Source organism: Asterias rubens, chromosome 3, assembly GCF_902459465.1.
Source record: "Asterias rubens chromosome 3, eAstRub1.3, whole genome shotgun sequence".
Classification (NCBI taxonomy): Eukaryota; Metazoa; Echinodermata; class Asteroidea; order Forcipulatida; family Asteriidae; genus Asterias; species Asterias rubens.
Genome location: NC_047064.1, coordinates 2,206,605 through 2,262,438, shown reverse-complemented (window position 1 = coordinate 2,262,438; position 55,834 = coordinate 2,206,605). Strand labels below are relative to the sequence as shown.

General features: G+C 36.8%; 3 protein-coding genes and 1 long non-coding RNA gene across 4 annotated transcripts in view; 1 reads left to right on the top strand and 3 right to left on the bottom strand.

Moving 5' to 3' along the window:
* Positions 1-2,796: 2,796 nt before the first annotated feature.
* LOC117288179 (protein lifeguard 1-like) lies at positions 2,797-11,983 on the bottom strand. Its single transcript, XM_033768913.1, has 10 exons — positions 11,865-11,983; positions 10,381-10,476; positions 9,544-9,622; positions 8,877-8,930; positions 7,324-7,414; positions 6,844-6,927; positions 5,831-5,872; positions 5,211-5,300; positions 4,058-4,105; positions 2,797-3,025 (listed from the first exon to the last, which is right to left on the bottom strand). The coding sequence occupies exons 2-10, from the start codon at positions 10,445-10,447 to the stop codon at positions 2,873-2,875; spliced, it is 708 nt and encodes a 235-aa protein (XP_033624804.1). The 5' UTR covers positions 10,448-10,476; positions 11,865-11,983; the 3' UTR covers positions 2,797-2,872.
* A 996-nt stretch (positions 11,984-12,979) lies between these two features.
* On the top strand, positions 12,980-30,145 carry LOC117288178 (mothers against decapentaplegic homolog 2-like). Its single transcript, XM_033768912.1, has 5 exons — positions 12,980-13,283; positions 16,572-16,646; positions 17,412-17,627; positions 22,115-22,252; positions 27,932-30,145. Exons 1-5 carry the CDS (start codon positions 13,034-13,036, stop codon positions 28,198-28,200), a joined length of 948 nt encoding a protein of 315 aa, XP_033624803.1. The 5' UTR covers positions 12,980-13,033; the 3' UTR covers positions 28,201-30,145.
* A 4,094-nt stretch (positions 30,146-34,239) lies between these two features.
* On the bottom strand, positions 34,240-38,086 carry LOC117288585 (F-box/WD repeat-containing protein 7-like). Its single transcript, XM_033769498.1, has 2 exons — positions 37,987-38,086; positions 34,240-36,680 (listed from the first exon to the last, which is right to left on the bottom strand). The coding sequence occupies exon 2, from the start codon at positions 36,594-36,596 to the stop codon at positions 35,220-35,222; it is 1,377 nt and encodes a 458-aa protein (XP_033625389.1). The 5' UTR covers positions 36,597-36,680; positions 37,987-38,086; the 3' UTR covers positions 34,240-35,219.
* A 13,588-nt stretch (positions 38,087-51,674) lies between these two features.
* The window catches only part of LOC117287751, a 5,073-nt gene continuing 913 nt past the window's right edge, over positions 51,675-55,834 (bottom strand). The window contains exon 2 of the long non-coding RNA XR_004518838.1: positions 51,675-52,839. This is a non-coding gene — a long non-coding RNA (uncharacterized LOC117287751). The remainder of the gene's footprint in view (positions 52,840-55,834) is intronic.

The window sequence follows — 55,834 nt, the reverse complement described above, 5'->3', positions numbered from 1 at the left end:
AAAAAAAACCAAACACAAAAAACAAAAAACAAACAGACGACCACAGTTTGTAACGTTGTCACACAACTATTCAAAAATAGTGTTGAATTTGTTGGATACACAGCTACAAATCATGGGAGATGTTTTACTCCATATGTTTGCGAAAGATATTGAATTTGGTCAGATATATTCTGTTAACACGATTGAATATTTTGCTTACATTCGGCCGTCCATGCTTCGTATATCAACAATGAAAAGGCATGAAATACTGTTCCATTGATGGATATAATGATTTCATTGGATAAACGTGCTGTGACGTAAGCTTTCAGTACCGGTGTCTGTATTATGATTGGTCGAGGTTACAGCTACACTGGACCACTGTCTTATCATGATCCGCAATGATAAAGATAGGCACCGGTTTTACATATTCAGTGATTTCATTGGATGATTTCATTAGCTAGACGTGCAGTGTCGTCTTTCCATATCTGTGTTTTGATTGGTCCGATGTAATGTTGTCAGTTGCACTTTCTGTCGTCTGCCAGTGCAGCGTATGTTTGTATACATATTGCATGTATGCAATGTATGTTGTGTACATATGATTTGAGCACCAAAAGGATTTGTAAAGCTGAGAAAAAGTCGCAAAATAATCTGCATTTTATTTCTTCATGTTGTAATCACATCACAAAAATAAATAAATACAGGGATGAGATTGCTCAGACTTTAGGGTGAATTCAGACTTTTTATGTCGGCCTGGTGAAGAAAATCAGACAATATTTTAATCATTATAAATATTATAAATCCTGCTCATTTGTCTACTTCTCTAGTGCTTTGGATACTGTTTCCAAAAGCTCCTTGGAATCTAAAGCCCCAGGGGTAACCAAATGGTAGAAATGTCTTCATTTCAACAGACCTTTGAATTTGTATCCAAGTTTCAGATTTGTTGTTAGTAATGACTCTCACCCCTGTAAACAGCAGTACAGCTTTTAAAATAAGGTATATATTTGATAATCACTCTTAAAAATAAAGCAATCAAACTTTTTGTTAGAAGCTTACAGCAGTTTCGATAGCATTTCAAAGGCATTTCAAAGGTATTTTGATAACCATTTAACTTTTTCCGTCATGATGTTTACTTCTCTGGTTTTATACAAAACATTTTCATAAATATTTGTGTATACACAAGTATTGTGTGTGTAAAAATCAAACATAGAAACAACAATTGATGTTAATGTTTTAACAAACATTTGAACAAATTCCTTTTCTGAGAATTTATAACAAATTGGTGTCACAATATAAAAACTCTGTCATAACAGCTATGAAAACACTCTCTGTTGGTAAATTAGTTTAATCAAATTTAGACAAGTACTGAGTTGATTTTTTTAAGCATAAATTAAATTTCCACCACAAGGACAATGATATTATTATTGTAGTGAGCTTTCTTTTAAATATTACCAAAAACAAATAACTGAATTACCTCGAAACTGAATAAATAATCAAGGTCATTCAACATAAATAGATTATTTGATTTCAATGTATGATTTCAATGTTATTAAAATAAATATCATCAGACTACAAATTTTATAATTAATTACCGCACACCTTCACTTCTTCAGATATTGCAGTAAATCGAATACATTATACGCCAATAACGGTTGAACATAATTCCCAAATAAAACCCACTGAGTTGTTAATCATCAATAAACATTTGCTATTATTTACAAGCCTTTGATTATTTCCTTTTCATTGGAATGCATCCTAATAGCCATCTCACACAGGAAAATTATAGGCAACCAGTTCCAGGCAATCTCAAAGAAGAGAAAACACTATTGGTAATTACTCAAATTAGTTGTTAGAAACGGCTCCCTCTGGAGAAAGAGGTAGTTTTTCACTCAAATAATAAATTATTTCATTCAGGCATTTTATTTTGTGCGAGAAGGGTGTTTTTTCTTTCATTATTCTCTTGCAACTTTGATAACCAATTGAGTACAAATTTTCAACAAGTTTGTTGTTTTATACATTATGTTGGGATACACCAAGTACTGGTCTTTGACAATTACTAAACGTGTCAAGTGCCTTTAATAGTCATATAATTGTCATTGGGACTGTAAGATACAGTCAGTAAAATGTATGATATACTGCCCAAAATGTTCCTATTGCATGCAGCACAGTTGCCTCCATCTAAAACTAAAACTTCTTCAATGACTTCTGACAATGTTGTCACTGAAAAGTAACAACGTCGTCACAGTTTTCATGAAGTGACACATAAGACCAAACAGTGGTCAACATTTTCTGTCCTGGAGCATGCATTGCTCAGAACTAAGTAAACAATGTAAATTTACCTATGTAAGTCTGCTGTTACCTAGTGTTCAAAAGACTCCCATTTAATCCAGTAATTTTTGGCGTTGTTTCAGGATTTTGTTGTGAGTCGCGTTTTGTTTCACACTTCCTCTCGCTGTATCCTAGGCTCAATTTCAAAGAGCTGCTTAAGCAGAATTTTCTTTTTTAAGTTTCTGCTCAGCAAATATTAACAGGGTGCCAGGCACTGATTGTACATGATAAATGGCGTTTTGGCTGGTTACCATTTTTGGTAAGAATAATTTTGTTGTGCTTAGCTACTTTTTTGTGCTTCAGCAGCTCTATAAATATATAGGCCTTGGGCCCATTTTCATAGAGCTGCTGAAGCACAAAATTTTGCTAGAGCAAAAAAAACCTTGCTTAGTAAAATCAGATTACCGGCCAAGACTCTACTCAATTGTTATGCTAGGTAAACAACAGCTAAATACCAGTCACAAGCAATGTATATGGCATAACATTTTGGCCAGCAACATGTGTAAAATAAGCAAGCTATTTTCGTGCTTAAGCAAATTTAGCAGCTCTATGAAATTGGCCCCTGGAGCTAACCTCTTGCAGAGTTGACCAGCGAGAGCATCAACATGAACATCTGGACGATATCGATGTACAGGTTGAGAGACGCAAAGATGTATTCTTCGGGTGAAATGCTGTACTTGTGTTTACCTCCGAGGAGCAGCTGGGTGTCAAAGACAATGTACTGGGACAGCAACAAAGAATGTTTGTCAAAATTAATTGGTAGGAAAATATGTCTTGACACTGTTGGGTTAAATATTTAATGGTTTATAAATGGATTATTTATTTTAAAGATGTCATCGCAGCATACCGCTGAATTGCGACACAATTTACAATTGTTAAATATATTACAATAATTATTAAAAAACTTTACAAAAGAAAAAATACATAGTGAAAATATGACCAAAAAAATCACAAAACAAAGGCCTGGCAGAAACAGTTTGTAAGTAATGTTTGAAGCTTTGCATGGTGTGGAAAACAGGAAGTAACTTTAACTAGTAAACTTGTGGTTACACATAATATGTGTACATCTCTTTTGGGAATGAGCTTTAAAAAAGAGCTGTTGTGGTGGTCTCCACACCAGGGCCAAGTTTCATGGCTCTGACGCCAAATTCTGTGCTAAGGATCAACATGTCTCTGCTTACTGTGCAAGCGTCAAATTTCTGCACTAAATGTGTATGTGAAAATACCTTGTATTGTGGGGTATGCACACGCACAAGCCAAAATTCCCTGCTAACCCGTGGAATATGCTTGGGGTAAGTGCGGCATTCCTTGGTTCCGTAAGTGCAGATTATATGCTTACAGTACACAGAGCCAAGAAATTAGGCCCATCTCTTTACAGAGCCAACAGTATCACTCCCCCAAAAGAAATTTACACATGGTTGACTAGTTTGAATAGTAACTTCTTTAAAATAGTTTGTCTTGGTTAAAGTGTGTGCATAACACTGGTAAGCTCTTGCTTGATTTGTTATAGTATTTGGTAAATGAGTCTCCAATTAGTTTTGACAACAATATCTGCCAAGTAGACACACACAAAGCAAATATAATATTAATATCCGAAAACATAAGCAATATTTGTAGTCACCATATTCTTGTTTTTGGGACAAGTTTTTGGTCACGCAAAGCTTGGGTACTGGTCTCTGACAGTTAACAATGTTGTTCACATACTTTAAGGGTAGGAGTAAAAAGAAAATTATTGTAAAAATTAATGACTTACCATTGCAAATATGACTGCACCAACTGAAGCATACACAATATCAAGGACCTGGGGAAAATATACATCAAAATCAAAACCAAAATAGCACAAGGAACAGTCATTGCTTTCTGCTACTAGAGCTTCTTCCATTTTTTATGGCCACAGATCTTTTTCTTACGCCGCACCGTTTCTTTGGAATAGTCTTCCTGTGCATATTCGCCAAGCTAATACTCTACAATGTTTTAAGTCCTTGTTGAAAACTCATTTGTTTAAAGCTTCTTTTTTTGTAATTTGCCTATTTGTATCTTGTATCTTTCTCTAATTGTTTATTTTATTGTTTCTTTAATGCGCTTAGAGGCTTTTGCATTAGGCGCTTTACAAATGTCTTATTATTATTATTATTAAGGAAAAATATTGATAGATACAGTCTATGACAAAGCTTTGCTGTTTTAATGAAGTATGAAGTAGGACAATTAAAAGTATTTGGTCAAAGACAAAGTCATTATCTTTCCTTATTTCAATCTAAAAGCTCACTATTACAAATTTCACACCAGTTCCAATCAACACAGTATGTTTGAAATACTCTCACAAACATGAAACAAAATCATTTGAAGAGCTCAGAAAATTAACTGCTTATTTCAATTGAAGCAACCAAAATAAGCCAATTTGACCATGCATTAACTCCTTGACACATCACAAGGTATTTTTTCATTGTGTTCACTACAAAGTGACCATCGCATTGGATTTCATTTTCACAAATTGGTTGTACGGTGTGAACTGATAACTATAGGGAAATTTAAGACCATTTATTCAAACTTTATAGGAATGAGCAATCAAAACTGTGGACATTCCAGGCTGCTTGTGAAAAATTCAAATTACAAAACATAACGGTGACTGCTCTATATTCTGACACCCCTATGTTCCGATTACCCTATAATAAAAATTTAAAAAACCCGATAATTTACACAATAGGGTTAGAGTTAGGAAAATACACCAGGGTTATCGAAACATAGGGAAGTCGGAACATAGGGGTGTCACCAACATAACAAAGTTTTGCGATCTAGATTGCTGCCTTGTGAATTTTGCAATGTAAACCTATACAATCCCTTGGGGGCGCTATTGATGGGAGGAAGCGTCACTTTATTTGAAAACAAACACGCCCCAAATCGCTTACCCTACTACGGAAGATGATGGCGAATATTCCAAAGATCATTAGTCCAACCAGAAGCGCAAACAGCAAACCGGACAGCATGGTGAAATCAATCTGAACAATAAAAATTGTCGGTGTAAAAAAAATTTTGATAGGCCCAAAAAGGGTGTTGAATAACTCGAATCCCCATATTTCATATCAATAGGACAGGAAAATAATAAACTGAACGGTAACAAAATAAACGAAACGGGATATAAACGGGACTGGGAAAGAACCACTATCGGGACCCGCTAGAAACTGGAAAATATGGATGGGATCAACAAATAATGCCGAAACGGAAAAAGACGGACAAGTGTGCGATTTCACAAAGCACTAAGATTCGTCTTAACTTAGGATGGGTGGTTTGCCACAGTGATTTGTATTGTGACCCTGCCCAGCCACTTTAACCCTCCCCTGTACACAACGCTACACTTGCAACATTTTATACCTAGCGCTTTCTAGCGGGGTTGCCGCGCAAAGCGCGGCAACCCCGCTAGTCACTCTAAAACTGTTTCCTACTATTTTTTACATATTTACCATAGTGTGGAAAGCAGAAAGTTTTGAGGCTCTCTGCCCTCAGAGAAACCAGACTGTCAAACACTTACCTTGGTTTGGAAGGCAAAGACTGTCAAGGCAAGGACTATAATCTGAAATTAATCAAGTCAATAAATTCATAATTAATAGTACTTACAGAGCCTCATTTAAGGGACTCTACAAACAGGGCATGGTAGAATAGCAAAAAGAAAACATTAAAAAAGCCATATAGAGCTTTTTCACTCCCGAAGGGTGTCCCAAAGCGCTTCAAATTATCACCCCTGGCCACTGGGCGTTAAATCATTACTTAAACCATCCCATCTCCCTGGAGAGTATACAGCCTTGTGCAACAAATGCGCTACTCGGCTAAATCAATCACAAGAACCATTTCTGCCCTCACAGGTACCCATTTTCCCCTGGGTGGAGAGAAGCAATTATAGTTCAGTCTCTTGCTCAGAGGCCGGGATTCAAACCCACTCTCTGCTAAACAGAATCAGCAGAGCTTGAATTCGGTGCTCTTATCCGCTTGGACACGACACCCCAGTTTTAAATGATTGGAAGAGAAAGAAAGTAGACTTATGAAGAATCTTTAACCTTTTAGAGATCATTCATGTGGTCATCGAAGGGTCAGAAGACATCTGTGTAAAGGAAAGCCTGACTTAAACATGTGGACACTATTGGTAATTACTAAAAATACTTATTAGCATAAAACCTTAGTTGGTAACGAATAACGGGGAGAGTTTGATAGTATTAAACATTGTGAGAAACGGCTCCCTCTGAAGTAAAGTAATTTAAAAAGAAAGAAGTAATTTTCCACAAAATTTGATTTCGAGACCTCAGAATTAGAATTTGAGGTCTCGAAATCAAGCATCTGAAAGCACACAACTTCGTGTTGTTTCTTTCATTATTATCCCGCAACTTTGACCAACAATGGAGTTCCAATTTTCAAAGTTTTTTTTTTATGCATATGTTGAGATACACCAAGTGAGAAGACTGGTCTTTGACAATTACCAATAGTGTCCAGTGTCTTTAAATTGTAAAAATCTAATCAAGAGAAACATCAGCTATAATTTAGACTACTTACGGCTGTGATTCCAGCTGCGATGAGAATTGTGTTGGTTTGGTAACGACCACATGCAATGCCAAGTAGCACACCCTCAAAAACAGTCTGTTAAAGAGTAAAGTAAACATGATAAAAGAGCACCATCAATACCAAAATATTGATAATAAATACAAATAAATGATTTTAAAAAATTGATAATTATAATAGTGAAAATGAAATAAATAAAAACAAAATAAAAATTACAAATGGCAAATATTATTTGATGACTTTGTGCTCATTCATATTTGAATTCCGACTGGCAACCCTGAACAAAGATATTGACAAAATACCTCCCAACATAGGGCTAGATAGCTCAGATGGTAGAGCGCCGGTATGTTAATCCGGAGGTTGCAGGTTCTAATCAAATTGTACAACCCAAAATTTAAAAAAAATATACCCAGTCAGTTTCCATTGTGATAATTAAGCCTACTTGGTATAATATAAAACTAAAAAAATACTCACAAACAAGAAAAGACAGATGAAGTTTATTGGAAAACTCCTCCTGAGGTTAGTGAAGCAGGACAGAGCGATGATTAAGATAATGGTCATCGCACTAAAAGAGAAAAACAACAAATGAAAACAACAAACATAATCAATTCTCAAAGAGTGTCTCACATCAAATCAAAACCTTCAGAAATCTAATCGCATTATCAGTACTAAAAGGCAGTGAACACTATTGGTAATTACTCAAAATAATTATTAGCATAAAATCTTACTTGGTGACGAGTGATGGGGAGAGGTTGGTTGTTGGTATAAAACATTGTGAGATACGGCTCCCCCTGAAGTGGAGTAGTTTCTGAGAAAGAAGTAATTTTCCACGAATTTGATTTCGAGACCTCATTTTTAGAACTTGAGGTCTCGAAATCAAATTCGTGGTGTTTTTTTCTTTCATTGTTATCTCGCAAGTTCTATGACCGATTGAGCTCAAATTTTCACAGGTTTGTTATTTTATGCGTATGTTGAGGAACACCAACTGTGAATGCTAGTATTTGACAATTACCAATAGTGTCCACTGCCTTTAAGTAACATGCAGATCTCCAGAAGATGATCAGAGTATACTGACCGAAACGTCGAGTTGACACAAATGGTTTCTTTCAGAACCACCCCAACTCAAATGGAGATTATCATTACATGGTATTATCGCAAGCCTTAGTAGATCATTAAGTTTCAAATCCTACTAATAGTAATTCTTTCTTATTAAAGAAAGACATCAAAGAGGGTAGGCCTATCAAAGGACAACTTTTATATGATGCACCCATTTTCTAATAGATCAAGTTCGCATGAAAGTGGGGGAACATTTTATGGAGAGAATTTTTTAAGTGGGCCTTAGGTATTTAAACTGGTATTTTACCAGAGGACCACTGTAAACCACTTTGGGTTGATATTCAAAATATTATTAGGAACTCTTGGAGTTTCTGGAGTCATAATAATCACATGAAACTCCGACTTGACAAAAGAAGACCACAAAAATGAACTGGGATACAGTGTTCTCTTTGGAGGACGCAGTCATCGTAAATTGCAAAACCTTGACTGTAAACCATGACCAATAGGTTGTCATTGTCATGCTGAAATATTGGGACATCTGAACTTCCAGAAGAACTAAAGTATACAGGATAACATTGTTCTACTTTTTACCAAAACAAGAAAGGTGGTGGTTAGTAGCACTTAAAGGCAGTGGACACTATTGGTAATTACTCAAAATAATTATTATCATAAGACCTCACTTGGTAACGAGTAATGGGGAGAGGTTGGTAGTATAAAACATTGTGAGAAACAGCTCCCTCTGAGTGAGGTAGTTTTCGAGAAAGAAGCAGTTTTCCACAAATTTGATTTCAAGACCTGGTCTTTGACAATTACCAATAGTGTCCAGTGTCTTTGTAAAGACTAACTAATTACTAAAAAAATGCTTCAGCTTTCATTACAACAACTGCTTCATCAGATGCAGAGTATTATAAAGTATTCACTAATTACCAAAGGAAATACAGAATAAATGCATGACTTCAGAGTCTACTTACAATGCAACCCAAAATGGCCATGAATTCCGATACATGTATTCTTTAACCTCATCTCTGAAAAAAGAAGAAGACAAATTCAAAATAAAATGCGGCGTCATTAGTTTCTGAGGTATGTGTGTCCTTCTTCGGCACATTTATAAAATGTTTTCAAATATTATCAGTTTGAAAAACAGGGGTGCGAGTAGCCAAGCATGGTCATCCCCAGGATGAGGCCTGTAAATATCCCACGGCACCCCAAGCAATTGGCATGGTGCACCGTGCATTATGGTGCCCTCTGCAAAGTTCCAATGCAAGCTTACATTTTCCCCCATAAAAGTGCCCCAAATACCAGAAGAAAACTGCTTTAAAGAGCAAAACTGGAGGCCTGCAAGATTGCTCAAAATTGCTCTCTACTTTGGAATAAATTTGTGAGGGGTTTTAAGAAAACTTTCAAAATAGTGTTGTTCACTCAAGCTTATAGCTCATAAAGAAACTTTCTGTCTTTCTTACAGGTAGGGCCTACTTGCTGGGTGTATATAAATTCTTTATGTTCATTATTCTGTAAATGCACCATGAGTATCTCTTGTGATGGATACAGGTGCATTATAAATATTCAAAATGTATGAACTTGTTTTCATAAAAAAAGGTGACTGTCATCTACTATATATAGGAATATAGTTATACTTACACATAGACAAAGGGGATTATAATGGCTATTGTCAACGCCAGCTGTGCTGTCAAAATGGCATACACCTTTTTAATGAAGCCTGCAAAATGAAGTAACAACTGTGTTTAATATATTGCAGGCATGCAACTGCCCGTAGAAAAAAAAAGAGGAACATTTTCAAAGGCACAACGCAAGTGCGGAGCGAGGCAGCCGAACTGCCACGGGACATGATACCCACAATGGTACCCTAGAAAATGTTGAGGTTTATTATGCTCTTAGGTGCATTTTTAGCATGTACTAGGCTTATTTTACATGATTGTAGCTGTACACTGTTAATGCCAGGCATATATTAGGCTAAAAGAAAAAAAAATCAAAAAAAAAAAGAAAATGTTTTTTTTTTTTTTTTTTTCACGTAAAAAACAAAACAAAAAACGCGGAATTCCGCGGAAACGCGGAAGAGTTGCATGCCTGATATTGGTATGGTTTAGGTTTGCACTGTTCAAAATTACTGCACAGTATACATGTACACTAGGGACTTTTCGTTTTCGACGACGGATGGTTCTGCGACGGTTGTTCAGCTAAAAGTTGTCGTTTTCAGCACAACGAAGATTCATCCCAAGTACTGTCGTAGAAATTGACGGACGACCGTCCTCAAAGCCGACGCATGCGCAGATGACGCCAAATGTCATCTTTACCGTCGCAGAACCATCCGTCGTCGAAAACGAAAAGTCCCTATTAGTAGAGGGCCTGTACAGGGGCCATTGGTTCAAATTCTGCTCAGGTAAATTTTTGACTTTTGCTTTGGGAATTTTTGTTTATAATAAAATATCATCCCCTCATTTTAGTTGGTATACTCACCATGTCTGACATCTTGCTCCGCAAACTCAAAGTCATTCCCCAAATTTTCAGTGTCATCGGATAACATTATGATTGATGGTGTACCCTACACTTCACCTAGAGTAAATAAAAGAGGGTAAATACTCAGCGATGGGTTCACGCAGTGAAAGTTTCAGTTAAATCCAATGTGGAGCGTGTCTGTGTTTGAGCGGACTGAGCTAAGCAGCAGTGGTAATAAAACACCTGTTAATATAAAATATTGGCTACTTCAGTTCTTCTTCCTTAAGTGCAGCCTTTGAAAATTGGTGTATGCGCTGCGTACTTGTGTAGGGCTATTTAAAGTATACATGCTTCAAAGATGGCCCTGTAAAGGGTTACGTTATCGCAACTAAATCTGAAAATGCTGAGACAATATTTACTTGGCAAGCTCTTCGGCAAAAGCAATCCAGTTTCGCACAGTGTGAATAGCGTCATTATGTTCAGCGTGAAAAGGCCCCCTCGGCCAAACTTGGCCAGCAGTTTTTTTCTGCATACAGCACGTCAGCTGCATGACAACAGGATTGAATGCTAAATAGATTGAATGTCTGACTATTGCAAGAAATCCCATCACAGCAAAAAATCCTTTAAAATGTCTATGTACTCGTACTGACTAGTAAATAATGTCAAAATTCAAAAAAGGAATGGATACAGTTATTCATTACTGGGTCTAGTTTTTATTTAGTTTAGAGAGTCTTTTATGAGCAACTAACTAAGATTAAGAACTATTATAACAAACTAAAACTATAATATTAATAAGCTTGTAAAAAATGATTGACTTAAAGACAGTGGACACTATTAGTAATTGTAAAAGACCAGTCTTCTCACTTGGTGTATCTCAACATTATACATAAAATAACCAACCTGTGAAAATTTGAGCTCAATCGGTCGTCGAAGTTGCGAGATAGTAATGAAAGAACAAACACCCTTGTCACTCGAGGTTGTGTGCTTTCAGATGCTTGATTTCGAGACCTCAAATTCTAAACTTGAGGTCTTGAAATCAAATTCGTGGAAAATTACTTCTTTCTCGAAAACTCATCACTTCAGAGGAAGCCGAGCCGTTTCTCACAATGTTTTATACCATCAACCTCTCCCCATTATAGTATACTCGTTACCTAACCAAGTTAAGTATTTAAGGTATGATAATTAATAATTATTTTGAGTAATTACCAATAGTGTCCACTGCCTTTAATTTAAATGCTAGTCATGAAGTCATAAATGCTAGTGGGATGGGAGGTTCAGTTCAATGTGTACTGTAAACTATTAATTTAACCATAAATCATCATTCTTTTAATAAATTAAACAAAATGGCAGACACTCTCAATCTCATCATCATGATAATTATTGAAATTTGAATGATGACACTCCTCCGATCTCGTCCAGTCTCTATCTCTATCCACTCAATCAATACAATATTTTGTAATTTGTTCATGTGACAAAAATACTAAATGAATGAGCATCATATTTACCAAATAGGGATCAAAAGAAGCTACTCGTTTATAGCTCGATTGTCGAGTGTTGTATTTTGTCAGATTTGCTGGCTAGCTCTGTGCACACACCACGTCCGCGCCCGGCCACTTGTTGCAATGTAAAGTGTGATTTTTGTGTGTAAATAAAACAACATCGCACAGCGCCCTCTATTGTCCCAAGTTAGACAACCATCAGTTTCATTAAAAAACAACTGAGATTCATGTTTAGTTCGCTCCTTTTTGGAAAGTTTGCTCTCGTCTTTTTTGAAGAAAGAAGGCCGTATTAAAAAACAGTTATTGATATTGTTCAAGTTTTTAAGTAACTCTCATTGGACATTGGTGGATGTTTTTCTTGCCAAAAGTTTAAAGTTATTTAGGCCCTATTTATTTACACAGGCGGGTAACTCCGATCATGCTCCGATCATCGCCCAACCTGCACTGACATTACAATTTTTTTCTGATCGGCCCCTATTTCAGAGGTATTTTTGTGCTGAAAACATCTCTATTTATAGTATAATTACTATTACTTTTACTTTTAATGCAAAACGGTAACGAAAGTTTGAGAATCAGAGATGTCAACAAATCATGGAGCAATAAACTAGAGTATTGCTCCATGCAAACAATCCACCAAGGTAATTTCAACAAATTTCAATAAAAACATTTTTTCCCCTTCTAAACATCCTTTTGTTTACAATCAGAATCAACATGACCTGAAAAGTTCGCGGCGCATTGCAATGCTCGGCAGTACTGACGTCACTCCATGAAACGATTTTGTGGAATCCGCTTAGCGGAAATAACGGTTTATTTGCATAAATCAAACTAATGTGTGCGTAAGATATCGGAACGTGTAGAACGTGTTATTGTTTACTTTTTATTTATTTCGTCGTAAATAAATCTCATGATGAGTTGTATTGTTCATCATTTGAACATTTTTAATAAAAAAATGAATTTAAATAGTTGGCAAATTTAATATTTGATTAATAAGATAACAAAACTACAATTATAATGCAACACAAAATGACACCAACTACACAGTTGAAATATTTGTAGTGTCTGGTATGTACAAGATCATGTGATCTCAAACAGTCTAGACAGTTTTACATCATGCAAAATAATTGGCTGGACCGCGATTACTGTACACACGTTGTCGGCTGCTGCTATCGTCGTGCATGTGTGATGCGGTAGACATTTTGAGTCACATCAACAATCCAGTTTCCAGTTCAACAACATCACATCGTATCCCGAACTTGCAGGCAGATTTTGATGGCATTCCATGTGCGGCTTGGACTCGAGAGGTGATCGAGATATTCCAGGGTTTTCTAGACGGAGGAACACTGGGGTTTTTGGGGGATTGTTGTCGGTGCAGGATGCCATTTGGGTTCAAAAAGCGGAAACCGACCAGCAGCGAAATGACGCAAGGTGAGTTCACAATGACATTCAATACACCAGACAACAATTGAATCGTGAACAAGAGATTAAAAGTATACGTTTTGTTGACAAACATGACTTAGTCTTTAATAACATATGAACATGAAGTGTTTCTTTCAGTTACTTTCATAACCAAACTGCAAAGGTTGATTATTTAACTTTTAATAAATATGACAACTTATTATGACTTTGTTAATTGTTCTGTTCTGTTATCTAATACTATGTTATTTCTATTATTATAATTTATTTAACAACATAAAATTACATGGTTACATTATATATTAAACTCACTGGAAAGCAGTACCCCTTCAACAAAATGTTTTACATTATGCAGTAGTATGACTGCAGATGTCCACAAAAAGAGTAGTGTCCGGGTTACTAATTAATACTGGGTCTATACATGTACTCCACAGCACGTGCACCAGACTGTGCAGTGTGCTGTGTAAACTTTTAGAATAGATATAGTTACGCCCTTGTTTATTATTTATTAATATTATGGTAATTGGGCAGCCCTGTACAACATCGCTTTGAAAGGGCAAGGGCACAAACATGATCACATCATTTTCTCCTTGGTAAAGGGCACCCTATGATTTTATGAGGAAATTGTTAATCTCCACTGTTATAGCATTTCCAGGGCACCAAGAAGGGCAAGGCAATTACAAAAGGGGCATTGAAGCAATCACCTTCGTTGCCTCCTTGCAGAAGTATCAGCAGGCCTGAAATTGAAATTGGTGGGCAAGCAGCCGCCCTCCGACCTTCCTCCCCCCAGGCGTCACGTGATTAGGTGATTGAAATAGCCCGGCATTTTGCTTTAGTTTTATTGTGGGAAAGTAATTCAGCACTCTGAATGTTATCACCTTTAATTTTTACATTTATTTGAGGTTTGTTGGCAAATTCCCATCCAGCCATCATGATAAAATACAGCAAAGTTATTTTTCATCTTACATGTTTTCTTGTTGTAGTCCCTTACCAAGGAATGGCTTAATCCCTGTTTGGGGCAAACTAACTTTCACTAAATCTCTATGCCCAGTGCCTGTGCCATGTTCTGCACTGTAGAAAAAATATTTTTAGATCAACTCTGATGAAATACTATGGGTGTGACTCTTTGTCATAGGCCTACATTCACAGCAGACTTATTCTTACAATTCCTTCCCTTCATGAGTTCAAACTAAATATACGCTTCTGTACAGTGTCCCAACGTGGTGATGTCAAGGCAATGTAGTAGGTAGGCCTATACTAGGTCAATACAGATAAAAACTAATTGAAAAAGGCAATTAGAACTCATTTAGTATTTGTCCAAAACTCGAATTTGTACGAAAATAATATAATAACGTTTGAAATATACATGTTCACATTTACTATGTATCACATGTGTAATGTATTACATGGATAGTAGAAGGTCATTGAAGACAGAAAGGATTTATTTAAGACTTAATATTTTGTACTTTTTTAAATATAGGATTAGGACATAAGGCATGACCCTTTATTGTCTAGACGGCCAATCACAGATATTGACTTAGTCATAACATCAATGCAAGCAGGTGTCTGGTGACCCAAATCTGTATTTTATCTCCACAGTTTATTATAGCCTGACCATAAGTTGACACCGGTAATATTTGGAAAATATTTTGGAGTGCACTTGGGGTTTGAACTTTGTGGGATTGATTGATAGGTTATAGATAAAGGTTTGTTATGGCAAACAAAGAAAAGGAGTGCTTGGGTAGAAGAGTTATTAAGACCCCTTGTATTTGCTGGCATTGCTGCGCGACCAAATAATGGAAATGTGTATGGGTGTGCCACCACACACAAGTTCATGCCAGAATAAGAAAATATCTGAATAAGGTATCCAAAAGTGTTATATTACAATATCTACCAGGAGTTTTGTCGGTTGATCATTACGGTCTGAGTAATTGTAACAATATATGAGACCGGAACCATTTAAAACCATTCAACTGCGCAGTTTGTGTGTGAGGCAATTTGCACGTACATAATTCTATGGATCCGGTTTGTTCTCCTTTCTAAAGAATTTCTCTGTAGGGGCCAAGTCAAACCAAGACAAACATTCTGTAAATTTTCTTTTGTGATTTGTAACGTATTATCACGCATGATTCAAATACAAAATTCCCCCCCAAAGTGTCAATTTACAAAGCAATGGCGCAGCAGTAGAGTGACATTAAAGGAACTGGACACTACTGGTAATTACTTAAAATAATTGTTAGCATAAAAACTTATTTGGTAAGGAGCAATGGAGCAGTGTGAGATATGGCTCCCTCTGAAGTGCTTTAAAACGTAGTTTTGAGAAAGAGGTAGTATCTCACTCAAATATCTGAAAGCACATAAATTTGTGCAACAAAGGTGTTTTTTCTTTCACTATTCTCTTGAAACTTTGATGACCAATCGAATCAAACTTTTCACAGATTTGTTATTTTTTTATACCAAGTGAGAATACTGGTCTTTGACAATTACCAAAGGTGTTCAGTGCCTTGAATGATTTATTGGTGCGCCATCAAGCAAGGTTAGTGCAGTAGAGTCTGGGTGTGTGTGATTCAAATTTGATGAGCATGTTCCTGAATGATGAAAGGCTACATCTGGTCAGGATGTCGTACTTTCACATCTAGGGGAGAAGGCGACATGATGACGATGAAGGCAATGTTTTTCAAAGTGCCTTTTCACTGCTGAGACTTATTCTTACACTGCCCGGTTGTTTCAGCGTTTTTAACTTAAAATTCCCAGTTTTTGAGGTTTTTCTCACAAAGCAAAATGTATCTTGCCAAATTGTGTTGCATCTGGTATCCCAAAGTCAATAGTATTTCTTGACTTGAATGAATGCCTCTCGCACTGTGACACCATGTATATCATGGGTTGTACGTGTATGACTATGGACACTTTTCGAGTACATAAAATAGATTTTACATATTGTATGATTATTGCACTTTCGGAGTACTTCGGAATACACAAACAAGATCGTACGTATGCTTCAGCACTGAAAGAGGTTTCAATAAGAAAAACGCCCATTGTGCTGAATTGGGTGCTTTCAGATGCCTGAGAAGGCTTTAATGTATGAAGCCTTTCTCAGATTCAATTTTTAGGGTGACAAATTACATCTTTTTCTGAAATTATTTCAGAGGGGGTCATTTCTAACAGCGTTTTATTTAGATCAACAGCTTTCCAGTGCTATTTGCCAACTAGGTTTTTCTGATCTTTAATTTGTGGAGTAATTACCCAAGATGTACCTTGACTTTAAACATTTTCTTTTGGTTTCCGTTATTCTCTGTACAGAAAACCATTCTCCGAGTAACCCCAATGAGGAGATGGACACAACTGAAGCCAGCATCGACACAACAACCGCACAAAGTGAGGAAATAATCTTTTGTCCAAATTCCCATTGTAAAATAATTGGGTCTAAATGTACTTGACCTGTTTGCCTAAATCTATTTTAGGTGTTGAGCATTATACTTTTGTCCCAGTGATAAAGAAAAGGTTTCACAATGTGTACTTAAGCTTTTCAACTTCAGACAGTGTAGCTCAAAGGCACTTGACACCATTATTTTGGTCAGTAAAGACCAGCATTCTCACTTGGTGTATCCCAACATATATTTATAAAATAACAAACCTGTGAAAATTTGGGCTTAATTGGGCATCAAAGTTTCTAGAAAACAATCAAAATAAAAACACCCTTGTTGCACAAGTTTGTGTACTTCCAGATGCCTGAGAAAGTCTTAAGGCCTGAAGTCTTTCTCAGAGTCAAATAATTTAGTGAGAACTTACCTCTGTCTCAAAAACTACATTAATTTAAAGGGGGTTGTTGTCTCGCAACGTTTTTACTCTCAAAGGCTCTCTATTACTCATTACCAAGTAAGTTTTTATACTCATATTGGCTATACTTTTTAGTAATTACCAAATATGTCCAATACCTTTAAAAGTGTGTCTGAATTGATTGAATTTGGATGTGGCGGAGACTATTGTTAAAGATTGGCACTTCATCACGCTGACCACAACCGCGGCTGAAGTCCCTCATTAAGACACATCCTTAATTAGAAACATATGGAGGCAACAAGCTTGTCTAGAGTTAATGATAATTTGATTCTGGTTTCTCTTCCTGCTCCTTCTTCATATTAGATGCAGGTCAAAAGCTATCTTACACACAGCCACCATTTTGGTGCTCGATAGCTTACTATGAGAAGAATCTGCGTGTTGGTGAGATGTTCCACGCATCACAGCCATCCCTGACGATAGACGGTTTTACAGACCCCTCGAGTTCGGAGAGATTCTGCCTAGGTCTTCTGTCAAATATCAAGAGAGACCACTCCATAGAAATGACTAGAAGACACATAGGTAGGAACTTAGTGGCATGATTCTTAAAGGAACATTACAGAATTGGTTTTGGTAGCAAAATAGTTACTGGCAGTGTAAGCACTTTATGTAATCTACTGGTCATATACCATGTACATAAACTGACAAACCTGTAGAAGCTCGAGATCGATCAGCCATCTGGGTCACGAGAGATTAGTGAAAAAAACGATTAAAAATTTTGCATTGCATCGATGCCAAAACAAAAATGAATTAAACGCTCACTGAGCGATAAACTCCAAACGGGAAACTAGATTATTTATTTCTCATCAAATATGAAATTTCAGACAGAAATATTTCAAGGGATGTTTTCTACTATCATCATCATCAGAAGTTTTATGTAAATCTTTGATCTTCACGATTTTTTGTTTCTTACCAATTCTGTAATGTTCCTTTAAAGGATGTAAAAAGCACCGATCAATTTGTAGAAAAGTTCTCATAAGGAAGTGGGTTACATTCTTAAAGTCTTTCGGAGTGTACCTCTTTTCAATAACCCACTGTTGGTTCAAGAGCGTGTTGATCAGTTTGTCTCTACTGCATTAAAGAATGAGTTGCGACTTGAAAAATTAAGACATACATGAGTAGGTGTACATGTATGTACAAAAATGACAGACCTCATATTTTTGTCTACTTTTGGATCACATGGGCCATCACTTGGGCCCTCACTTGGGCCCTCACCTGGGCAGCTCACTGGTAATGGAGTGGCACCAAAACACATTTTGCAAATTTCAACTGTGTTTCTCTCAAAGACAATCACAAGGAAATGTTTTTCCATGAGAGTCTGCAGCGATTCTTTAAGTCGCCCTCTGACCCTTTAGGGATCCTCGTCACAGTTTACATGGGGCTTACATAAACACCAAACCAGGCTCCACGTCTGAACGGAAGAGCTGGACTCATGCATGACTACTCCTTTCATAATTTATACACACATGGGACACTTTGTGAGGCGTCTAGTATCATCATAAGAAGTGATTAATTGCCATTTTATAACACGTTCTTTCTGAATGTCAACTGGAAGTCAGGAAATGTCAGTCTGCTTTGGCTTGCATTTAATTTGAGCACAAAAGTTAAGAATATACTGTACACATTTACAGAATAACGCTTACACTTCAACAAAATTGTTGTAGTGAAAGCCACTCATCACAAAGCACATTAGGGCTTTTCTTAAGCTTCTTTTAAAGCATTAAAACAGTTAAGCACAACAAACTATGCTTACCAGAATAAGGTTCCAGCAACAACTTTTAGACAATATTTTCTGCTTTAACAGCAGCTCTATGAAATTGGATTCAGGTCACACAAGGTGCAGGCTACATGAAAGAGATAGAAAAAGAAGGCGCAGAGAGTTAGTTTAAAGGAAACTCATTCACATTTCGCTTGAACTGGAACAAATTATAGTCAGCAGGGAAACAGGATGCAGGCAAGGAATTCCAAAAGTTCAAAAGTGCGTTGGAAGAAAACACTGTCTCACATCAGTTACTGCGCTGGCCTGGAATTAAAGACACTGGACACTATTGGTAATTGTCAAAAACCAGTCTTCTCACTTGGTGTTACTCAACATATGCATAAAATAACAAACCTGTGGAAATTTGAGCTCAATCGGCATCGAACTTGCGAGATAATAATGAAAGAAAAAAACATCCTTGTCACACCACGTTGTGTGCGTTTAGATGGTTGATTTCGAGACCTCAAGTTCTAAATCTGAGGTCTCGAAATCAAATTCGTGGAAAATGACTTCTTTCTCAAAAACTATGGCACCTCAGAGGGAGCCTTCTCACAATGTTTTATACCATCAACCTCTCCCCATTACTCGTCACCAAGAAAGGTTTTATGCTAATAATTATTTTGAGTAATTACCAATAGTGTCCACTGCCTTTAAATCGGCATTCTACGATGACAAAAACCAATCTAATAAATTATTACATCAATTAAATTACATAGTGACTTAATTACTCAAGTGAAAATCCCTTGGGGTTCTGTCAAGTTTTTAGGAGTTTTCATTAGAGTTTTCATTCAAGGGCAACTTGTTTGTTTTGGGGTCTAGTTGCGGACTCATGTCTCAATACCAATGTCATTAGCTGTTACCACCATCATACATGGAAGGGGAACTAACGAGGTTGTATGATTAAGGACTTAATGATATAATTAAGTCAAGGTTGGAAGATCGATCACCTGGTGTTAGCATAAGTTATTGGTCAAGCAGGTATGTTGTTTACTTGAAGAAAAAAAACATGCATTGTACATGTACTCACAATATAGAGGTGCATTTACAAAGGGGAAAACCCCTTATTGCCTTTACACTTTTGAAGCATCGGGCCTGAAAATCCAAAAAACCTCGCGCTTGTAGTTCACAATATTTACTGCCCAAGAGTTAACATTTCACTGGACCAGATTAAGATTTCGCAAGCACTTATAGTAGATTTATTTCATTTTTCGTAGGTTATTTTTTAAAAGTAGGCCTTTGCTTCACGACTTAACACAATTGAAAGATTTCTACCAGACTCAAAGTCAACATCTGTTATTACACAGCGGACCTAAAAAAACGCACAAGACTTGTCCATGTCTTCAAGAGTTTACCGGCCTGATGCTAAAATCACTGGCCTGGCACTAAAATCACTGGCCTGGGATTAAAATCACTGGCCTGGGATTAAAATCACTGGCCTGGGACCTTCAGTCCAGTTAAGTTGATACCCTGCTCTTATGTGTGTTTGATCTACGCGTATCTTAGTGTAATAAAACCACATCTTCCGATTTCTGCTTTTCTCAGACTAAACAAAAACCAAATTTGTGAAATCCTAGAAACTTACCAGGTACTCCTCCATCTGTTTCATCCAGTCTTTGAAAGAGCTTCAAAAACAGGAAATTCTATCACATTTAATTTGATACAGGGGGAGTCAACTGGATTTGGTGGGTACCAGACAGCTGTGCATGTTGACTTCCACCAACTGCCCTGTCCTTGAAGCTCTCATGGCAAAAAGTACATTTCATTCTTCTGACTGACTGGCTTTGGGTCAGAAATTTGAGTTATTCCAGGGATGAGAAATTTCAGACTTCTGTCTGAATTCAGATTAGTTTTTAGTCTGCCTGGTTAACAGAAAAGGTTGTATTTTTTCCCCCAAATAAGATAAAGTTAGGTTGTTTGATGTTATTCTGTAGCACTGAGGATAATGTTCACAGTAGATACTCTGAATGTACTATTTTGCCATTTCTATCATTTCAATGTACATGTACCTCCTAAGATTTGAAATAAAGTTTCAGACCTTTTTGTCAGCAATGACTCTCATCCCTTTTTTCTCTGCCTTATCAACTTTCTCACATGGAAGCCTGTAAAATTGCTCGGACAATTTGACGACATGGCTGAAACAAAATAAATATTTTTCTTTGTGAATCTTTACACAAGGAACCCCCTCCCCCTAAAGGAAAAAAACAAAAACAGTACCACATTGTTCATCCCTTACTGATCATAATAGACACACAAACCATTAGTTCGTAGTCAAAGGATTTATACTTGTACTTTATACTTGTATATTCCCTGGAAACTGTCTGTCTGTCAGTGCCATTCATTCCACCATGAGGGAATTTTAAAAAGATGATAGGAGGAAACCTCAGTGAGTTTCCCTCCAGGGAAATATCTCCCCATTTCTTGATTGAAATTTTTCTACCTTCGAGTGATAGGGGGCTGTGTAATGCAGTTAGTTCGCTGACTGGAGAGTAGTGAACTCTTCAGTTAAAGGCAGTGGACACTATTGGTAATTACTCAAAATATTTATCATCATAAAACCTTACTTGATTATGAGTAATGGGGAGAGGTTGATGGTATAAAACATTGTGAGAAACAGCTCCCTCTGAAGTGACGTAGTTTTCGAGAACGAAGTAATTTTCCACGAATTTGATTTCAAGAGCTCAAGTTTAGAATTTGAGGTCTCAAAATCAAGCATAAGAAAGCACACAACTTTCTTCAAGAGTTTTTTTTCTTTTTCATTATTATCTCGTAAGTTCGATGACCAATTGAGCTCAAATTTTCACAGGTTTGTTATTTTATGCATATGTTGAGATACACCAACTGTGAAGACTAGTCTCTGACAATTACCAATAGTGTCCACTGCCTTTAAAGGGTTTGGGGATGATGGATAAAAATGCTTCTTGTTGTGAAAAAAGGGTCAAGTTTGGTTGAAATTAAATACCATGTTTTGTTCTATAAAGCAACTGATAGATAACTCAACACTGTACCATGTGTACACAAACAGGTGTACAAACCTGATGTACAAGGGCAAGGGCACCAAAGTGTTTTCTCTTTGTTGAAGGGGGACGACAAATTTCTCATTGATGTTTTACCAAGGAGAATCGCCTCGGTGCCCTTGCTAGTTAAATGGCAAAGCATCAGGCCTGACTTTTTATAAATGCAACCTGTTTCTTGCAGCTCATTCGAAAATATATAAAACTTAACCCAAAAAATGTTTTGCTTTCTTCTGTAGGTAAAGGTGTGAGGTTATACTACATTGGAGGGGAAGTTTTTGCCGAGTGCCTAAGTGATAGCAGCATATTTGTACAGAGTCCTATTTGCAACGTGAGATATGGCTGGCATCCTGCTACCGTCTGTAAAATACCACCAGGTGAGAAATGCAGTCTGAGTCTTGTCAAATAGTCAAGTCTGGGGGTCTGAGTTATCCGTTTTTGAGTCTGAACCCAAAGTCATCGAAACTGTAAAACTGCACAAAAAAACTTGCTCGCGGCACATACACATCAAACATGATTGTAAAAACTAAAGCAACATGTACATAAACAGCAAACAAGGTGCAATAGTCTTTTCAGGACCATTTTAAGTGCTTTGCATGAGATGTGTTTTTGAATGTTTTTTAATGTCATCGCGTCACTCTAAAAAAATTCCCCGAGATCATTAAATCCTAACTACGTTGGGGTCACTAGCATTTAATTGCTATTCAGCCCCCATCAGCCATGTGTCTTTAAGAGTGGTTTGTCTCACTGGTTTGATTATTTGCGTGATCCCTCTTTGCCCCAAACCTGACGCCTTCTAACCAGCCATTACAATCCTATTCATGTGTCTATAGCGACATTAAAGCGTTGTTTGTCCAACTGGTTTGATTATTTGCGTGATCCCTCTTTGCCCCAAACCTGATGCCTTCTAACCAGCCATTACAATCCTATTCCTGTGTCTATAGTGACATTAAAGCGTTGTTTGTCCAACTGGTTTGATTATTTGCGTGATCCCTCTTTGCCCCAAACCTGATGCCTTCTAGCCAGCCATTACAATCCTATTCATGTGTCTATAGCGACGTTAAAGCGTTGTTTGTCCCATTAGTTTGACTATTTGCGTGATCCCTATGTGTCTATTGCGTCATTAAAGCGTTGTTTGTCCAACTGGTTTGATTATTTGCATGATCCCTACATGCCCTTAACCTGACGCCTTCTAGCCAGCCATTACAATCCTATTCATGTGACTTCTATCAGGATATCCTGCCATTTGATCAGCAGTTCCTCCTCTTCAGGATACTGCTCAGAAGTGGGCAGACATTTTCACTTCCCCGTGGTGTAACCATGACAGTTTACTAATGATGTGGTCCAGAAAGAGGCTTTTAAAAAGTCCAGAGTGGCAAAAATATTTGTCCATTATGGTGGTTAGCTGTGTTCGGAAGTGCTTAAGAAATTCAACGTAGAGGCTTTGAAGTCCAGAGTGACAAAATATTTGCTAATGATGTATTCCAGAAAGGGGATTTAAAAAGTCCCAAAGTGTCCAAAATATGTGTTCATGGTCACACATTGTTTAAAAGTGCTTTAGAAATGAAGACGTATGGGAAGGAAGTTGTTGGCAAATAATGCCGTCCAGAAAGAGGTTTTAAAAGTTCAGAGTGATACTGCTCAGAAGTGGGTAGACATTTTCACTTCCCCGTAGTGTAACCATGACAGTTTGCTAATGATGTGGTCCAGAAAGACGCTTTTAAAAAGTCTAGAGTGACAAAATATTTGTCCGCAAAATATTTGTCCGTGGTTAGCCGTTGTTTGGAAGTGCTTTAGAAATGCAATAAACGAAGAAGTATGGAAGAAGCATTGGATGGAGGCGGTTAGTTTTATGATGTTGTCAAAAAGAGACTTTAGAAAGTCCAGAGTGACAAAAATATGTGTTCATGGTCACACATTGTTTAAAAGTGCTTTAGAAATGAAGACGTATGGGAAGGAAGTTGTTGGCAAATAATGCCGTCCAGAAAGAGGTTTTAAAAGTTCAGAGTGATACTGCTCAGAAGTGGGTAGACATTTTCACTTCCCCGTAGTGTAACCATGACAGTTTGCTAATGATGTGGTCCAGAAAGACGCTTTTAAAAAGTCTAGAGTGACAAAATATTTGTCCGCAAAATATTTGTCCGTGGTTAGCCGTTGTTTGGAAGTGCTTTAGAAATGGAATTAAAGAAGCATGGGAAGGAGGCTACAAGCTTATGATGTGGTGGAGAAAAAGTCTTTTGAAGTCCAGAGTGACAAAATATTTGCTAATGATGTGGTCCAGAAAGAGGTTTTAAAAAGTCCAGAGTGACAAAATAATTGCCCATGGTTAGCCATTGTTTGAAAGTGCTTTAGAAATGCAATAAATGAGGTTGTTGGCTTATAATGTGGTGGTCAAAAAGAGGCTTTTAAAGTCCAGAGGTTGGATACTGCTCGGAAGTGCGCAGACATTTTCACTTCCCAAAAATATTTGTCCATGGTTAGACATTGTTTAGAAGTGCTTTAGAAATGGGATTAATGTACATTATATAGGTATGGAAAGGAGACTGTTAGCCTATGATGTGGTGAAAAAGGTTTAAAATTCCAGAGTTGCACAAATTCCAGCCGTCATTGGGAAGTGCTTAGAAATGGACATTATGTAGAGAGGCATGGGAAGGAGGCCTGCTCTATAAAAAAATAAAAGGGCGAGCAATCACTAAAATGTTGTCTAAAATGAAAATTGATCTCCTGGCATGCCTGGACTTGAGCTGATCAACATATAATACAAAAAGCAAAACCCAGGCACTTGCAGTGAAAGGCAAAAGGTCAATATGAGGGCAGGCTGGCTACATACACTATCCAATTCAATGAGCCCTAAACATTACAGCATTAAAATCTCCAATAAAAAGATGATTTAAATACGAAACAAAACTCACACATTTAAAGGATTAATATTATCCCTACTCAGTTACCATATTAGGAGTATGGCCAGAGCCATGCTTCCTTCAAAATGCAGAGAAATACCTACAGAAAAAAAAAAAAGCTCAAATTGAAAAGGAAAAAAGTCTGAAGGTCGCGGATAAAAACACGTGTGATATGAACATTGGTTAGAATTCCCCATGAATTTCCTGGGGTTTTATTTCATGTTCTAACTTTTGCAATGGTTTTCTTTGAAGAGATGTATTCACATTGACTCCACCAGGGAGCTTTAGTACATCTTCACGCTGGTAAACCACAGTGTACAGTTGTTTGTTGACTGGTCTGTTCATTTCCAAAGTTAATTCGTTCATCCTGCCACGATAGGATTTTTGGCTCCAATAAAATAAACTGAATGATATTACAAAAATACAGACTACAAAGCGTAGTCATCTCTCATAAAGATTACAGTAGTGAAATGTTTAATAGACTTCAAAACACAATTTTCAATGATATCAATAATAATTTCATCACTTTGCATATTATGTAAAATGATGCAATTTCTAGTTGACTGCTTAAAATATTGCAGGAAGTGAAAGAAGTTATTGACGCTTTGAAGACATGGAATTTCTTCTTAAAGAGGGAAAGTCCATTTTTATTTTTCAAAGTGCACTTCCATCAGAAGATCTTAAAAACTATGGAACACTTTTGAAAAGAAAGGTGCATCTGAAAAGAGGTTGTTGGGTTCTCAATATTTTGACAGAGCTTATAAAGAGTCTTTTTTTTTGTCATTAATGCAAGTGAGCAACTAGAGGCAGTTGCCCCTGGTCATTGCCTTAGTGCCCCCTTGAAATGTTCCAATAGAAAGTTACTAATTCCTCATAGAGATGCCTTTTACCAAGGAGAAGCGCCTTGGTGCCATTGCCCTTTCTAAAACAAGTCATTAGGCCAGTATAATAATTGATGGACTCGAGTTTGAGATGTCACTCCAGAAATGACGGAGTGATGTCTTGATCTGAAGGAACCCCATCCATTTAAGGATGACATTAATTGTTATTTGTGTTGTACCCTCGTCAAGATAATCCCCCAGTACCTCAGAGGATGTCGTAATTGATTTCATATGAAAGCGAGTCACTTGCTATTGAAATCAAAGCTTGTCATACAGTCGAAGTGCCAGCCCTTGAGCTGCTCGCTTGAAGGTTGTGATCATAGATTGTTTTTTTTGTCAACATATTGTGTATTTATAGAATCAATTAAAAAGAAAGATACAATTTAAGTAACATTTGAAAGTTTCAGCTGTTGTCTACATGTTGAGAGACTGTCGCTGTATTTTCACAAAAACATAGAATCTATCCACATTTAGTGAGGTACTATCCACATCAATGGTCGCATTGGTGAATGGACACCAACCTATAGAAATCTAAGAAACGACTCGTGTACAAATCTTTTTTTTTTTTTTTTTAATAGGGGAGAAATGTTGTCAAAACTTTCTCAAAGTTGCAATGCTTTATGATAATTTATGATAATGTATTTTCAGAGCATTTACCGATCTATCAGACATGCCAACTAGTACGTTTTTCCCGTATTTCGTACGGGTTTTTGTAAAAAATACGGGTATACGGGTTTTGCAAAAAAAATACGGTTTTGAGCATCGCCACCGCAAAAATACAATTTTATCCCAGTTGGCCGTCGTGCCCTTTTTTAACTCAAGTTCAATATTTTTTTATTGACACAAATAAGTTTTCGGCCGACTACTTACGGCCGATAATGATTATCCAGTGAACTCCACGGGGGTATTCTTTATTCAACTTTCACCACACATCGAGCGAGCGCAACGGAGATTCCCTCGCATCCATCATTGCACGCACGCTAGTAGCACAATTACAAACCTGCATTGCATACTACACGCCAGTTTATCTGATGTATCGATTTCACAGGGAACCAGTCTAACACAATTCATTGAACAACAGAGGGCGCTGTTGTCAAATGCCCTTATATGGTATTGGTCGTTTTGTGAACGGACGAATCGAGTTTGCAAAAGAATTTTTTGCCAAAATAAAGACAAAAGATATAGCGCGCCTGAAGCGAGATTTGTATAAAATAAATTTAAGAACTATGCCCCCAAATACAACAAACGAAACTTTTTGGGATGTGTTTTTTTTTTTTCCCTTCTTCATTGAAATAAAATTGGTTTTGTTTTGTACTTGTCTTCTTTTGACAAAGAAAATGATATTTAATTAATTGAAGATATGATTTATCAATATCTTTTTTTCATACAAAACCTGCTGCATTGGGTTAACCACCCGTAGGGAAACCTCTGCCCAATTTTTAAATATTTTATTTTTTTATTTTTTTGTTTTAATTAACTGGTTTAATTAGGCTGTTTGATAACTTAATGGCCTTCACACTTTCTTTTTTTTTGCCCGTCTCGGGGCTTAAAACTACGTTTACGCGTGTTTAAAAATAAAATACAGGTTTTTGATGCAAAATACAGGTTTTGGGGTTTCAGAATACAGTTTTGTGATCCCAGAGGTTGGCATGTCTGATCTATGACCAGACCTTTATAAAAATCTATGACCAGACCATTGAAACAATATGAAGGGGCACCAGGACCGTGGACTATTTGAAAGCACTTCTGATTAGCACAGTAAAATCTTGCTCAGCAGAAAAAGATTACTAACCAAACTGATTATAGGCAATAGTCTTGTGACTGGTGCCACACCCCAAATTGTGCTTACATGTATAATGCAGCATAGTCATTTGCCCTATCCCATTAATTTTCCCCAGAGTGACGCTGTGACATTAAAAGACATTCAAAAACACATCACATGCATTGCTCCCTTAAAATGGTCCTGAAAAGGCTCTTCTGTTTTATAAGCAGTTTTCTTTGGTTCACAGCCTCATGAAATTTGGCCTAGTTCTTTATGTATACAGTGTAGGTCGACTACAAATCTAGGCATTTTCACCAGGGTGTAAATCCCATGTCATCACAAGTGAACTAGAACCAGTGTGATGTTAAGAACACATGCTCATCAGCTGTACGTACATTTATCAGCAATATGCCACTATGTGTATCAGACAGACAGACACCTCTTGCAACACTTCCACAGCTTTCTTATCTCCTAACCACCAAGTTTTCTTTCTTTCAATCTCGTCCATTTAAGGTTGCAACTTAAAGATCTTTGACAACAGAGAATTTGCTGCACAGCTGTCGCAGTCCGTAAGCCAGGGATTTGAGGCAGTCTACCAGTTAACACACGTCTGTACAATCCGTATGAGCTTCGTCAAGGGCTGGGGGGTCGATTACCGACGGCAAACAGTCACAAGTACACCGTGCTGGATTGAAGTACATTTGAACGGACCTTTGCAGTGGTTGGATAGAGTCTTGCGCCAAATGTCATCACCAAATGAAAAGTGCTCCAGCAGTTCTTGAGAGCTTTTTGTTGTTGATTTTTTGTGTGTATATGTATATACAAACTCTTTAGTGCGGGCCACACTAAAAGCCAAAGCCTATTTGAATGTACATTGTAAAAGTTTATCATTGTTTAAGGTGTATAGTGTACATAGTGCATGCTTCTGTACAATGCTTCTACAGCACAAAAACCTCAGTGGGTTGTGGTGAACACAAAACATGTAAATAAACATACAAAAGCCCAAACAAATGTATTTTACTAAAGTAAAGTTTACATTTTTTAAACTTACGACAGTAGTAAACTTAGTAAGCTGCTGTTAGTTGAACAGTCAATAGAAATTTAATACAATTTTTCTGCTTCAAAGAAGTATAGGAATGGCTTTTTCAAATTCTTATAACTTAAAAAAATAATTCTATTCGCATTGCAGCTCCAAAGTATTATGTTTGCTTAACTGTATATCATTAAAATTGATCAACTTTGTAGAATTATTCGTTTAAGGATTCCACTTTATCATAGAAAGTAATGTCCTTTCTCTGAAGGCCAACATAAATAACCCACCTTTAAAATTAAGTATTGTTGTTTAAAAAATGTAAGCGAGTTGGGAAAGAAGAAACATGACAAAACAACGCTCAATCGTCGCTTTCATTTTCATCATTTGAAGTTCAAATTCTGGTATTGATATTAGCACCGCCCTCAAAAGTGATTAGCACTTGAAACAGTAAAAAGAAGATGAACAATTATTCAGCAGCCAATTTCACCAAATGCTAGGAATAATCTTATCTCGATATACATTAGGTCAAGTAACTCGTCCTAACTAAGGATGGTTTCAATGCTTCCCAACTTCTATGTTACGGAACTTTAATCGTCTCAAGTCCTATGATTAGTCATGCTTGTGTTTATTCTAAAAAAACCTAGCCTTCATATAATTATATGAAATTACCTGGGCAAAAGTTCTAAAAGATTTCTTTTGCTAAGCAGGTTTATTCTGTTCTAAGCATTTTTGTGATAAAAAGCTTTACAATTGTGCACCTTGCTCCTTTTCTCTTGCCATCCATCTTGATTTATATGTTATCAAAAGTTTCTGTTCCTACAGGTTTAAGCTGATATGTAACGCTTTATGTCAAAACCAGACATTCCCGCTTAAAAACAAAACTGGGTTTATTTGCTCATTAATTAGATAAGAATAACTATAAAGGAGCTTTCAAATAGCACCTTCAGTTTGGGCCTTTCTCAACAAAGAATGACATAACATCACAATGGTGTCATGTTACAGCTGTTTGAAGTTACTTTCATTTCTATGGTTGCAAACAGCTTATCAACCAAGAGGATCGAATGCACAAATTAGTAAATGGCTTGACGTTTCGACCCTCACAGAGTCTTTCTCGAATTTAACTTTCGCGAAAGAGACTCTGCTATGGTCGACTCGAAACATCAGGCAATTTTAAAACAATTTTTTGAACTTTAAATTCCATATCAATATTCCTAAGAAGTGACTGGTTTTGGCATGGGTTGTCACACAAGGTCTGTTAAAAGAAACAAATTTGAAACTGATGCTCCATCAAACTGCTCATAAAGCAGGGTTCTGTCCATGCAAAAGCTAGCGGGCCAAAACGCGCGAATTGTGTTCAGAAACGCGCAACTTTTTGTAAAACAAATATTAACAATACAAATTTCACAAAAAAAATCAAGACAAAACCATAGAAAGCTCCAGATTGCATAGAAGGGATTTTAAAACCAAGATAATAACCAAAAGTTGTGTCTAGAATGAACCACAGTTTTGAGAAAAACCTTGATAGAACCCTGACGAGCGTTGTTTAGTTAAATATCTACATGTATGTATTCTTTATTTGTATTCATCCTAAAATTATCAAATGAGTTTGAACTGGGATTAAATTTAAAGGAACACGTTGCCTTGGACCGGTGGAGTTGGTCTTTGAAAAGCATGTGTAACTGTTTTTTATAAAATGCATATGGGTAGAAAGATGCACGTTTTTCCTTTTACCTCGTCGACTAACACGGTCGGCCATTTATGGGAGTCAAATTTTTGACTCCCATAAATGGCCGACCGTGTTAGTTCGCACAGTAAAAGGAAAACCACGCAATTTCGAGGCAAATTTGTGTGGATCTTGTATTCTACTTTTAAAACATCTTTCCAACCATATGCATTTTATAAAACACGGTTACAAATGCTTTTTATAGACCAACTCGTTCGATCCAAGGCAACGTGTTCCTTTAAAGTTACTAGTTTAAAAGGTCAATAGTTTATCAGAAACTTATTTTCATATTACTAATTCAAGGCAGTGGACACTATTGGTAATTACTCAAAATAATTATTAGCATAAAACCTTACTCGGTAACGAGAATTGGGGAGCTGTTGATACTATAAAACATTGTGAGAAACAGCTCCCTCTGAAGTGACATAGTTTTTGAGAAAGAAGCAATTTTCCACGAATTTGATTTCGAGACCTCAGATTTAGAATTTGAGGTCTCGAAATCAAGCATCTGAAAGCACACAACTTCGTGTGACCATGGTGCGACAAGGGTGTTTTTTTCTTTCATTAATATCTCACAACTTCGATGACCGACTGAGCTCAAATTTTCACAGGTTTGTTATTTTATTCATATGTTGAGATACACCAACTGTGAAGACTAGTCTTTGACAATTACCAATAGTGTCCAGTGTCTTTAACTTAAGGGCATGGTGTTGACTAAAGAAAGTACACCAAGAAACTTGTGCACCACCCTTCAGTGCAAGTTTCCTAAACGTGTTGGTATGATACATGATTTGGATTGATTGAAAAAGTTTGTGAAATTGTTTTATTACTTCAAATTTGAATTTGTATCAACGGCTCAGTGCTATAAGGTTGTTAATTGCACTTTCAGAATGTAATGATCAGAATGGCAATGCATTTGTATAAATTGGAAGACATAAATCAAAATAAAAAATAACTGTTTTTGTTTAAAGACTCTGGACACTATTGGTAATTCTCAAGACCAGTCTTCTCACTTGGTGTATCTCAACAGATGCATAAAATAACAAACCTGTGAAAATTTGAGCTCAGTCGGTTGTCAAAGTTACGAGATAAATAATGAAAAATACCCTTGCCACATGAAGTTGTGTGCTTTCAGATGCTTGATTTCGAGACCTCAAATTCTAAATCTGAGGTCTCGTAATCAAATTCGTGAAAATTACTTCTTTTTCGAAAACTATGTTACTTGCTTCAGAGAGAGCAGTTTCTCACATCGTATATACTATCAACCTCTCCCCATTCCTCGTTACAAAGTAAGGTTTTATGCTAATAATTATTTTGAGTAATTACCAATAGTGTCCACTGCCTTTAAGACGAATAAGACAAAGATATTATGCTTGATTTTAACACACTTGTTTTATGCCTAACAAAATAAATATCATATTAACTAGTAAATTAATTTTGCCAACCAGTTAGTTGCTTTTAATAGTTAAACTGCAGATTTTACAGATAACCTAGGTGAACTTTTTGCCCTAAACAGAAAGGCGTTAGTTTATTTTAACGTCAGTGAATTTTGTGTGATCTGGTTTGCTGATTTCGATGATCAAATAGATTATTGCTAAGTTGGCTTCAAATTATTTTTAAAGTAAAACTTTTTTCAAAAACAAACCAGTAGGTCTACGATGATTGTAACAAGTGTCAGATCGTGACATTTTCATGGAAATGAACTGGTAGACTATTTAACAAAAATATCAATAAAAGAAAAAAAATTGAAATAAAAAATTAATAAAACACAGATTGAAAGAAAATTGTTTTGTAGCAGTTGAATGGTCAATTTAAAGTCTAAAAGGATGGATGAAAATGATTGTTTTAACAATTATAGTTTGATGAATTGGTAAACAAGAGGGAAAAAGTATCAAGAGATGAAACCGCTCGGCCACGACACTTCCGAAATATATGAGTTACTAAAAACTTAAGGAGAGACCCAACTCTAGTAGACCTAACTCAAGTTGGTTAGTCCATTGAAGTTGGTCAAGCATGGCAGTGACAATGCTAAAGTTGTTCCGTAGTCTCCCAAAAAATAATTGTGCATAGCAGCGCGGTACCATTTCTTTTTTGGGGGGTTTAGCTGGCTCACCAGACCCCATCTTGAATCAATCAGAACCATACCTTTAAAGACGACACTGGACACTATTGGTAATTGTCAAAGACCAGTCTTCTTACTTGGTGTATCTCAACATACATGTATTGCATAAAATAACAAACCTGTGAAAATTTGAGCTTGATTGGTCGTCGGAGTTGCAAGATAACTGTGAAAGAAAAAAACACCCTTGTCACACGAAGTTGTGTGCTTTCAGATGCTTGATTTCAAGACCTCAAGTTCTAAACTTGAGGTCTTGAAATCAAATTCGTGAAAAAATCATTCTTTCTCGAAAACTACATCACTTCAGAGGGAGCCGTTTCTCACAATGTTTTATACCATCAACCTATCCCCATTACTTGTTACCAAGTAAGGTTTTATGCTAATAATTATTTTGAGTAATTACCAATAGTGTCCACTGCCTTTAAGAAGAAGTTCAAGGAACACAATCAATAATCTTTATTCCATTAGTACCCCCTTTTTAATTAAAATCCAACAGCATACACCTGGCAATAACAGGATGGACCAGCTTAGGTGCTAGCTAGGTGAACCAGAAACAACCACTCTGGGTTAAAGACACTGGACACTATTGGTAATTGCTCAAAATACATGTAATTATAAGCATAACACCTTACTTGGTAATGAGTAATGGGGAGGTTGATAGTATAAAACATTGTAAGAAACAGTTCCCTCTGAAGCGACGTAGTTTTCGAGAAAGAAGTAATTTTCCACGAATTTGATTTCGAGACCTCAGATTTAGAATTTGAGGTCTCGAAATCAAGCATCTGAAAGCACACAACTTTGTGTGACCATGGTGCGACAAGGTTGTTTTTTCCTACATTAATATCTCACAACTTCGATGACCGACTGAGCTCAAATTTCCACAGGTTTGTTATTTTATGCATATGTTGAGATACACCAACTTTGAAGACTAGTCTTTGACAATTACGAATAGTGTCCAGTGTCTTTAAATCATTTGACCCGAGTAATGGGGTTGACACAGTTCTTTCAACAGTGGTCCACTAACCAGATGTTCGTTATAACACCTGAAACCCAGGGCCCAATTTCATGAAGCCTGTAAGCACAAAACACTTTCTAATCACAGACAGTGCTTGCTAGGGGAAACAAGAAACTGCTAGGGGAAACAAGAAACAACCAGGGGTAAATCACTTGACTGAGTTATGAGTTTTACAGTGGTCCACTGACCAGGGCCCAATTTCATAGAGCTGCTAAGCACAAAATTTTGCTTAGCATGACATTTCTTCCTTGATAAAAACAGGATTTTACCAACCAAATTTCCATGTGATTTTCAGGATTTAAGCAAACAACAGCTGAATACCAGTAACAAGCAATATGCAACAAGTGGAAATTTGGTTGGTAATCCTGTTTTTATCAAGAAAGAAATTTCATGCTTAGCAAATTTTTGTGCTTAGCAGCACTATAAAATTGGGCCCTGATGTTCATTAAAACACCTAAAGACTAGGGCTCAAAACTTGCAAAGCACAGAAGTCTTGCTTAACACAAAAAAGTCTTGCTTTTAAAACAGCAACAGGTTACCAGCCAAACTTCATGAAGTTTTCATTGGTGTGACTGGTGCCCTACTCAAGTTTTGTTAGCAAAGAAATTTGTCAATCAGAATTTTCTGCTGAACGCTAACGGCTTTATCAAATTGGGCCCAGTTAAAGTTATTTCCAAAAGGTAGGGCTGGTTAGCTCAGTGTTGAAAGCCACCAAAACAAACCCTCTCTATGAATGGCTCAGTGAAAAAGATGGTGAACTGGCTACCATCCAGGGCTCAATCCATGAAACTGTTTAGCAGAAAAAAATCATCAGCAAATTAAAGTTTTTAAGAACTCCTAGGACTAGTCCTAAGTTAGGACTTAATTTAAAACGATGAAAAGGTTCCCTACATGTACTCTCAACAGGATATTTAATGGACTCAACATTCAATATCATTTCAAAATATTTTTATTGCAGATACTGAGCATCGTGTTTAAAGATTCAACGGAGAAACACAAGAACGCGGAACTGGTTCAGTCTTTAGTTTACTGGCCATTACTGGCCCGATGCTAGAACCACTGGCCTTGGGCTAGTCTTGGTTCAAGACTCTCCTGGATTCGGCACAAGAGGGCGAGCTATCAACCACAAACCGCTATCACTCATAGCGGTTCCTGGGGTGAAAGCAGTTCGTGGTTGATAGCGCGCCCTCTTGTAACAAATCCAGGAGAGTCTTGAACCAAGACTAGCTTTGGGCCTGTGGTCCAGTGGAAATATCCTTAGGCCTTAGTCATAAACTGTACAATACCAGCTGTTCTTCTCCCACTCCTTGTATTAAACAAATTTGAGTATACTCAGATTCATTTAAGCATGTAGGGGTAAAACAAAAATCATCTATGCTACATCCACAGCAATTCCATAAAATAACAGTTTCAAAATGCTTAATAAATCCTGGAATGGTGATTTTTTTGAACAACACCATCAATGTTGAGCTGCCATTGTACATTACAGATACCTACTGCATAATATTTTAATAATAACACAAGGTGTAGTAAGACCTCTTACCAAGACATTCATGACGAATCAAAGGTCATTTACAAAGTTCAGAAAAGTTTGTAAAAAAACATAAATGAGAAGGCATAGTGACAACCCGGATCTATTCAGATATTTATCACAGATTGAAAAAAACCCTGCATAATTTACAATTTAGTAAAAAAGGCAAGAAGAACTAACAAAAAGATAAAATAGTACCACTGAACAGATAAAATAATCTTCGAGATAAAGGACACAAAGTTTAGGTTAAATATAATCATTGTGTACTATTCAACATGCACTTTGAACGATAAAAGTCACCATATTTTTTAATCACACCACTTTACACAACATTTGAATGGAAGAACGACCTTTCAGAAAGAATCCCACAATGCAAATCGTCACCAATAGCTCATTACAGTCAATGTACCTGGTGATTCGGGAGAGGCCGTAACCAGACGTGTATCATTCATCCACATGATGTGGAGCAGACTAGGATTGCGATGTACAACATTTAACAGGTTTCCGTTTGTCGCGTCCCACACCACGATTTTTTTACGGTCCCCGCCCGATACCAGCCTGTTGCCAAGGAGACATAAACAACGCACGACACCGATGTGTTCTTGCATGACTCTCAGCCGAGTCCCGCTGTGCGACCAAAGTCTGACCGTACTGTCTGCTGACCCGGAAGCGATGATGTCATCATTAAAACACAGACAGTAGACATCCCCCTCGTGACCCTCCAGGGTTCGTAGGCACGCCCCCGACGTCGTGTCCCAGATCTTGACCACACTGTCTCCGCCCCCGCTTACGATGATTCGCTCATTGAATTCACAGCAGAATACGACCTCCGTATGTCCATTTAAAATATGCAAACACTCCCCTTTCTTACTGATATCCCACACTCTAAGAGTAGTATCCCAGGATGTACTCACCACTAAATTACCCAAGCATTTCAAACTTTCAATATCGTCTGTATGACCTCTGAGAATCTGGGTACAGATTCCTTCACTTAATGACCATACTCTGACTGATTTGTCGTTGGACGCACTGACAATAGTGTCCCCTACGATAAAGATGCATTCAACGCCAGCTTGATGACCGTTAAGTGTCATCAAACAACACGCAGAGTGAGGATTAAAGACACGGATGAGGGTGTCCTGACAACCCGTCACGCAGATGTCATCCTTTAGCTTCAAGCATGATACAGCATCAGTATGTCCATCCAGTCTACATAAAAACGCCGATGTCAGAAGGTCCCATACACACACAGTCCCATCCAAACTCCCACTAATGAGGATTTTCCCGTCGCTGTCTAAACACGTCACTCTCTCCTGATGCCTACGCAGAACTGGAGCGATGCGATAGCGCCCTCTATGCCAATTCTGTTCCAAGTGCCACGCTCTCATGTAAATCTGCTTCCAGTGGCATGTTGGGGTAAGGCCTTTGCACTTATCGATGATGCTATCAGAGTGAAATGTTGGAGTGGTCTTAGAAATGTCAGTGTATGATGGGCTGAAAGGGACTTCATGAGCAAGGTCAACAACCTCACTATAGCGTTGCCAACCTTTACCTCGACAGAGTCGATGCCAGATTTGGTCATTATTTGACCGCTCACGCCAGACCCTTGAACACAATGAAGCTGAGCATAAATCTTTAGCGGACAGCAAACAGAATATTTGTGCTGTCAATTCATGTGGGAGGACTGAGGGGATGTCTAAGGTTAGAAATGAGCGAACCTCATCCAATGAAACTCCCTCAACTAATCCATCTGCCATCTTCTCATCTCTTTCTACTAACTAGTCTCTGATTTACTGATCTTGAGTCAAGTTTTTTATTCCATCCTCTGCATCACTATAGTTCTGAAATCAAAACAAAGTTTTGACTATTATTTAGTAATTAACTAAAGAAAAACCTACACTTGCATATACTTTAAAGCCTAGGCCTATGTCATTAATTTCATTAACGGCACCCCTGTGGATACATTTATCAATTTGCTCAAACTGTACTCTGACAGTTAAAAAAAAATAATAGTCGGCAAAAACATTATAGCAATTAAATCTTAACCCCAGATTCCACAAAGAAGTTCTTACATAGGTCTAAAGAAAATGTTAAGAAAATAACGCAATAAAGGCCTGCTGAATTTTAATTTTAGGAGGGTGAACTCCCCCTTGTTTGAAGTTTTTACTTCAACGCTAGCAAGTTCTCGTATTAAATTCTAAATATTAAAAGATTAGTAATACATGTAGTAGCAAAATCAAAATGACAGCATCCCTTCCCATACATTCAGTTACAAGGTTTCATACTCTAGGACCAACTCACAAAATTTCTAATACTCTACCCCCCCCCCCCCCCCAGACCTAGATGTTCATTAGGCTGTCTCCCGTAATGGAGACGGGACGACAGCCAAACAGACCTTTTAGTTCTAGTTTCTAGTAGTAGCCCCCCACCACCTCCATTTTGCGATTCCAAAATTCATTGAACCATGATTGAATGGAACCATTGTTATTGTCGTGAGAGATGTACGTCTATGAGGTTACGGGAGACGACAGCAGATGAAACCGAAATAGTTCTAGGAGTAAGTTCTAGTTCTATCATACTCCATAGTACCATACTTAGACCTTTTCGCAAATACTGGGGCGCGTAAAGCTTGGAATGACGTGCATTGTGGTGACCAAATTTGATCCAAATCTATCCCACAATGCACCTCACTCAACAGTCTGCGCCTGCACAATGGTATTTGCGAAAAGGTCTATGGTTCTACGGATAACTTTCCGTATGGCGCCACCACTTTTTTACTCATTTTTACAGAAAGGGATATCTCATTGATTGAGGTAAATCAGAATTAGATACTATAATATATTATTTCATATCGAATGAAAAAGTGGTGTCGCCATACGGATACGTTTCCGGTTCTACCTCTCCATCCATGGTGTTACTGTTAGTCACAGTTATTCCTTATGGAGTAAAATAAGAACTGAAATAACAACTGGTGTCTTGGTGAGTTAAAAAATATGTAACATTTAAGTTAACAACAACACGAACAAACACGCGGGTAATTCAACCTCTGTCAATTTCTTTGACAAAAATAATGTTTAGTTCAAGTAAAACAGCTCAATGTCAGTCCAAACGAATCCCCTGCCTTAATGCAATCTTAAGTTCTCTTACCTATTTATTATCAGTGCATTTATTCTCAATTTAATGGCTGTTTGGTAGAGCAGAGACTTTGGAAGATTACCAGGCGCATCCTTCATGTGTCTGTACTGTCTTTCAGAGAGTGAAAATCGCTGAAGAAAGTTGACTTACTCTAACACAAGGTGGCGCTGTTCAGATACAAATCTGATTTCCTGCTCGGCTGTAGAGGGCGCTATATTAAATTAATGGTCAGTGACAGCATGCGCCTACCACAGACATAAAGACTAAAACTAATTTTATTTGCAGTAACACAGGCATGCATATCTGTTTTGCTGTGTTCTTTTTTAGATTGTCTTGCTAAAATTGTATTCAACTGCTACTGAGTCTATTTCTGAAGACTTCTTTTCAGTTGCAACATGGGAAATTAACATTGCCTGGATGAGGATTCAAATGCGACACTGAGAAAAATGTGACACGACAAGGGTGGTGTACATTGTGTCTGGTTCATTAAATGGCGAACTGCATCTTTTATGTAAAGCAAACCAAAAACCCTGAAAAGATTCAAAATAGAATGCCCACATAAATACAATGATAAAGATATTAAAATGATAATCCTCAGAAAATCCAATACAATCAAAAGAGATCATAAATCGAACTTCAAAAGAAGGCGCAGTCAGAAGTAGTTTGTATAGTTCGCCATAGGGACAGAATCCCAGGGGGACAGAATCTCCTGCCACACTCACCGTGCGCTTTCGTTTTCTGTAAAAATGTCGAACTAAAAAAAAAAACCTCTAGGCCCTTTTGGCACCGCTAGATAAAACGTATTCTGTTCTGTGCTCGTAATAAACAGGGTTTGCATTCAAGTTTAATCTATAAAAAATAAACAATTCCTTGGTACTTTTTTTATTGAGGGGGGAGAGAGATGGTAATGAAAAAGTGTAAGGTGGTGAAAGTGTCCAGTTGTGAACAAGAACTGTCCTGTTTTTCTACTACGTGGGCGGTAAAGGAAATCGCCTGGGACTCATTTTTCTCTCGCTTTTAGTGGATCGAGAGGTGTGGACTTCTCCTAATTAACGACGTCACCGAACGCGGAGTTAGTTGGCGTGGGCTTGCAGTACCTCACCATGAAAACCAACAAATACCTTCAAGATACAAGGCCTTGACTCGCTTCCCACGTCATCTCAGGAGCATCCGGTGTAGACGTAATAACGAGGAATCTAAACCTGGTGCTTGAATAGACTTGATTCGAGTCCCGTTCTCGTGCGAGAGGTTCATATAATGAATGTCCGCCGTCAAAATAAAGCGATTGCCCGGCACAGGTTGTGGTGTGAGTTGTCTGGTTTGAATTAAAAGGACTCTCACTGGGATTAGACTTGAGTCAAGTCTAGCTTGAATATTGAATTGAAATAAATGGTCTTTTTGAAACAATTAGCGTGTATTTCGAGGTTTTATTTTATGCTCTTCCTTAAAAAAAGTTACCTCTCTGAAATTTAGACGCTCCTTAACCTTTGATAACTATTCACCTTTGAGTATCATGAGGGGGCGCTATTAGGTCGCTTTCCAATCCAGCTTTGATTCAATGACAAAGTGTGATTTAAAGTTATAGCGTTATTATATTATTATTTGAATTTGATAGAATAAACCGTATCAAACTTATCATTGGTCCATCCATTGAGCGTTGTTGTAGACTTCATGAATTCAGCTCAGCTATAGTCTAGCTTCTTAGATATTTAAAAGTCTGGAAAGTGTACTTTTATCGCTATACCCACGTGATTTACATTAAAAAAAAGTCCTTTTTTAATGAATTTTTGAGGACCACCAAAATAAGAATCGTGAGGGGATGTATTTTTTTTTAAAAATTGCAGCATGTAGCCATCAATCTATAAAAAGATGTTTTGTTTGATACCCTTTCAGTCAACACGTGGACTAGAAAGAAAGAAAGAAAGAAAGAAAGAAGGAAAAATATAAAATGCAGTGTATTTCTGTTTTTTTAGTCGACAAAAAGTTCACACATCTTCAATTTTAGAACTTCTGATAGGCACCGAAAAAGACGCAAAATTGCAAGGAATGTATTTTTGTAACTGCAGCTTGTAGCCATCAGCCTTTTCTGCCAACACATCAAGAAGAACAGAAAATGCACAAATAACACCAAACATACAGTGTTTCTGTTCTTTCAGTTGCCAAATATAGTACACACCATCTTTAATTTCTAGAACTTGGCGCGTCCAAACAAACCGGATTGGCACAAAACCCACTTCGATTACACAACCTCCTCAACGGCTATTTAGTTTCGAAACGTAACACCAGGACGACCACAGACACGTACCAAGGTTAGGTGCGTACGCCACCATCAAGTGTTATTCAATTCCCCTTCATAGCTTCCCCAACGGATTTAATGTCATGCATAAATCACGTGAATGGCAGTTTTTTTTAAAAGCACGTGTTGGTTAATGTGCGATAGAAGACATGGATGAAGTTTGAATGGTGCTGAGTGCGTCTATGTGAGAGCTTGGCTCTAACTAGTGTTCAAGGATGAAGAAGTTGAATTCATAATCAAAGCAGACTTATGAAACATATACATTTTTATTTAGTCGGGGTGATACATGGCTGCTTCTGATCACGAAGAACCCAGTGAAACGGTTTATAACTCACACATGGCAAATACACCCTTGTCTTAGAAATATTATTTAAAGTCACCTGGAAGTGGTATTTTTTCAAAATAAAGCTTTTGTCACTAATATAATTATGTGTTTTGATGAGTGGAATGTGAATAAACAGTTAACTAAGGTTTTAAAAAATCAGTTCTTATGTTATTTACAAATTTAAGAGTAGACCCCGACCTGAGAGGGCGCTGTTCGTGCCTGTAATGCGTAGAGTAAACACAATAATTGCAAAGTACATGTACGGACCAAGTCGTGAGTTTGTACGTTTCAAAAAAAAATATTTTGGCTTTTTTTCGGCAATGCCGACCAGGTGTATTGCTGCTGAATGCAGAAAAAACACTTTTTGAAATGTACCAACTCACGACTTGGACGTACATGTACTTTGCACGTGTGTTTACTATACGCATTGCAGACAAAGTCTGCCTCGATTGACGTCACAAAAGGGGTAGGCGGAATCAGCCCCCAAACAACTTTATATATTTTTTAAACATATAAATCGTGACAAACAATAAAACTAAAAAAATTGTTTTATTGTTCGTAAGCATATACTCTTATGTTTGAAAGAAAAAAAATTCTATTTCCAGGTGACTTTAATAACAGTATTCAAGTTTGCATTGATCGCACAAAAAACAAACCAACAAAACTAAGAACATACGTTCATCAATACCGAGATCATTTTATGACAAAATGGCTAATGTAGCTATTTTGTGGACACGTTCGTTTTCGGGGGGGGGGGGGGGTGTTAACAAAAGTACTTTTAAGTAAAAATAACAGTGTGTCGAAGCAAACAAGAGGTTTCATTTTCCGAGGAAGTTAGTTATAAATTAAGTTAATATTAAAAAAAAACCCTTTATGTTATTCGTGTGCTGTTCACTTTATCATCATTATTGTATAATTTACTGTCCTTTTTTGGTGCAATAATTGTAAATAAATTGTAGAAAACAAGGTTGTTTTTGTCTCATTGTTAAATTTTGTAAATATTTTATGATTTGATTCTAATGTCCCTGACCCTTCAATGCGTCATATTGAATACAGGACTACTTTTTGAAAAACACATTAATGTCGACGGGATTAAATTTTTCGACGGGATTTAAGACAAGCCATATTACGACCCCGCCTTCGGACAAATTCCTCTAAATCAAAGTAAAATTCAAACAAACCAAAATGAATTTTTAATCGAGGTTACTCGTAGAATAATGAGTAGGATTCGAAGTTCAACAAGTACTGATCGAAATACTAAATAATTATTGACGAAAACCCATTATTTATTACCGGCAAGTGACCAACTCGTCCCTTTTTATACTGTTTTGTTTGCAATCTAACGGTCATTATTTTCATCACCTTCATCATTAATTAAAAAAAAATCCACGTGTTATTAATGGGATTAAAGTCTTTGAATTAATTCACTTTTTAGGTTACCTTTGTCCTCAATGAAAATAAAAGTACACTGCAAAATGAGTGTGTTAAAATTAACACCATTATTTGTATTGTCACATTATAGCAACAAGTATAATCAAAATTTACACCAGTGTGTTTAAATTACATCAAGTTCTGCCAAAAGAACTATTCTGGTGCTATTTTAACACCATGTTGTGTTAATTTCTATTATATGTTTGGTATCTTTATGTGACAACACCGATGGTGTCAATTTGACATCTCTGTGTTGCAATGTATGTAGTTTTATAGTCTACTTTAGTCCATCGCCTATTTATGAAACCAAATTAAGGAGGCAGCTCGCAGAACGTACCGGATGTTTCCTAAAAATGGGCAGTCAATGGAATTTTGATTTCAAAGGTTTTATACAAATTTAAACCATTAGAATTGGAGTAGAATGTCGTTACATATCTTTTAATTGTTTTGTTTATCATTATTTCAATTTCATGGGGGCGGGCGTTTTTTGAATGAACCGTTTTATTGCTTACGACGTCTCCGCAAGAACAGAATGTACTGTGCGACAAAAGGGTCGTGTAGTCTCCCTTAAACACAGCACCTGGCGAGTTGTCAAGAAAAAGAAATTAAGATATGAACCTGTTAAACTATTTATGGATGTTGAGATAACGCCTGCTTCAAGAAGTGTTTACAAGCATAGCAATCCTCTAAACAGACCATCAGACAGACTAGATCAACTGTGAGATGAGCTTATGCGAGCAGTAGACTCTTACCGCGTTATTGGCCGACAGGTCAATCATACACAACCATATTTTTTTGATTTTGCATTACGGAGTCTACGGGGTGTCATTCAACCCCAGACGCTGAGTCCCCCAGTGACTGGATGCATTAAAGGATCTGCATGACAACCATGTAGGAACCATGGTGTACATCAAACCTCAGTTGGGACAACTCGTCCGGTTAAGACGTAGGTCATTCAACGCGACCGGGATAACTCGTCCGTTTAAGAAGACTTGCACGAAGCCCGTTGCATTTTCGTGGTCCTTTTAATGCGTAGTCTTTTTCCCTTCTAAATCGATTCAAAAAGGGACTCTGTAAAAAAGAAATCAGGAAATATTTTGAAAATGGCAATTCTATACTACAGAAGAAAAAAAAATCAAAAATTGTGCCCGGATACATACATCCCGGTATACAATGAGCATCGCAATCGTAGCACTTACATCAGTACACACGCTTTTAAGCATACTTAAAGGTAAACATTTGGTAATTACTCAAAACAAATATTAACTTAAAAACTGACTTGGTAACGAGCATTGGAGAGTTGTTGATCTGAAGTAGCATAGATTTTGAGAAAGAGGCAATTTCTAAAATAATAAAAGACTTCTAGCCATAAGTCTTTTATTTCCATCTGAAAGCATATAAATTCTTCCAATAGGGGTGTTTTTTTCTCTGATCATTTTCTCCCAACTTCGATTACCAATTTAGCTCAATTTTTCACAGGCTTTGTATTTTATGCTTGTGTTAGGATACACACAAGGCAGGAAGAGATTGGTACTATACTCACAAAATAATAGCCATCAAAACTTCTTGTTGAGAAGCACCGCAGATGTTGATCATTATGAGAAAGGATTCCCTTACGAAGTAATGTGGTTTGGTTCTTTTCGCCCAAAACGTTCAAATCTGAGAAAAGATTGATGTACTCGTATTTCTGAGGGCTGACAAAAATACAAATTTCAGTGGTATCCATTCACGAATACAGCTGCCATAGATGAGGTTGGTGCCCGGTGTATCACCTCGCTAAACGAGGATGGATTCAATTTAATTAAATTTACTATAAACATCAAGTTAAAAAAAGAACTATCAAAAGATAAATCGGACAAAACGCACAGCGACAGAGATATTTACAACCATCCTAAAAATACTAGGGAGACGACCAAAAAAGTCGATACTCTTGATTAAAATACCGTGACAGTTTTCTCAAAAAGTAGACTCTGTATTTATCTGAAACTCTCAGAGGTGGTTTTTATTGATCTTTTTTGATGATCCCGCCTGTAAAATAGTTTTTCAGGATTTGCCCTGACCGTTTTCAGCGACTATCAAACAAGACCAGTTATACTTCACTGTTCCATCAGCTTTATTTACTGGTCAGTATTTTGGGGATTTCCTTTCAATTTTATGGGACTATGTAATTTGAAACAATATGAGAAATAAGTGATGTACACGCAGTAGCAAGCAATCAACTAGCCAGCCGGACTATAGTTGGCCAGAATTCTGACTGGTCCTTAACAGGCATTTCGGTCAGCATACCACTGTTAAGGGGAATGCTGATTTACGGTTACATATACCAATCTATGACCCTACCTTGTAGTAAACAGATTCTTAAAATTCACCAAATCATTATCACCAGAGACAGCATATTACTTGCTTGCAATTCCTCTAAGCCAACATCGACACAACGTCTTCATTCTTTAACTCTGTTTAATTAAAACATCGGCCACACATGAGTTAAATTACCAAACAGTTGTTGATATCAATGTATAGAAAAAGCAGCAAACTCTGCTTTTTGAGGATCTTTCTTGATAACCATGCCTGTAAAATCAGAATCCTGTTGCCATACCATTACATGACCCTAGATTTTACTTCATGAATTTAGAAAAAAATGGGTGATGCATGGCGATAACCAGATTCTTCATTATCATCATAGACCAGCATCTTACTTACTTGCCTTGCTAATTAACAATTCCTTTAAGCCAACATCGATACGACGTCTTCTTTCTCTAACTCTTTAATTAAAATAACGGCCATACATAATTTAACAAACAGTTGCTGTTATCAATGTCTACTAAAAACACAGGCAATGTTTTACTTAATGATCTTTTATGCTAATCATGTCTGTAAAAGCATGCCTGTTGACCAACACCGGTCTATGACTTTACATTTTACGTCATGAATTACGAAAACGGGGGTGCGACACTGGCATAACCATGCAGATTCTTAAACTTTACTATATCATTGTCATTATAGACCAGCATCTTCTCATGATACTTGCTTGCCTTTCTAATAATTAACAATTCCTCTATATAATAAGCCAACATTGACACAACGCCTTCATCTGTTTGGCTCTGTTTAATTACGATATCGGTCATACATAAACTACCAAACAGTTGCTGATATCAATGTCTACAAAAAGCAACAAACAATGTTTTGTTTGAGGATCTTTCTTGATAACCATGCCTGTAAAATCAGAATTACGTTGACCAATACCAACACGCATGGCCTCCAGCTTTTACTTCACGAATAACGAAAAAAGAGATGCGACACTGGCAAATCATAGACCATCATCTTCTCCTATACTTGCTTGCCTTTCTAATTAACAGTTCCTTTAAGCCAACATCGACACGACGTCTTCATCTGTTTGACTCTGTTTCATTAAAATACAGGCCATACATGAATTAACAGGTGTTTATATCAATGGCTACCCAAGGCAAGAAACAAGGTCACAAAGAATATCCTTGGACCAATTACATACGTCTATGAACTACAAAGCCCGTTTTACAAGTACATGTTTGGATGAGTATACGATGTTAATTGTAATGATTTTGTATGCAAAAAATAGTTGATGGCCTGACGTTTCGACCCTAGCAGAGTCTTTCTCGATGGCTAAATGGCAACACAAAAACTTGAACATGTAACAAATGTAGATCATAATCATGTTAGTTGTTATTTTTGAATTTATAATAAAATAGCTTTCCCAGTCAATTTCCAAGGAAACTATTGTGCTCATTGAATTTCACTTTAAAATTAATGCTTTATTGAATAAGCTTTCATCGTACAAAAGGAGTAATTAAATTTCACCAGTATTTAGCATTCATTTGTCAAAATATTGATTAAGTTTCGAAAAAGCCAGAAGCAGGAGCTGGTCATCAACCATTCCATTTCTGCAATAATTGTAAATAGGTAGTAGAAATTCAGCTTTTAAGAAATGTCAAAAATGTAGACTTGAATGCTAAAAAAAACTATAAAAAAATGACGGCAACGAATCTGAATAAGAAAATTGAAACCAAGTGTGCACGAAAACGAAACTAAATTTATTAATAGCTAAAACAAAACACTAGTTTGAGTGGTTTAATGGAAAATGCGTGATTTTGAATGCGTGTTGGTGAAATATTGAATGATTCTTTGGCTGAAATTGGCCAGGAAAGCCTGTATTGTAAATAATGCTTTTGAGTGTGTGTTGCGTGCAAACTATAATCACAAGATGAAATCTAGACTGGTCAGTTTCAAGAAGCAAAGCTAAGACGTTCTTAGTAGGCCTACAGAGAAAACCACGATTTGAGCATTTAAAAAACATGTTGTTCATGGTTGTGCGTGAAAGATATCACAGAAAAAAACAGGTAACAATTCGAACAGCCTCTGAAGGTTCATGAAAATGCTGAAAGGTATAGTTTGTTTGAATATCCCTTCACCAGTTCTAGTTTTGGAGAAAGCATACTGCTGGTCGCATATATTTTTTGTAGACGTCGAAGTTGTATATAGCAAGACAATTCCCTGAAGAAGAAACTCTACCTAGCGAGTAGATCCACAAACCGACATTGATACCTCACCATGCAATACCTCAAATCACATATCAACGTTATTCTATCACCGGTAATCAGTCAATTTTATTTTTGGATGCTATATTTTGTAGGTCTTCATGTTTTTCGTCCTATTTCTGTTTTTATGAGTAGCCTGCTGTAAAGAATTGTTTATGAATAACTCGATATGCCTGTGTGTAAGTGAACAAACCCCAAACATCTTTATAAAATGCAGTTCCCATTTGCTCATTTCATGTATTTATAAAATTTTGTATCAATTAAAATTTGTAGTTTCTTTTTACGTTCATATGAATTTATATCACTGATTGCAGATTTGTTTTTTAAACAGTTGTAAATCAAGAAGAGAGAAAGAGCGGGTGACCGTTCTGTGTTTTAGCATCTCCTGTTCAGCAAGGCATGACCTTATTACTTCAGTGGAAATACACTTTTTAGTAATGCAAGACAACTTGGGTCAATCCAATTTCCTTCCGAAGCGAATACAATTTCTCCGCAATCCCTCAAACCGTGAAGTTCAAGTCAAGTGTGAATTCTAGTTCAGTGTAAATCGTGTACTGTTTCTATTTTCTTTGGTTAGATAGAACATGGAGGAATAAATTAGTAGAGAGACGGCACACCAGTTTATCCCTTTTTGTTTCACTCCAAAATCTCACTTTATATCATACATATGTGTTACACAATCATTAAAGGCACTGCACTTTTGGTAATTACTCAAAATATTCTTAGCATAAAAACTTACATGGTAAAACGGAATGGGGAGCTGTTGATAATATAAAACATTGTGAGAAAAGACTCCATCTGAAGTAATGTAGTTTTTGAGAAAGAGGTTATTTCCCACTCAAATAATCGAAGACTCCAGGCCTGAAGCCTTTTATTATGCGTCTGAAAGCAACATATTTGTGCAACAATGATGTTTTTTTTCTTTCATTATTCTCTTGCAACCTCGATGACGAATTGAGTCCAGATTTTCACAGATTTGTTATGTCAAGTTACACCAAGTAAGAAAATTGGTATTTGACAATTATTACCAAACGTGTCCAGTGCCTTTAAGGATACACACGATAGTTACAGTTGAAGATGTAACTGTCATCACGGAACATAAAAAAGCCTAAAATAAATGTCAGCGAAGAAACGAACCAATTGACTTAAGTAAAGTAAGCAGATGAGTTTTATTTACTACGTACACATTGACTTGTCTATCGTTACCTGGTCATCAATTTACGGTCATGTATTCAGGTTAGAGTAGGACATTGGTAATAAGTTGGTAGGATATGATTGCGATGGTGTGGGCTAATTTCTTGGGCAATATACACTCAATTGAAACAACAGACCTGAAACAAATCTGTTTTTTCCCCCTTGTTTTAACTCTTCATTGCGGCTTAAAGCCAGGTTCATACTCACTAAAAATGCGAATGCGATACAAATTTTGAAGTCACAAATCCGCACCGAATAATTATGAAGAGTTGCACACAGGGCAACCCCTGCTAAGAATTCGCAGCAAAACGGAGCTGTGACGTAAAAATGCACTCAATCGCTTTGGGGTTATCTTCATTTTTATGGGCACTCAAAGGAAAACGAAGGAAAAAACCAGGTTGAACAAGACACGCATGTAGAGGTGTTTGAAAACTAAAGCGTGATACGGTAATGCACTATTGTATTATACAGACAGTGTAGAGAAATTAATTTTATTGTAAACCAAATTCCCTTAGTCTTTGACTTTTTATTTTGTGATGTATTTTGATAAAATAAACCAATATCGAAATGGATTGAATTGAATTGCATTGTCAATTATTGAACCCCAAAATAAACATAGGCCTTTAAAGAAATTAACACAAACCCAACACCCCAACTATCCCTTCGGGAAAGAGGGGAACAGAAAACAGTCATAGATTTTGACCAGAAAACGTTCACAAGTTTGAACTCAAACACATGATTAGCAACTGTGGTGATATTTTAATGGACTTTTTTTGTGAGTTATGACACAAATAAAAGAGAGAATAATTGTAAAATTAAATTGAGTTCCTTGGCATAAATTTAAAAAATACCATGCATCACATCAATAAATAGACAATCGTTTCCTTCAACATTTAGGCCTAAACGGTAAAATTACACTTTGATGAAATTACAAAATATTATATAAGAAATTTTGTGGCAGGATGGGGTTTGCAACGGATCGATAAGAAATGAATAACCATAATCTTTGACATTTGAAGCTGTTTTCAATAACTCTATAAGTCAACTTAAGATGGGTTGTCAATAACTTCTTAGTGTTTTGAATTGTGACATCACACTTTGCTTTGCACTTGAGTCAATCTAAGCTCTTTGCAAAATCTTGCCCTGGTTTTCTTTACACTGACAATAATTTGTACATTTCTAACTAATCAACCAAAGGCATGACTTATATTTTGATCTAGTCTGCGGCGTACGTAATAACATCACGACCCATTTTAGGGAACATAAACCGACATCAAAGAGCAATAATTTGACCTAAAAACCACGAGGATATCCAAGTTCATCTAAATTCAATTTTGCAAAATATAGTTCATGGCATGACGTTTCTACCATATATAACGGCGTCCTTCTCACAGGCTAAAATCGACAACACAACACACATGAACAAACATAGGGGCCGACTTAAAAAAGCATCATGAGTTGTAAGTATATAGTGATTTGTATTGTGACATCACATTTCGATAAGCAATTAAGATTTATTTGAACTTAACAATATTCTCAGGTCTTTGTAAAATCAGCCCCTGTGTAACAAAGCAGTCAAGAGAATTCAACTTCCATACATAAATTTCTAATCTTTTAAGCATATTCTTTAAAATAAAACACGATAGTGATCGACAAATCTTTAAACCATTTTTAATGGCCTGACGTTTCGACCCGAGCAGAATCTCTCTCGAAGGCTTATTCTTTGGCCTTCGAGAAAGACTCTGCTAGGGTCAAAACGTCAGGCCATTAACTCCTTTTTGAATTCATGTCATTTTGGTTTGTAAGTAGGGAACAGATAATTCTATTTTCTCGTATAAGGATAATTTCTTGCATCATTTACTCCGTAATCAAAGGCAATGCCGTAAAGGTAAGATTTATCATTTATGATTTGAGAAAATAAATTAACAATTGAATAAATAAACACATCAAATAGAAACTAGAAAAATACAATGATGATCTAAGAGTACAGTTTAATACATTTCCATCTGAATAATAAAAACAAATTCCCGACATTTGGTTTGTCTCATTTTGATTTGTTACATCGAAACACAAAGTACTAAATCCTCGACAACTCAGGGGCTCAGTGTCATAGAGCTGCTTTAAGAACAAGAACAAGGTATAAGCACAACAAATATGCTTACCAGATTTCATATGTACCATCTGTAATTTGTTTGCTGCTCATTTTTGCTCAGCAGAATTGTCTTGATCAATATTTTCTGCACCAGTATGAGCTGATGAAATTGGACCAAGGCCTTCTAGAAAGTGTGACCTACTTCAATGGCATTTTTCACAGATTTATTGAAAATAGAAGACTGGAATGTTTTTAATCTTCCCAAAACAACAATGATACTATGCCGTTTTGAAGGCAGTGGACACTATTGGTAATTACTCAAGATTATTATTAGCATAACACCTTACTTGGTAACGAGTAATAGGGAGAGGTTGATAGTATAAAACATTGTGAGAAACGGCTCCCTCTGAAGTAACCAAGTTTTCGTGAAAGAAGTAATTTTTCACGAATATGATTTGGATACCTCAGATTTAGAATTTGAGTCTCGAAATCAAGCATCTGAAAGCACACAACTTCGTGTGACAAGGGTGTTTTTTCTTTAATTATTATCTCGCAACTTCGACGACCGATTGAGCTCAAATCTTCACAGGTTTGTTATTTTATGCATAATGTTGAGATACACCGAGTGAGAAGACCCGTCTTTGCCAATTACCAAAAGTGTCCAGTGTCTTTAAAGGTGTTATACAGGGTTGGTAGGGCAGACAGTGTTCACTCTGGCAATACTAAAAAAAAAATACGTGTTAGTCTGATAGATAAAACAAGAAGGAAGTTGTAGCACTTAAAGACACTGGACACTATTGGTAATCGCCAAAGACCAGTCTTCTCACTTGATGTATCTCAATATATGCACAAAATAACAAACCAAATTGGTCTTCAAAGTTGCGAGATAATAATTAAAGAAAAAGCACTCTTGTCACACGCAGTTGTGTGCTTTCAGATGCTTGATTTCGAGACCCCACAATCTAATTCTGATGTCTTGAAATCAAATTCGTGGAAAATCACTTCTTTCTCGAAAACTACGTCACTTCAGAGGGAGCCGTTTCTCACAATGTTTTATATACTATCAACCTCGCCCGATTTCTCGTGTTCAAGTAAGGTTTATGCTAACAATTATTTTGAGTAATTACCAATAGTGTCCACTGCTTTTAAAGTCTAACAATTATTATTTCACTACAAAACTGCATGCACTTTTGGAGTAACAACTACTTCACCAGACGCAATGAAGGGGACAATCCAAGTGTTCTTGTTGTGTGTGATAAATCTATATACATGAAACAACATGTAAATATATGAGATTCGGTTTATGGCGAAAACAGGTTGATCAAAAACTGTGGCGAAAACCAACACCATATTTTTTTAAAAGGTTTTCCGAAGAGTTTTCCCCAATGACTTTATTCTAGATGGAAATATTTGACAGATAAAAATGGGTCAAGTACGAACTTCATAATCAGTAATCTTTCAGACCTAAACTAAATAATGTACAATATTGTATCCCCACCTTTAAGGTTGGGATGTAAATATTATCGTGTTTGTGATTGAGGCTTAAAGTTGGCGATGTGGGAGGCATACCAATAATTCATATGAAATGATGGGCCGAGATTGTATATGAATTGGTGTGACTCTAATACCATTGGGACCAAGGGAGGTTCAAGTACAATTCATGGGATGCTTTTGTTTTCTTCACTATCGTTAACCCTGGTGACATTTGGAATTCAAAAACAATTTGTGTATCCCAGTCTCATTTTCCCCCATAAGAGACTTGTCCAAATCGGCAATTTCTTGACTTTTCCGAAAACTGGGCTGATCACCCTATCGGCCTGCCAACCATTACGTGGTTTTGTAAAGTCACTAATTTGCACGTGCCTGAAGGCCCTCGACACTTTCGGTATTTATTCCAAATTTACAACTTATAGTAAACGACTACCTTTCGAGTAGTTTTTTTTTGAGAAACAGATAATTTCTCACCAAAATATCTTCAAGCACACATGTATGCAACAGGATTTGTTTCTTTCATTCTTTTCCTGCAACTTTGACGACCAAAATGGGCCCAAATTTTCACAGATGCATATTTTGGGATAGGCCTACATCAAGAGAGCAGACTGGTCTTTGACAGTTACTTAACGTGTCCCGAATTTTTTACCGATGCAAACTTTGGGATAGGCCTACATCAATAGCAAACTGGTCTATGACAATTACTTAACGTGTTCAGTTCCTTTACAAATATTGCAAAAATTCAGATATTAAAACATACATTTTCCCCCCTAACGTACACAATAAATAAAAGTTATACAAATCTTGGCGCAATTTTAAGCTATGAAAACACTAACGAAAATTGAGCTACAATATTCAGCTTAATACTTTAAAAATCATGAGCACACTTAACAGTATCTTGGCGGTATTTTAAACAACGAAGAGACAACAAACAATATAAATAACGACAAAGCTGATATTATTATCAAAATAAATGTTAATCAACGGCGCAAGTTAAAACTATTTTTGACTGTTACGATAAGACTCTAAATCTCATGACGTCATGCCAAGTTGTCGAGCACGCTTTCTCGTTTTCTCCGTTTCCCTAAGGTTTGCTGTGATCGACACATCCACGTCCACGCCTCCATGTCGTTATGGTATTCCCTCTGGATTATATTTTCAAAGGCTTCCACCGATCTTGGCGACAATTCCCGCATTGTATCCAGCAGGGTTAGAATTTCCAAATCGGTGACGTTTTCAGAAATGGCGATCGCGCGTCCGATGATATTGGACGCGATCGACGACAGGTCGTCTAGGTGCCGCCTCCGTATGCGCATCTTTGTGGGTTCTCCCGATGCACACTGTCCCATACACCGGACTGCCTGATACGAGATTAAGCAGACTACCAGCCATGTCAGTAGTGGGTGTGTCGATCGTGTGGGACCAGCTTGTCGACTTTTCATCGCTGTCGTCCACATCTCCTCGTCTGTAGAAAAACATAAAACATATTTTTGTTGTTGAAAACTTTGATTAATACAGTTACCTATTATTTCAATGTTATTTGGGGCATTGCACGGTGAAATAATTATGTAATTTGGTTTGCAGTAACACTACATGTACCTCTAGACATGGTGTTACCGCAAACAAAATATCGACCTATATTCCTACCTTTCCCCAATTTGTTTACTAAATCAGTGTTTTTTTAATTTTGTATGACATAACATGGGCTAGGTTCATCAGGATGTTTTCTGTTCACAACATTCCTGAGAATCGCGTCCACCAAATCTTAATTTTGTTAATACCAGAATGAATAGCAACAATCCCTTGCAGTTTTTTTTTATAGATCTTGTGGCTTGTGTGTTATGTCTAGGGGGATCCCCAGAATACAAAATAAAGATACAGGGATGAAAGTGATCTAAGATTGTGAAATTATATAATATCTGAACCTGTTGTGCCGTTTATCGAGGAGAAATTCGGACTAAATTGCCGAGCAAATTTCTTATTTATTTTTGAGAAGCGACTGACACATTTTGTGTAACATGTTGGTTTGCTATATACACGGGGAAATGTTCAATGCAAATAATGTGCTGTTTCATAAATTTTACTCCCTGAATATATAAGTTTTGTTGTTAGATATTTTTGCATGTGTAAGTAGAGGCCTACTTTTGACTAGAATCCCATCTTACATGTCTTAAAGTTGAAAGCTAATAGTAGGCTTTACAGAAAATGCTCGTCTCAGTTCGCTCTAGGCCAATTCATTACGTTTAAAATGTTATAGGATTAATGAGCAAGATTTTTCAGTAAATCCCGTCTTTACCGTAGAATGTGCGCGAGCTAACATAAAAAAAACCTTGGCTCTCGCCGAAAACATGGAATTGGGGTTATCTGAAAATGAGGCCGCGACTGCGGCTTTAGCCGCGTCATGTGCGTTGAAGTATAGGACGTCCTTAGCAACGGCATTGGCAACAGCCGTAGCCGTAACTAAATTCTCAAACACGACTTTTGTATTGTAATGTGTCTCTCTTTGCGCACGTCTGGTTCAGCATGCTCTGAAAAACTTAATCCCCTTGCTTTCTTTTGAACTTAAGCTGTGGCCGCGTTTGAATTAATGGATCTGGCTGTTGCTACTGCCAGTTCGCAGACAAGTCATATTCTTAAACGCTGCAGCAGCAGCAACCAAAGGCCAAAGCCGAAGCCGCTCACTCCAGACACGTCTGTCACCGATGTGGTACCTGCCGTTTCAAGCGGATCTTTAAAGCAAATAGATTTTGTTTAAGTGGAGGGAAGTAATTGAACGCGTGACCTAAAAACACTCAAAGAAATTGCATTTACACACAGCTTCTTCCATATCTACAAATGGTTTAAAACTTTAAAGTGATCCAACATCTTATGTACAATCAATTTGAGAGCAAATTAAAGTGAGATAAAAGTGGGGTTAGACTCCCAACAAACCTTTGTTTGGCAACATTATGTTGATATTTTATACTTATATGATTAAAATTAAAGGCACTGGACACCTTTGGTAATTGGCAAAGACCAGTCTTCTCACTTGGTGTACCTCAACATATGCATCAAATAAAAAACCTGAGAAAATTCGAACTTATTGTTCGTCGAAGTTGCGAGAGAGTATATGGAAGTAAAGACACCATTGTCGCACAAGTTGTGTGCCTTCAGATGCTTGAATTCGAGACCACCTCGGCTGAGGTCTCGAATTAATTCAATTAATTTTTTTTAAGTGAGAAATTACTTCTTTCTCAATTACTTCGTTACTTCAGAGGGAGCCGTTTTTCACAACGTTTTGTACTATCAACAGCTCTCCATTGTTCGTTAACATGTAAGTTTTTATGCTAACAATTATTTTGAGTGATTACCAATAGTGTCCAGTTCCTTTAAGTACCTACTTCTTATGTTTGTCTGTTATTCTAAGAGGTGACTTGACATTGGGAAAACAAATCGTAAAAGTATTCGAAAGATACTTTGATATACGTTTTTAACTATGCCAGTCAACGGACTATTTGGTGTAAATAATTATGATTTTAAGAAAGAGCAGTCGCTAAAAAGCGTCAGAACGCTAACTTGTATGTCAGCGAATTTTTCACATTTATATATTATGGTTAAAAGGTTTTACTACATTTTTGAAATGAAAATCTACTTTAAGTTTTAAATGGGCAACAATAAATAACTTGAAAATTGAATCCAAGTTTAGTGAATTTTTTTTGAGGAATTTCCTATTTTTGTTTGAATATCTGTACTTCTGGTTGATCTTTACTTGATTATTCCGAGTTGAGAAATGATGACCCGATTGTTCAAGTTTTTTTTACTGACATTGTTCTGCAGACATTCGACCTTCTATTTTAAAAATATATCTAAAGGCACTGTACATGTTTGGTAATTGTCAAATACCAGTGTTCTCACTTGGTCTGTCCCATCAAAAGCATAACATGACAAGCCTGTAAAAATTTGGGCTCAATCGGTCATCAAAGTTGCGAGAAAATGATGAAAGAAAAAACAACCTTGTTGGACGAATTTGTGTGCTTTCAGATAGGAATAAAAGACTTCTAGCTAGAATTATTTTAGAGGAAAATTACCTCTTTCTCAAAAACTACGTAATTCCAGAGGTAGTCGTTTCCACAATTTTATACTATCGACAGCTCTCCAATGATTATTACAAAGTCAGTTTTAAAGTTAATATTTGTTTTGTGTAATTACCAAACGTATATACCGTCCCTTTAAGGGGGAAAATATATCTGATTTACAATGTGTCCAAATCGTTAATCGCATCAAACATCAACGGCATTGTGTGAAATGTTTTGTCTTGCAGATTTTGTTATGAAACAAAAGAAGATAATGATTAAATGGGTCGAACTGTGTGCAAAGAACTCAAGTTCAATCCATTCTTAATTAAGATGTTTGTTGGATGTGTGTGGAAATGCAACAACAAAAACAACAACAACAACATCAACAACGACGACGAAAACAAC

What these genes read in the sequence shown, in the direction of transcription:
- LOC117288179 (XM_033768913.1), bottom strand. Translation starts at nt 10,447, where the DNA reads ATGTTATCCGATGACACTGAAAATTTGGGGAATGACTTTGAGTTTGCG. An exon ending in TCTTTGCCTTCCAAACCAAG is followed by an intron (nt 5,301 to 5,830) that starts GTAAGTGTTTGA and finishes TTTATTGTTCAG; the next exon opens with ATTGATTTCACCATGCTGTC. An exon ending in CCATCATCTTCCGTAGTAGG is followed by an intron (nt 4,106 to 5,210) that starts GTAAGCGATTTG and finishes TATTTTCCCCAG; the next exon opens with GTCCTTGATATTGTGTATGC.
- LOC117288178 (XM_033768912.1), top strand. Translation starts at nt 13,034, where the DNA reads ATGTGTGATGCGGTAGACATTTTGAGTCACATCAACAATCCAGTTTCC. An exon ending in CAGCAGCGAAATGACGCAAG is followed by an intron (nt 13,284 to 16,571) that starts GTGAGTTCACAA and finishes TTCTCTGTACAG; the next exon opens with AAAACCATTCTCCGAGTAAC. An exon ending in CGACACAACAACCGCACAAA is followed by an intron (nt 16,647 to 17,411) that starts GTGAGGAAATAA and finishes TCTTCATATTAG; the next exon opens with ATGCAGGTCAAAAGCTATCT.
- LOC117288585 (XM_033769498.1), bottom strand. Translation starts at nt 36,596, where the DNA reads ATGGCAGATGGATTAGTTGAGGGAGTTTCATTGGATGAGGTTCGCTCA.